The 72,089-nt window shown below is 38.1% G+C and overlaps 3 protein-coding genes across 4 annotated transcripts; all 3 read right to left on the bottom strand.

Annotated features, from left to right (window-relative positions):
• Positions 1-14,239: 14,239 nt before the first annotated feature.
• LOC127425202 (uncharacterized) lies at positions 14,240-22,523 on the bottom strand. 2 transcript variants are annotated; one of them, XR_007894589.1, is made up of 3 exons: positions 20,806-22,523; positions 16,885-17,120; positions 14,240-15,500 (listed from the first exon to the last, which is right to left on the bottom strand). XR_007894589.1 is itself a non-coding variant. In XM_051670919.1 (2 exons), exon 1 carries the CDS (start codon positions 21,524-21,526, stop codon positions 20,852-20,854), a length of 675 nt encoding a protein of 224 aa, XP_051526879.1. In that variant the 5' UTR covers positions 21,527-22,523; the 3' UTR covers positions 16,363-17,120; positions 20,806-20,851. The 2 variants fall into 2 exon arrangements, 1 of the variants encoding a protein (XP_051526879.1); XM_051670919.1 differs by lacking the exon at positions 14,240-15,500 and having other exon boundaries at positions 16,363-17,120.
• A 7,543-nt stretch (positions 22,524-30,066) lies between these two features.
• On the bottom strand, positions 30,067-46,246 carry LOC127424855 (peroxisomal membrane protein 11B-like). The gene is made up of 4 exons (XM_051670353.1): positions 45,796-46,246; positions 42,448-42,563; positions 38,895-39,096; positions 30,067-31,146 (listed from the first exon to the last, which is right to left on the bottom strand). The coding sequence occupies exons 1-4, from the start codon at positions 45,852-45,854 to the stop codon at positions 30,720-30,722; spliced, it is 804 nt and encodes a 267-aa protein (XP_051526313.1). The 5' UTR covers positions 45,855-46,246; the 3' UTR covers positions 30,067-30,719.
• A 135-nt stretch (positions 46,247-46,381) lies between these two features.
• Positions 46,382-69,388, bottom strand: LOC127424862 (GTP-binding protein Rit1-like). The gene is made up of 6 exons (XM_051670360.1): positions 69,247-69,388; positions 66,637-66,726; positions 62,923-62,979; positions 55,597-55,670; positions 53,373-53,564; positions 46,382-47,892 (listed from the first exon to the last, which is right to left on the bottom strand). Exons 2-6 carry the CDS (start codon positions 66,716-66,718, stop codon positions 47,662-47,664), a joined length of 636 nt encoding a protein of 211 aa, XP_051526320.1. The 5' UTR covers positions 66,719-66,726; positions 69,247-69,388; the 3' UTR covers positions 46,382-47,661.
• Positions 69,389-72,089: the final 2,701 nt, after the last annotated feature.

Genomic DNA, 72,089 nt, shown 5'->3' with positions numbered 1-72,089 from the left:
GACAGCCCAAGAATCTCACAGAACTAGAAGCCTTTTGCAAGGAAGAATGGGTGAAAATCCCCCAAACAAAAATTGAAAGACACAGCTGGCTACAAAAAGCTTTTACAAGCTGCGATACTTGCCAGGGGGTGTTACTAAGTACTGACCATGCAGAGTGCCCAAACTTTTGCTTCGGGCCTTTTTTGTTATTTTGAAACTGTAAAAGATGAATATAAACAAGTAAAATTGCTTAAAATATTAAAGAAATGTGTCATCTTTAACTTTAAGCCTTTTGGAAATCAGGCCATCTTTTGCTCGCTTAGCTATTCACAGCAACAGAAATTTTGATCAGGGGTGCCCAAACTTGTGCATGCCACTGTATTTAAATCAATGATGAGTTCTTTGAGATAAAAAAAAAATTTACTTTATAGGTTATTTTATTTTAATGTTTGTTTTAATGTATGTTATACCATGATCAATCATGATTAATCACAGAAATCTGTGTGATTAGTTTAAAAAATTTAATCGATTCCCATCCCTAATGCTGTGTATATATATATATATATATATATATATATATATATATATATATATATATATATATATATATAAATACATACACTCACCAACCACTTTATTAGGAACACCTGTACACCTACTTATTCATGAGATTATCTAATCAGCCAATTGTGCGGCAGCAGTGCAGTGCATACAATCGTGCAGATACGAGTCAGGAGCTTCAGTTAATGTTCACATCAACCATTAGTATGGGACAAAAATGGCATGATTTTTGGTGCCAGAGGGGCTGGTTTGAGTATTTCTGTAACTGCTTACCTCCTGGGATTTTCACGCACAAGAGTCTCTAGAATTTACTCAGAATGGTGCCAAAAATAAAAAACATCCAGTGAGCAGCAGTTCTGCAAATGGAAATGCCTTGTTGATGAGAGAGGTCAATGGAGAATGGCCAGACTAGTTCAAGCTGACAGAAAGGCTACAGTAACTCAGATAACCGCCCTGTACAATTATAGTAAGCAGAATAGCATCTCAGAATGCACAACATGTTGAACCTTGCACAAGCATCCTCAGCTTTCTGTTCTTGGCTGACAGAATTGGAACCTAATGTGGTCTTCTGCTGTTGTAGTCCATCCACCTCAATGTTCGATGTGTTGTGCACTCTGAGATGCTATTCTGCTCACTACAGTTATACAGAGTGCTTATCTGAGTCTTTCTGTCAGCTCCAACCAGTCTGGCCATTCTCCGTTGACCTCTCTCATCAACAAGGCATTTCCGTTCGCAAAACTGCCACTCACTGGATGTTTTTTATTTCTGGCACCATTCTGAGTAAATTCTAGAGACTGTTGTGTGTGAAAATCTAAGGAGATCAGCAGTTGCAGAAATACTCAAACCTGCCCATCTGGCACCAACAATTATCCATGCGATTATCTAATCAGCCAATCGTGTTGCAGCAGTGCAGTGCATAAAACCATTCAGATACGGGTCAGGCGCTTCAGTTAATGTTCACATCAACCATCAGAATGGGGGGAAAAAATGTATCTCAGTGATTTGGACCGTGGCATGATTGTTGGTGCCAGATGGGCTGGTTTGAGTATTTCTGTAACTGCTGATCTCCTGGGATTTTCACACACAACAGTCTCTAGAATTTAACCAGAATGGTGGCAAAAACAAAAAACATCCAGTGAGCGGCAGTTCTGTGGATGAAAACTGCCCATCCACAGAATTGCTTCTCACTGGATGTTTTTTGTTTTTGGCAATATTCTTAGTAAATGCCTTGTTAATGAGAGAGGTCAACATAGAATGGCCAGACTGGTTCAAAATGACAAAGTCTACGGTAACTCAGATAACTGCTCTGTACAATTGTGGTGAGAAGAATAGCATTTCAGAATGCTATCTGAGATGCAGGTTGGCGCTGTTTTGGCGGCATGAGGGGGACCTACACAATATTAGGCAGATGGTTTTAATTTTGTGGCTGATCGGTGTATATATATATATATATATATATATATATATATATATATATATATATATATATATATATATATATATATAGTACTGTGCAAAAGTCTTAGGCACGTAACATGATTCTTTTAAATCCTCTGCGTTTAGTGTGTCAATAGAAAATATAAATTTTAGATTTGGCTTGGCTGTTGGCCCTGAGGAAGCCCCGAGGAGGCATGATGAAGTACTAGAAGTGACAGTGGGAACGCAATTGGCTCTGGCTAACACTAGCATGCCCTCATTTGGCCCAATAGTGGAACTGCTGCTAATGATTACCATATGTACATAGTACACCAAGGTACTAGCATGGTAGTGTCCAAGTAGTACCACTTTATTTTTGGTTAGTGTTCATTTCACCTAGCTCTAAAAAATAATGCTAATAAATAATAATAACTAAAAATAATCATAGTTCATGCAGGCATCGTACTATAAGTGTATCAGCAGGGAGCACATTAAAAAATACAGTCTTTTGGCATACTTTTACAGACTTTTATTCCTTTTTGACACTTTTTTTAAAAGCATGCTTTCTGAAAGCTTATGACCGAGTTGTTTACAAGTAATCCCACTTCACCTCATTTCCCCTCTATGTGGCTTTTCACAATGCACCATCTTGATAATAATGCCACCGTGTTGTGGTTTTACCTTCTGCAAGGAGATGACAGAATGTCATCCAGGACTCATATCCTCCCCTGTAGCTAGCACGTATCCAACACATTTGCAGGCACAGGACATGAGGGTTGATCCTAATCAAGTAGATCTGATAGTATTGTGTACATAATACAGACACATTTTCTGCACACTGAAACTCTTGCTATCTGGATCAACGGTTGACAAAAGATACACCATAGGCCTGAGGGCTGATTATTGTATTGAATCTACTAAAGAAAGATACCTATTATGACCTTACAATACAAGCAGTGTGAATGTGGTGGGGGAAGTTCATTCATTGACGTGTATCATGTAAAATGATCAATGGTAGGGAATGCTTCGATTATTCTCATGGGAAGGAGAGTAACTCTTAAATTTCCTCTTGAAATCTGGTTAAACAATTTTCATGGTTCCCACCTCGTTGATCAATTAATTTCCATGACATTTCCAGTCCTTCGTTCCAGTCCTCCACTACCAGTGTTGAGTGTAATCTGATTACAAAGTAATTCGTTTCTGTTATCTAATTACTTTTTAGTCAAAAAGTAGTTCAACACATTACATTTTAATTTCTTGTAATCAAAAAGTAGCCTACATTATTTGAATTACACGTTTCAAAAAATATTATTTATGTAGAATATATTTAAAACCTGAAATACGCTAATATGTACAGTACAACTATTTGCATTTATTTAACAGCTCAACACAACGCACCCCCTAGCGAGTCAATAAACAAAGAGAAATATAGACATTATTTGAGCGGGGGTGGGGGATTTATGTGAAAAGTGTGTTAGAAATGGAAGTAACTAAAGTAACTTGAAACTAAATAACTAGAAATGTGATTATTAATCAGTAAAGTAAGTTGATTACAATTTTGGAGAAGTAATTAGGGATTTGTGGTGGATTACTTTTTTGAGTAACTTAACCAACACTGTTCATTACTTGACAGGGATGTGTAAAAATAATTTTATAGATATTGCAATGACAAAGGGATATTTTTAGCTGGTTAAATGTTTTAGAGCATAACTAGTAAAACATTTATTGACTATAGAAATTTCCATGACTTTCATGTGACTTTTGGTTTTAAAAGCATAGTTTTCAAATTACCTGATGTTTACAGGTTTTCCTTGCCTGTGGGTACACTAATTTCTGGTGAAAAATGTCAGAAGTCTTTTCAAATACAGTATTTATTATTTTAATTTTTCCCAAAGTAGACCAACTTGTTTGCCAATTATGAGAATGTTTTTTGCTCAAACTTGAGCTTGTTATGTAAGGAGTTCATGGACAATAATTTGTCTATTAACACAGTATCAAGCACAGCTTGGCACTATTTCAGGAAACACAGCCATATAAAAGACATGCATTGTTGGGATCAGCCAAACATTACTCATCCTCTTTATCTTTCAAAAGCAGTGTGGGTTTACAGTAGTATTACTGTCTACAGCACTGTGTGTGTCCAGATCTTTGCTTATGTCAGTCTTCAGCAGATTTTTATTGACCTTAAAATGGCCACAACGACTTTAAAGTAAAACTATAGCTTTATGACATTTTAGGAGGCTAACCGTACTTGTCCACTGGCGCGTTTTGAGCGGAGCTGAGCAGGCATTTTCAATTCATTTCTATGGGAGTCTAGTGGCATGCTCACACAGGGGATTTTGGGGTTGACAGTGGAGCAGATCAAGTGCGGGGAGCAGCCGAAGGCGTCAAAAAAGTTATTCAAATGAGAAGGAGACTCCTGACAGTTTCTTTTCCATGCATAATATTTTTTATATCCATGTATGTGGTTACAGATGAATCATATATAACAGTGAAAATGCACACAGAATCTTTAACTGCTACATCTTGCCTTTTCACTTGATTTCAGTATCTCACAGGAGAGGGCTGACGTGAGCTTCACTGACACTGTCTTCACTCCTATTGTTAGTCACTGCTGAAAGTCGCTCATCATTTGCATAAAGTTAAACTTTTCTCAACTTTCTCAAGTCACTGGACATGCCCACATCTAGTCACCAACGGTCCCTGTCGTTCATGTCGCCGGAAGTCACTGTGCTCTCATTGAAAATGAATAAGATACTGACGCTTTGTTGCAGAAAATTTGCTACGTGAGAACATGGCTTAATAAAAGAATAGTTTATATTCCAGTAAAATACACATACTTTTGAGAGTCATATCTGATTCCCTTCTCCACAGAATGAAAATTAGATTTACTGTAAAGAGGAGGAACTTAGAGAAAGAATAAGAGAGAGAAAGTGCAAGAAGTTGAGAAAGACTTCTCTAAATCATACAAACATTCTAAATCATAAACGTCTCAAAGATATTTGCTGAATGTCTTATTAACATACGAGAGGAAACGTCTTATTGACGTATTGCAGCTGAGGAAACAACCTAAAAATATGTCTTCCAGATGTAAATACACACATCAAATAGACGTCTGGATTGTGTAGGCTATGTGGCTACATTTTGCCAAAGTGTATTTAAGATCCATAATATGTTAGTTATGAAATTAGCCATAGCAAGACAAAGGAGTCAGCCTTTTTATTTCAATAACATTAAAAATGTCATTTCCATCAGTGTCATTTCCAGCACAACATTCTATTAAACACATTAGAGTATTTGATATGTGCTGGAAATGACATTGTTACGAATGTCCTCCTCGATTTTTTAAATTAATGCCCCTCTTTACCTGTGTGCTTCAACAGAACAGATTCAACTGTACTATTCAAATACATGTGGTAACAAATTGTTTCTTCATTAAAACTACACTGATGAGTATGCAACAATAATACTGTGAAAACAGCAAAGATTTACAGTGTGTAAACTGATTAATAAAAGCCATTCTGATCCTGATCTGCACCAGGGGGAATGTAAACATATTCACACATGTGGGAGTGCTACACAGTCTGAATCACTCTGACATAACAGTAATGGGACAGTGGGAGGAGAGACCTCCCTCTGCGCTCATTCACAGCAGGAGGGAATATTCCTTCAGTAGTGCTGCAAAACAAATACATAACCAAACTAAACAAGTCTTTACGATTCATACAGAGAACATTTTAGACATCTTATCGCTGTAAACCCTATGGTGCCTTCCAACGTCCTCTCCTAATTACAATTTTGTACAATTGATTTTACAGTTCATGAATATAAGACATTATACAGTACTACCTTATGGCAGTGTTTATCCCAAATAATTTCACATCAACAATCATTTCCCAGTCATTTTGCCTGAGTGTTAGAGTACTACAATTTCACAATCTGCACAGAATCTTAATATAAGATTCTGCCTTGTGAATTCCGGTAGTAAATGTTAGGTGCTGTCGCCCTCTAGTGGTAAGATAGCAAGACATCAGCAATATTACCAAACTCTCTAAGAGTATCTCTGTCTGCATCCCGCATGACTACAAGGAACACCCACTTTACGACACGCCTACTAAACGTAACGCCCCCCTTGGATCATCATGCGATTCTATTGGCTACAAGAACTTTTAAAATCCCATGCAGTCGCTCTTTAAATATGAAAAAGAATAACCTTTAAATGATATGTCACATTTTATATTATTAAACGGAATATATAAATGGTAAACTGAACTCTATTCCTGTTGGTGTGTGTACAATTTCTGCTTGTTCAATAATAATAATAATAAAAAAGATATAAATGGTAAGATAAATGTTTGTCTGTTCTGTTTTGTCCAGTTAGTTTACAGGCTAATTGGTTAGCCTATTAGCTTAGCATACCGCTAGCTTCTTACTTTCAATAAATTTATCTTCACTGTCACCATCTAGTGATATGGTGGTATGATTGAATTCAAAAGAACTTTTAATTGGCGGTATATTTAATGATTTTACAAACGTTTCATCTTTAAAATATTTGCGGTTATGGATAGGTTTAGAGTTATGGATAAGTTTAGGTGTGTGGTGCTGCGGGACTCCAAATAAACACAACAAACAGTGTATTAATGTGGCATCTAACTGTTCCAAGACTTCAGGATTTCGCTGGTTATTTGGAGGGGGCGTTAACCTGTAGTGGGCGTGTCTTGTAGTAGTCTTGCAGGATGCAGACAGACACATCTCAAACATAGAGCTGTTTGTTCAACACGAGGAAATTAAAGGATGGTTCACCCAAAAATGAAAATTCTCTCATCATTTACTCACCCTCATGCCATCTCAGATTTGTATAACCTTCTTCTGCTGAACACAAATAAACATTTTTTAGAAGAATAATTTCAGCTCTGTAGGTTCATACAATGCAAATGAATGGTGGCCAGAACTTTGAAGCTCCAAAAAGCGCATAAAGGCAGCATAAAAGTAAACCATACGACTTCAGTGGTTAAATCCATACCTTCAGAAGTGATATAAGATGTTTTACTATACATTCACTTTCACTTCCACGTTCGTTTTTGGCGATTCATTTCTTCATGCATAGCTTCAAAACTTTGGCCACCATTCACTTGCATTGTATAGACCTACAGAGCTGAGATATTCTTCTAAAAATCATGTCTGTATTCAGCAGAATAAAGAAAGTTATACACATCTGTAATGGCATGAGGGTGAATAAATGATGAGAGAATTTTCATTTTTGGGTGAACTATTCCTTTAATCATTGATGAACTTCAAGAGACAATCTTGATTCTAATCAGAAATCACAAGAAATAACTGTCATAATACATATTAAATCATCACGTGTTCCTAAGAAACTCAAAAGCTAAAAATGCTATTGGCTGATTTTCTGAAGCACTGAGAAGTACATTAGTTGCACTTTTTTTTTCTGCTTTTTTAAGGCACTTATCAGCCTTGTTTAGTCTTGTCTTCATCACATTTCCATCTGATGTTGCCTTCCAGTGTCTCAGTACGAATATCTTTGAGGTTTGTTCTCCTTCAGTTAGAATGGTTTGAATTGGAAAGATAAAGAGAATCGCCAGCATGACATTGAGAGAGAGAGAGAGAGATGACAGATAGATAGACAGACAGACAGATAGATAGATAGATATTCTTAATAAGACCCAGTTGGACATTGCAAACAATAAAGTAATATAATTTAAATATATATATATATATTAGCTTGCAGTTGTGAGAGGGAAAGTATACAATTATAGTGATATTTTTAATTTTACGTGGTTTCATTTACACCGATCAGCCACAACATTAAAACCACCTGCCTAATATCGTGTAGGTCCTCCTCATGTTGCCAAAACAGCTCTGACCTGTCGAGGCATTTACTCCACAAGACCTCTGAAGGTGTCCTGTGTTATCTGCACCAAGACGTTAGCAGCAGATCCTTTAAGGCATCTATGGATAGGACTTGTTGGTCCAGCCAACATCCCGTAGATGCTCAATCGGACTGAGATCTGGGGAATTTGGAGGCCAAGTCAACACCTTGAACTCTTTGTCATGTTCCTCAAACCATTCCCGAACAATGTGTGCAGTGTGGCAGGACGCATTATCCTGCTGAAAGAGGCCACTGCCATCAGGGAATACCATTGCCATGAAGAGGTGTATGTGGTCTGCAACAAACTTTAGGTAGGTGGTACATGTCAAAGTAACATCCACATGAATGCCAGGACCCAAGGTTTCCCAGCAGAACATTGCCCAGAGCATTACACTGCCTCCGCTGGCCTGCCTTCTTCCCATGGAGCATCTTGCTGCCATCTCTTCACCAGGTAAATGGCACACATGTACACGGCCCTCCATATGATCTAAAAGAAAACATGATTCATCAGACCAGGCCACCTTCTTCCATTGCTCCATGGTCCAGTTCTGACGCTCACATGCCCATTGTAGCTGCTTTCGGTGGTGGACAGGGGTCAGCATGGGCACTCTGACCAGTCTGCAGCTACGCAGCCCCATACACAGCAAGCTGCAATGCACTGTGTGTTCTGACACCTTTCTATCATTGCCAGCATTAAGTTTTCCAGCAATTTGTGCTACAGTAGCTCTTCTGTGGGATCGGACCAGACATGCACCAATGAGCCTTGGGTGCCCATGACCCTGTCGCCGGTTCACCGGATGTCCTTCCTTGGACCACTTTTGGTAGGTACTAACCACTGCACCCCACAAGACCTGCCGTTTTGGAGATGCTCTGATCCAGTCTTCTAGCCATCACAATTTGGCCCTTGTCAAAATCGCTCGGATCCTAACGCTTGCCCATTTTTCCTGCTTCCAACATATGAAATTCAAGAACTGACTGTTCACTTGCTGCCTAATATATCCCACCCCTTGATAGGTGCCATTGTAACAAGAAAATAAATGTTATTCACTTTATCTGTCAGTGGTTTTAATGTTGTGGCTGATCAGTGTATGGTAACAATGCTTTGAAATCTGCAGTTTTATAATGGTACTCCCTCAGCCACCTATTCAGAAATGAGGCTCTGTGTTTTCCCATTGGTCACAATTGGGACCGCTTACAAGTTTACTTGTTCTGTGAGCATGATTTGTATAAGCCAGAGCAATCTTATGAATAAACAGCCCCTTTAAATGGTAACATTTTACAATTAAGGGACCCACTTTATATTAGGTGTCTTTAACTACTACGTACTTAAGCATTTGGTACAATGCATTTATTGGACCCATTTCCACCTGGTATTACGATGCGTTCCGGGTGATCCAGTTACATGTGGTCAGGTGAGGCACATCACTGTTTACACCTGGGGCCTGATGTATAAATGCTGCATACACACAAAAATAGATGAGATTTATAAAAAGTAAACTTGTCGTGAAAATGTGCGCACCGCCACACAAGCTCTACCCCTTGCGTACGCACTCTTTTACTGCTGTGTGTGAATTGGCGACTCCAGCTGGACAAATAATGAACTGAACAGACTGATAATAAACTCTGATTTTCATTTAATTGACCACATTTATAAAATAAAAAAGTATGTTGTAAAGCACTTGAAACAGAAGTAATCGTTATCAAGCCAATAGTAGGCTATATTATTTTTATGTAACTAATTGAAAAGGCATTCAAATATAAGCTGTAAAAGGGAAATATTGGTTTGGGATGCACTACGTTTGGAGGACCAAGTCATTATAGAGTCATTATAGAGAAGGAACATACAGTAACTAAAAATGAGAGCGAAGTTTTCTTAGTTTGTGATATTTCTGTTCCCAGTGGCTATTACAGAAATCATGTACTGAGCATTTGAATAAAGATTTTCTGTTATGCGCACTTGACTCTGACTGACATGATATGGCTTGTAAAACAGACAGTATAAGACGGGCACTGCTGGAACCATTCAGTAGTCGAATGGACCACTGGAGAGACATGTCTCATCAGAAACAGTATTGTACAGCTGCATAAAATACACATCAAATGTGCTGCCTGCTCCACTTCATCCCGACCCTCATCGCAGTGAAACCTCTATTCTAGTATAATAAAAACATTATGAAAAGTACATTTGCCGTTCAGCTTTTTTTATTATTATTATTATTATTATTTATTAAAAATACCAGTCAAATATAAAATCTTATTAATCCGATGATATCAGACAATGCTGCACAACGAATTGTAATAATTTGTATTTTATTTCCAGTATTAAATATTTGTTCTTAAAAAAATAAAAAAAATAAAAAACACCCTTAAAACAATTTAAAATGTTTTCTGAGAAGCAAAATATGTTAGATTTATGTCAATAAACGAAGCTGTTGACCGGGGGAGTGGTGCTGCCCCCCCCACAAGATGCCGCCCTGGGCAACTGCCCATGTCACCCATGCCTTAATCCACCACTGCTCCTAGATGCAGTAGAAATTTAATCTAAGCAGAATTATCTGTTATTTTAGTGGATTACCTGTATTAAAGGATATTTAGGTGTTGGTGCTGCTCATCTGTGTTGATATCAGACACACTAAAGAAGATCCGTGAACTCTCTGTGATTGTGTATGTATCCGGTTTTTTTTATTTTCCGATCAGACGGTTATTTTCTTTTAAAGCTGTTCATAAATGCCAAAGTTTAAGCTCTTGTTTTAGCGCAGTGGTTGATTGACAGAGGAGGGGTGGTGCTTCACTGCTGCTAGGACGCTTACAGGACAGACTAGCATTTACACCTCAAATGCGATGTGGACACATGCGTTTTTGACCACATTCGTATGTGGTTTCTGTGATCCGATCACAAAACATTTTAGACCCCTTTTAGACCTGTATTTAGGGCTGACCACATGTGATCGGATCACCTGAAATGCATCTTAATACCAGGTGGAAACGGGGCCATTATGTAGGCCTACATATGTGCATGCTTGGGGAGTAACGGAATACTTGTAATGGTGTTACCTAATCAGGATACAAAAATGTGTAACTGTAATCCGTTAAAGTTAAATAAAAACTCAATGTATTCAGATTACAGTTACATTTAGTAAAAATTGGGATTACTAGCAGGATTACAATTTTCAATATATAAAAAAACACAAGATCCTCCTGACATAAAATGATAAAGACCGCTGCTTGCTTTAGTACAGAATACAGATACAATCAGATGCGCACTGGAGATCTCTTCTGGTTCTTGACTCATGTGAATCTGGCGCCACTTACTGTCACATGCACAAATAACATCTGTCTCACATCAACACTGTGCTCTCCAGGCAAACGAGGTCAAACTATTAAAAGGGCTGTTTCAACGTAATGGCCACTGGAAGACTATTATAATTTTTGTGGAAATTCTGACATTCTTGTCTCTTCAATGGAGAAAAGGGAAACAACATTACAGGTCAATGTAATTTACCTTTTTTGAAGATGCAGTGATTTTCCAAGGACCCGATACACAATTTAAAGAAGCATTTAAAGGTAAGACCCACACGAAAATCACGTTAGCAAGGATAGCTCAAATTAGTCATAAGTGTTCCCTAATTTTGCTATCCGACCGTCTGCTGTCTACCTGTTTGAGCTTCTACCGTCTGGAAGACGTTATAGGACACCACTACACGGATGAACAAACAGATTGAGGAATAGCTTTTTTCCAAGAGCTAAAGCCTCCCTCAGTACAATTACATAAAGAAAATTTACATGTATGCATGAGTGAAAGTATGTATGTGGGTGAATGTATGTATGTGAGGGTATATCTATAAAATGGATGTATGTGTATATACAGTATATGTGAATATGTGCTGTATATGTATGTACATGAATATATATATATATATATACATATATATATATATATATATATATATATATACTGTATGTGTACATAGGTGCATGTGTATATATATATTTCTTGTACTTAAATGCATTTATTTATAGTGCGTGAATGGCATATTTTCTTAAACTACTGTTTGGATTCAAACCACACAAAATTTCATTGTACATGTTACAATGACATTAAAGGAATGTAATCTAATGTTAATTTCAACATATACTACATTTTATTTTACGTTATATGAACTAACAATGAACAATTGCATTTTGTGTAAATGATGTAAAAGTGTTTATTGTGAGTTCATGATACCTAATGCATTAACTAATGTTAACAATTTCAGTCAGGGGGCCCAGAATGTCTAGTTATGGCCTAATCTTGGGTGGTGGATTGGAACATACAGTCCTTACCAAATGCATACACGCCTCAGTGCATGACCAGACATTGCTTAGAAATCTGACAAAATGGTACAGTTTCAGCTCAATTAATTTTTATTTGTACAGCGCTTTTTACCATACATTTTGTTCCAAAACAGCTTTACTGAAAGCAGAAAAAATAGAAAATGTTCAGAATGTTGCAAAAAAAAAAAAGAAAAGAAAAAACTGTCAATGTAAAACCTAAAAGACACTCAAGGCACCATTTGGGGTTCCTCAGCTGGCACAGGTGGATACCTCTGAAGATCCTCCAGAAACCCTTTCGGTTCCCTGAGAATCATATTATTACTTCACATAAGAACTGAAGGACTGGCATGGATTCCTTCAGTAACCGCATCATGAAGAAAAAGCTTTGAGGATCTTGAAATATTTTGAACTTTAATGAGTGCATAAACAGGATATTTGAGGCTCCTTTAAGGATCTCAAGAAGGCTGTGTCAGGGTGCCTCGAGTATTTTTATTTTTCTACAGTGAGTTATTATGGGCAACAACGGTCAGTTATCCAGGTCTCCATGGAAGCTTATTTCTAAGCAGATTTTCACTGTGCTCTCTACATCCAATCTCTAGCTAATTGGTGATATGAGATCTGTTTGATGCGTTAATCAAATCCAAAAATAGCACTTTAAACTTTTGTTTATCTCTGGAAAGACTTTGAAATTCTGCATGCATCAATTCTTCAAAATCCTTCTGATCCTTAGTGATCCTTGGTGCCATGGTAGACAGGATGTCTAAAGTCAACTGCATGTTGTACATATCATTGAATATGTCAGCAATAGTGTTCAATGTTTCCTCTGTGCTGTGAAGGTATTGTATACTGCCCGGCAAGCCTAATGTGTTTTCAGAAATCAAATCTGGTTTATGAAACACGGACAATGTTTTGTGAAACCTGGTTGTGATTTAAATGTCCATCTTGTTGAACAGTTTTTCAGAATGCTTTCTGGAAACCCTGCACACATCGCATCCATGAATCAATGTTTTGTCCTCGTTCTGAACATCATCAATATCCGGCACAACACAGTCATCTGTGTAAACGGAGTGAGAGAGAATGGATGTACAGTATTTTATCAGTTGTGTTGATAAAATAATAAAATAACTAGCTAGTGAAATACTTCCCCTTTCGGAAGTGAACCAGAATGCTAAAATGGTAACAATAGGCCTTCAGATTACTGCAAATTTCAAGAATTCACACTTTTTTAATTGTTCTTGCATCTCTTTGGGTCAGACACATACATAAAGCAGAATGACTTGAGTTCATATCCAATGGTGAATTAATGTATCATTTTTAAATAAAATGCAACTCTATGTTAGTGGATGTATTAATAGGAGCGGCATCTCGTTTTGTTCCATTTAGTAAGAGATTTCAATGACTGGTTTCACTTGACCTCAAAGTTGTGGTGAACTCTTCATTTACATTTGCAGCTTTACTTGAACGTGTGTACTAACTACTAACATTAACGTTAGGTCAACTTAAAATACCTGCTAGTCAGTTATAAGCTCAACTGTTTAGGATAAAGTTAAACTCTGAGACAATTATAGTAGTTTAATTTAAAGCTGAAGTGTGTAATTTCTGCACCACTACCGTCATCAAATGTAATTGCAAAAGTGGGGTGTTTATAGTGATATAATGTAGATTAGGCATGTCATAAAATATTGATATATTGATTATTGATTGGCACATTATTTTATCGATACGTTTTTGAGGCATTGATATATTAACATTAGAGGACATTTAAATTAGAAGCCTAATTTGCGTGCTTTCCAATTTACTTAGTTGGCCTTCTGTTTAATGTTGTCTGATGTAATAGCATTGGGAGACCACAAGAGGCAGATATAACATATACTGAAGCCAGTCAAGGGCAGGTCAAGGCACAGTCTAAGTTGTGGATCTAGTCACCATACACACAAACATTACAAAGGTTTTTGTACTTCTTCAAGAGTGAACAAAATGACGTTGATGAGTTTGCAGGTTAGTGTAAGAAACTGGTGTAACTGCACAAACTAAACGATTAGAAATGATGACATTTATTGTGAGATTACTCTGTATATAGCCTTGAATAGGTCTTTCATTTAAGCTGTCAAACCACAAAAAAAAAAAAAAAAAAAACATAATTGTAACTGAAAATAAATTGTGAAGGCTAAATGAAAGACACAAAGAGTAAATAATCTTTGTCCTTTGATAATGATTTGGGTTGAATTTAATGGAAAACTATGCAAATTGAATTTTGAGCACCTCCGGAGACGTAGCTGAGCGCTGCCGACAGACACAAAGTGTGCGTAGAAAATAATTATTTCAAATTTTAGAAAGCACCATTTCGTCAGCCAGACACATCCGGTGTGCGACCCCCTTTAATTTACTCTGGTGCTCACACCAGGGTAATACAGTTGTTTTGAGAAATATGTTTGAAAAGACAAAGACAACTGTGCATCAAGCAGCCCTATTTATATCTGAAAAAATCCTGATATATATCGATTATCATCTGGAAAATCTTCCGATTATTGATACATGTATATGGCAACAATCCCAAGCCTAGTGAAGGTAAATGCACAATAGTTCTAGTGCAAAATTTGTCAACTTATTCCAATACTTTTGAGATAGCAGGATGCTTTTTTGAGTAACACATTAAAAGAATGCTTTTTCAAAATAACCAGTTTAGAAAAGGGTTAATCATTTCTTGTTAATTTCAATCATATTTGGCATTTCATAAAATCTTAAATATTCTACATATAAACAAATTAAGCCCCTGCAACAAGGGAGCTTTTTTCCCCCAAATACTATCCCTTCACTTACTGGACAGTTATTGAAAAAGTGTTAATCACCTTAAACAAAACAAAAACTTATTTCAAAAAACGAATGTGAAAATCTCAGGGGATACATAAATGTGCATTATTAAGTTATTAAATGGGGGCCTGGGTAGCTCAGTGAGTAAAGACGCTGACTACCAGCCCTGGAGTCACAAGTTCGAATCCAGGGCGTGCTGAGTGACTCCAGCCCGGTCTCCTAAGCAACCAAATTGGCCCAGTAGCTAGGGAGGGTAGAGTCACATGGGGTAACCTCCTCGTGGTTGCCATAATGTGGTTCTCGCTCTTGGTGGGGCCCATGGTGAGTTGTGTGTGGATGCTGCGGAGAATAGCGTAAAGCCTCCACGCGTGCTATGTCTCCACGGTAACGTGCTCAATAAGCCACATGATGCACGGATTGACCATCTCAGTTGCGGAGGCAACTGAGATTCGTCCTCCACCACCCAGATTGAGATGAGTCACTATGCCACCACAAGAACCTAGAGGAATTGGGAACTGGGCATTCCAAACTGGGGAGAAAGGGGAGAGAGAAAAAAAAGTTATGAAATGATAGATCATATTACCTCAAAATTTAACTTTTAGATATTGCACATAATGACCTCATAAATCAGGAAAGTTTTGTAGTGCATTGTGACAAACAAGAGATAAGGAAAGTGCTGTATTAGTTGTTGCTATTTAGTGTTTTGGAAGAAAAAAAAATAAAAAGTGCCTTTTAGACCCATTGTTCTCTATGTTCTTTTGGTATGTAAATAGTTGTGGAGATGGGGTGTGGCCGAGCGAAGTCTGTGGAGATCGAGGGCGGGAGAGGAAGAGCGGTAAGGATTGACACCTGTGGGAAATTATCCCTAACAGCTGTTTTGTGTTGCAGTGAGTGCTGGAGAGAGATATAAGGACAGTCCATACTGCCGGACGGGAGAGAGAGCGATGCACAAAGCCATATTGTGTGTGTTCGTTTTGTTGTGCTGAAAGCAAACCTTTATTTTGAACACTGAAAAGTGTATAAAGAGACTGAATAAATACGGAGAATTTACCTGGCTCGCTGCTTCCTCATTTAAGTTAAGCAGGAACTTATCACAATAGTGTAAATACATTCTCTGACATACTTTATCCGGGAATGTGGGTATTGTCCCATTACCCGAATATATGTAACAACAACCACGAAAATCCTTCTACTCTGGTTTTATAAACAAGTACAATTTAACAATAATTATCTGCAATAAACAGCTTAGTGCAATTTAACCAAAGGAAACAAATTACTTGGAACGTATATACAGAAATTTCGGTTGAAAAGAGCTGAGTTTTTTTTTGTAAATTCAGCATTTTAAATGTCACCTCAGCTCTCGTGACATTATAGGATAGTAAAGGGTCCAGTAGATGAGCACTTCAGAATCTCACAGGATGTAGTAGGTCATTGGGTTCTCACTTACTTTTTTATGAATACTGAGGATTTGGACACACTACTCTTTTGACACTGCTTTTGGCATACTAAAGTAGGGAAGTATACATATTTAGACATATTTGGTTTTTTTTTAAAACAAGGGCTGTTTTAAAGATCCTCAAATAAAAATATTGATTCTAAAGTTGTTGTTTTTTGTTTTTTTTACTTTGAAGTGGAAAAAAAATAACTATAGCCTGTAAGCAAATGCGTAGGATTAGAAATTTTAAACCTTCCACAGAACCTCTGAAAGACACAAGCAATCATAGACAGTGGTCACACCATTTCACTTAAAAGATTCTTCCAAAATACAGGACGTCCAGGTTGGCAATCAAACTTTCACCTTAAAGTGTGTATTGATGAACAATCAAAAATTAACCAAGATTTGTAACTTTACTCTTATATTGCGAAAACAAGGATTTGAAGTGTTCAAGTCCAATGTGAGAAATGTTATTCACCAACAGATACATTTAATGAGTTAATCTTGTGTGTTTCAGGACCGGTGGTAGAGAGCAGTCACTGCAATCATCACATCTTCTGTCAGGCCCATTGGGTGCGGGCTGTGCCTCTGTAACTGCAACCAATTCTTGGGTGGACGGTAAAAGTTCTGGAGAAACGTCTGTCCTGTTAGGTCTAACCTCGCTATGGTCTAATCCAGGTGGTGCAATTCCAAGATCAAGATCTGTCAGATGTTCTGAGAAAAAAAACAAAAAAACATGCACAAAACAGTTTAAAGGTTAAAGTTCTAAATTTAGCCTTGTAACAAACTTCACAGCAAGAGGGAAGGAGGACACAGGGAACCGGGTCTCTCCAGTCACAGGTAAGGCTTTTTAATTCTGGGCTTACAGCTTCACAATAAATCATCAGCTTCACAACTACACATCAGCTTCATAATTACACATCAGCATCACAGTTACTCATCAGCAGAACAGCAGAACAGCAGGAAACATCATGATGGCGGCGCGGATGGCCGCCTCGGTGTGGAGCGCTTCTATTGTTTTGTTATTTTTGTTTGTTTTTCCTGTGTTTAGTAATCTTTTTTCAGTCAGTTTTACCAGAGACGAACTGCTGAACATTCGACAGCATACACCAGTCAATCTTTTCTGGATTTTGAATATTCGGACGTTTTGTTTGACATTTTAGTCGGAGGCGCGGCTGTGTTGTTTAAACGCGCTATGAGACGCAGGCGAGGGAGACGAGCAGGTGCGCTGGTCAAACTCCGTCGGCGGGGCTTTCGAACAGCGCTGCCGAGCATTCATCTTGCGAATCTCCGCTCTCTCCCTAACAAAACGGACGAACTTCATCTCCTCACCTGCACAAACAAGGACTTTTCAAACTCTGCTGCCTTCAGAAACCTGGCCGAGTGAAGCTATTCCGGACAGCGCGTAACATCTGCCGGGCTTTCAGCTGTTCAGAGCAGATCGCATCGCGGAGTTAATGGGGAAAACAAGAGGCGGTGAAACATGCTTTTACATCAATGAAAGTTGGTGTACAGGTGTAACAACATTAAAGAATATGTGCTGTCCTAATTTGGAAGCGCTCTTTATTAACTGTAAGCCTTTCTACTCACCACGGGAGTTTTCCTCGTTTATTCTGGTGAGTGTATATATCGCGCCAAACGTGTGTTTGAATGCCACGCTGCAACAGCTGGCTGATCAAATCACAGACACGGAACAACAATACCCGGACTCAGTTATTATTATTCTTGGGGATTTTAACAAAGCAAACCTCACACGTGAACTGCCCAAATACAAACAGCACATTACCTGCCCAACCAGAGACAGAAATATACTGGATCATTGCTACACAACAATAAAGGATGCATATCGCTCTGTTCCTAGAGCAGCTTTGGGACTATCTGATCACTGTCTGGTTCATCTTCTTCCAACCTACAGACAGAAATTAAAATCTGCTAAGCCTGTATTAAGGACTATAAAGAGATGGATCAACGAAGCAGAGCTGGAACTACAAGCCTGCTTTGACTGCACTGATTGGAGTGTTTTTGAGGCTGCAGACACCAATCTGGACGAGCTCACAGAAACTGTTACATCATATATCAGTTTTTGTGAGGATATGTGCATTCCTACTAGGACTTATTTAACATTAAACAACGACAAACCATGGTTTACAGCATAAATCAGGCAGCTTCGTCAGGCCAAAGAGGATGCTTACAGAGTTGGGGATAAAGTCTTGTACAATCAGGCCAGGAACACACTGAATAAGGGAATCAGAGTGGCTAAAAGGAGATACTCGACCCTGCATCAGTGTGGAGTGGCATGAAACAACTTACGAATTACAGGACTCTTGCCCCCAACCCTGTGGTGGACCAACAACTGGCTGACGACCTGAATGTGTTCTGCTGTAGATTTGAAAGGCCCAATCTCACACCCCACACCCACTCTGACCTTCACTTCACACAAACACCAACACCTCCTGCAACCCCCCTCCTCCCCCCTCCTGCTACTCAACCTGCACTTAAGATCTGTGAAGATGATGTGAGCCGCGTCTTTCGACAACAAAGGATAAGGAAAGCACAGGGCCCAGATGGCATTTCACCTGCATGTCTTAGATCCTGTGCTAACAAGCTGGCCCCCATTTTCACACAGATCTTCAATAGATCACTGGAGCAGTGTGAAGTCCCATGCTGCTTCAAATGCTCCACTATCATCTCCATCCACCAAAAATCACAGGACTTAATGACTACAGACCTGTCACCCTGACGTCTGTGGTCATGAAATCATTCGAGAGACTGGTGTTGGCCCACCTGAAGAACATCACTGGACCCTTTCTAGATCCCCTTCAATTTGCTTATTGAGCAAACAGGTCTGTGGATGATGCAGTCAACATGGGATTGCATCATATCCTGCAACATCTGGACAGACCAGGGACATATGCAAGGATCCTTTTTGTGGACTTCAGTTCGGCTTTCAACACCATCATCCCAGCTATACTCCAGAATAAATTACACCAACTCTTTGTTCCCATGTCTATCTGTCAGTGGATTACCAGCTTTCTGACGGACAGGCAGCAGCTTGTGAGACAGTGGAAACTCACTTCCAGCACCTGTACAATCAGCACTGGTGCCTCTCAGGGATGTGTGCTCTCCCCACTACTCTTCTCCCTCTACACCAATGACTGCATCGCCAAGGACCCCTCTGTCAAGCTCCTGAAGTTTGCAGATGACACCACTGTCATCGGCCTCATCCGAGATGACGATGAGTCTGCATACAGAAGGGAGGTTAAACAGCTGGCTGTCTGGTGCAGTCAAAACAACCTTGAGCTGAACATGTTCAAAATGGTGGAGATGATTGTGGACTTTAGGAGGAACACCCCAACACTGACCCCCCTCACCATTCTAAACAGCACTTTGGCAGCAGTGGAGTCATTCAGGTTCCTGGGCACTACCATCTCACAGGACCTGAAGTGGGAGACCCACATTGACTCCATTGTGAAAAAGGCACAGCAGAGGTTGTACTTCCTTTGCCAGCTGAGGAAATTCAGCCTGCCACAGGCGCTGCTGATACAGTTCTACTCAGCAGTCATTGAGTCTGTCCTCTGCACTTCAATAACTGTCTGGTTTGGTTCAGCTACGAAATCAGACATCAGAAGACTACAAAGGACAGTTCGGACTGCTGAGAGGATTATTGGTTGCCCCCTGCCCCCCCTTAAAGAACTATACACTTCCAGAGTGAGGAAAAAGGCTGGAAAAATCACTCTGGACCCCACTCACCCTGCCCACTACCTTTTTGAACTGTTGCCTTCTGGCCGACGCTTCAGAGCTCTAAGCACCAGAACTGTCAGGCACAGGAACAGTTTTTTCCCCTCAGGCTATCCATCTCATGAACAGTTAAATTGCCCCATTGAGCAATAACTATGTGCAATACACAGTTTAGTCTTTCTTATATTTATCCAACACATCCAACCTCTTCTGCCATTTCATTCCTCTGAAAAAAAAAACATTTGCACTGTACATAACAGATTTGTATTTACACTGTACATAACAGATTGTATTAGATTTGCACTACCCATGTGTATGTGTCTATGTATGTATGTGTGTGTCTGTACGATTGTGTATAATTATTTTAAATTTTTTATTATTATCTATGTCTTGCTGCTGATTTTGTATTGCTTTTGTATTGTTGTACACTGGAAGCTCCTGTCACCAAGACAAATTCCTTGTATGTGTTGGCAATAAAGCTCATTCTGATTCTGATTCTCTGACTCTTGTTCCCTGACTCTCTCTCTGACCCTTGGCACTGGCATGGTCCCTTTTATGCCGCTCTCCCCAAAGCCTCGTGTTGAACAAAGCGTTGGTGAATAGTGGTTTGGTTACAACCCGTGTTCACCAAGGCTTGGTGAGTACTCCCCTTGACACTTACCGGTATCCTGTATGCTCCGGCCCGATCGGGGGCAGCCTGTGGAGTGTCAGGGATCCGGACCACAGTCCCCAGCTCCATCACAGGGCATTGATCCCGGAAGTGCCCCGGATCCCCGCAACTCCAGCAGGCTGGCCCAGACGCTATGTTGTCGGTGGGCACATCCACCTGAGGGGGTGGGGCAGTGCAGTCGTGGGGGGAACAAACCCCCATGAATGGGAAGCCGACTTCGGCAGTGGGACTCAATGCCTCCGTGGAGTGAGAGGGGTGGGGGGAGGGAGAAGAGAACAGGGAAAACATAGGGGGAGGGGAGAGAGAGTAGGAGGGCTCTTCTGCCCTCAGGTACGCTGCCATATGGTCCCCCGCCAATTGGACAGCTTCCTCCAGCGACGCCGGATGGTGGCACTGGACTCATTCTGCCGTTCCTTTTGGTAGTCGATGGATTAGCTGCTCCAGCACCACCTGGTCGATCACTCCCTCGATGTCGCTCTGGACTGCGGCCAACCCGCTGCAGGATGGACTTCTTCAGGTCATCATAAGCCAGGAGGCTAGCTGCTGGCATTTGTTGAGCTGTGAGCTGGGCTTCCCTGGACAGCAACGGAATGAGTCTGGCCATCCAATGGGCGCGCGGCCAGCCCCAGATCACCACGGAGCACTCAAAGAGGTCCAGGAATGCTTCTGAATCATCTTCCACCCCCATCTTCAAGAGCGTGGGCAGGGGCATGGAGGATGTGGTGTCCGGGGTCACGGCCGGGGCTTTCTCCTGGCTGAGGAGGCTCCAGTTCGCATGCCAGTCCTCTGCTTGAGCTCAAAGGATCTCGAAGAACCGGCGATCTTGATCTTGCCTAAGCTCAAGCAGGGATTGTTGGTGGGTCTGGTGTAGGCCAGCGAGGGATTTGAGGATTTCTGCCAACTGGGAGGACTCCATGGGGCGTACTTCCTCCAACTTGATCCCGGGTTTTGGCACCAGTGTAACAAACTTCACAGCAAGAAGGAAGGAGGACACAGGGAACCGGGTCTCTCCAGTCACAGGTAAGGCTTTTTAATTGGCAACTTTCTGGGCTTACAGCTTCACAATAAATCATCAGCTTCACAACTACACATCAGCTTCACAATTACACATTAGATTCATAGCAGGACTCTTGTTCCCTGACTCTCTCTCTGACCCTTGGTGCTGGTGTGGTCCCTTTTATGCCGCTCTCCCCAAGCTCACTATAATTGGAAACAGGGTTGGAAACAGGTGTTAATCATTATCTGGCTCAGGTGAATGCACCCTTACTGCTTTCTCTCTCTCCGGACGAATGCTCGACCACGCCCCCGCCACCACAGGCTTTTATTACGAATGCTGGGGTTCTGTTATCATTATTTGCCCAGAATTATTCTTGGTATAGCTTAGAACTAAAGGAGCAAATGCTGGCAGTGAAAAAGTAATCATAAGTGTAACTACGACATCGAAAATACATTACAAATCAATCATTTTATAAACACTTACCATCATGATTGGATGCCATTTTCCCATTTTTTATTAATTAGCAGAGCAGAATTATATGTTTGTTTGTTATAATCTGGTTAAAATCTTAAAGGGGAAACCTTTGAGAGAGTTTGACACTATAGCACGATGCCAAATACATTCAGTGACCCAGTCCAAAACTGATTTTGCATGACTCAGAAGTAAACCTGTGGGGGGTGTCCCAGGAAGTTAAAAAGGTTTCTGAAATGAAAAGAATGAAAAGGTGTCAACACAGATGCTTCCAGACTGTCCCCCACCCCATGCCAGACAGACATCCTTCAAACACATAGGATCTGAGTGTGTGTTTAACTATTTTAAAGAATTTAATGAACAACTATGAAAATAAAATGACATTGATCACCGTTCTGTTAGTGTTATTTAATTTAGTGTAATTGTGATTTTATTTTGTCACAATCTCTTCACAATCTCACATTTTAAAGTGATAACTTTGTGTGTGAGTTCAAAACTGACTCTTTGAAAACAAAGCTGTAGTTGACATCTAGGAAAACACACAGACATTAGGGTGTTCTTTTTCCTATAGCAGAAATAATGTGTTGTTAGAAAGTATGGCATACTCAAGAATAAGGCTTTTTATAAATAAATAAATAATAGGGAAATAATTTAGAGAAAAAAATAGAATGGAGGAGGGGCAAGAAGTGGAGGAACTATTTAAAAAAATGATAAAAGTAAGAATAAGACAATAAAGACATGCTTTTTGAGGGTTTAAACATCATTGGAATTATACGGGTATGTAATGTTCTGTTAAAGGATTAGTTCACACAAAAATGAAAATTCAATCACTGTTTACTCACCCCTGTGTTGTTACAACTCAATATGACTTTCTTATGAACATTCTATGGCATGTTCATGTTCATTCATGAACATGCACAGGAGATCAACGGTCAGTGAATATTTTCCCTTATAATACATTAGATTTCGTTTTTTTAAGGTTCACCAAACCTTATCGGATGCTTTCATAACAATCATGAGTCTCGTGGAATAATTTATTAGACATCTGAATTATACTTTTGCGTTCTTTTGAAGCTTGAAGATGTGGTCACCATAAACTGCCATTGTATGACATCACTGATCACAAGATTATTTCACAATTTCTCCCTTTGTGTTCAGAACAAGAAAGAAAGTCATATAGGGTTATAACAACACAGGGTGAGGAAACAAGAACTACATTTTCATTTTGGGGTGATCTATACCTATAAGGATGATAAATTATATTTTGCTAAATGTTTTGAGTGAAATTGATTTTTTGAAATGTAAATTGAGTAAGTAATTTACATTGGACCCCACTCATCTAGCCCACTACCTTTTTTAACTGTAGCCTTCTGGCCGGCACTACAGAGCACTGAGCACCAGAACCGTCAGGCAGGAACAGTTTTTTCCCTCAGGCTATCCATCTCATGAACAGTTAAATTGCCCCTTGAGCAATAACTATGTGCAATACACAGCTTAGTCTATTTATATTTATCCAACATATCCTACCGTTACATTCCCTTGCACTATCTGTGTATAACAGATCTGTATTTGTACGTACGTGTGTATGTATATATATAATTCTTTTTTTTTTAAATAATTTTCTTTATTTATCACACATTATACATTTGCACATATACAGTGAAATTCTTCTTTTTCACATATCACAGCTAGGCTGGGGTCAGAGTGCAGGGTCAGCCATGATACAGTGCCCCTGGAGCAGATAGGGTCAAGGGCCTTGCTCAAGGGCCCAACAGTGGCATCTTGGTGGTACTGGGGCTTGAACCCCCGACCTTTTGATCAGTAACCCAGAGCCTTAACCGCTGAGCTCCCACTGCCCCCTATATACACTATATTGCCAAAAGTATTCGCTCATCTGCCTTTAGACGCATATGAACTTAAGTGACATCCCATTCTTAATCCATAGGGTTTAATATGACGTCGGCCCACCCTTTGCAGCTATAACAGCTTCAACTCTTCTGGGAAGGCTTTCCACAAGGTTTAGGAGTGTGTTTATGGGAATTTTTGACCATTCTTCCAGAAGCGCATTTGTGAGGTCAGACACTGATGTTGGATGAGAAGGCCTGGCTCGCAGTCTTCGCTCTAATTCATCCCAAAGGTGCTCTATTGGGTTGAGGTCAGGACTCTGTGCAGGCCAGTCAAGTTCTTCCACACCAAACTCGCTCATCCATGTCTTTATGGACCTTGCTTTGTGCACTGGTGCGCAGTCATGTTGGAACAGGAAGGGGCCATCCCCAAACTGTTCCCACAAAGTTGGGAGCATGGAATTGTCCAAAATCTCTTGGTATGCTGAAGCATTCAGAGTTCCTTTCACTGGAACTAAGGGGCCAAGCCCAGCTCCTGAAAAACAACCCCACACCATAATCCCCCCTCCACCAAACTTCACAATTGGCACAATGCAGTCAGACAAGTACCGTTCTCCTAGATTGCCAGATGGAGAAGCGTGATTCGTCACTCCAGAGAACGCGTCTCTACTGCTCTAGAGTCCAGTGGCGGCGTGCTTTACACCGCTGCATCCGACGCTTTGCATTGCACTTGGTGATGTATGGCTTGGATGCAGCTGCTCAGCCATGGAAACCCATTCCATGAAGCTCTCTACGCACTGTTCTTGAGCTAATCTGAAGGCCACATGAACTTTGGAGGTCTGTAGCGATTGACTCTGCAGAAAGTTGGCGACCTCTGCGCACTATGCGCCTCAGCATCCGCTGACCCTGCTCTGTCATTTTACGTGGCCTACCACTTCGTGGCTGAGTTGCTGTCATTCCCAATCGCTTCCACTTTGTTATAATACCACTGACAGTTGACTGTGGAATATTTAGTAGCGAGGAAATTTCACGACTGGACTTGTTGCACAGGTGGCATCCTATCACAGTACCATGCTGGATTCCACTGAGCTCCTGAGAGCGGCCCATTCTTTCACAAATGTTTGTAGAAGCAGTCTGCATGCCTAGGTGCTTCATTTTATACACCTGTGGCCATGGAAGTGATTGGAACACCTGAATTCAATTATTTGGATGGGTGAGCGAATACTTTTGGCAATATAGTGTATATATATATATATATATATATATATATATATATATATATATATATATATATATATATAGGCTTATTGTGTATTTCTATATATACTTATATTTTCTATATTTTCTTTGTCTCAAGAAACGTAAGTATAGTGAACGCAACAGAGGTGTCAAAACTTTCTGTTCAGGCTGTTCTCTTTCCCCTGTCAGGAAGAAACTTTCCTGCACCTTTCTGGTCAGAAGGAAGTGGGAGTATTTTTGACTATTTGAAACAACCTAAAGAATACAATAAAGTTACATTAGTTATATTAAAGTTAAATAAGAAATAAAATGAGCTGGTTTGCAGTATTAGGCTATGTAGCAGTATTATGGTAGGAGTCTCTTTATTTTGCTCAACATTATAAAGTGAAAAAGTCTGTGTGCTCTTTTACAAATTTCTAAATTGTACACAAGTGACACAAAGGATGGATCACAACTAAACATTTATTAAATAATAACACACAATAAAGCAAAAATGTTACATAGGACTAGTGGTTGTTCTAAATTTCAAGTACACTTAAAATTTAGGATAATTAAATACATTTAGGTTTTTGTTTGTGAGCTTAAAGAGTCATTAAAGTTCTGCTACTTGCACTCCAAACATGAAGTGGCCATTTGTTTGGACCCACATATTTCATCACGTGTTCTGCGTATGTCTTATTATAGACCAGATAACATGACGGCTTGTTCAAAAACAGAAGACAATGATGAAAAATGAATACTCAAATTCACGTCAGCTCTCTTTTTGTTATCCTTTACATTGTGCGAAAGGATTTAGACCAACAGGGTTTACCGGTGCTCCTTCATCATGTCAGCGAAGTTGGAATACTCTGCAGTTTTCACTTCATTCCCAAAAGTTTAAACATAATATCCAAATCTTTGATTTGTGAACTCTTATATCGTCTTCAATCTTCAAATGTTCACACTTCTGTGCTGAGTTTTGTTCACACCAAAACTGTTTCGCTTTTGTGTCCATTCACATGTTGATGCTTATCACTTCCAGGTTAAACCTGGAAGTGAATTGTTGTGCTTGACCCCCCTCCCTTCTCCCCCTTCCCATCCACTACCATCTCGTCTTTCTACATATTTTCACACCCATTTCATGAGTCTTAGGTGTGAATGACTGATGCTGAGGGGTTTTCATGACACTTTAAAGGCTCTGACAAAGGCACCTGGAAGTCGTGACCACAGAAGAGGTGTCAACACACTCACTTTAATGTTTTTTTCCCAGTACAGAATGATTTCGGACACCGTTCGCTCAGAAGAATGTAGAAGGGGAAGATGTGAAGACTGCAGAAGAAGGAACACTTCCAACTGTCGTAAATTCTGACAAAACATGAATGACAGAATGGATCATAAGAATGGATAAAAAAGAAACAGTATTTTCCTTGTGGTCTTTAAATCATGGACTGTTTACATGACTTAAGAAACGGTTTATTCCAGGGTTTTTCAGAAAGCGAGTAAGAGATTGAGTGGTAACACACACAGGTTTCTCCCAGAGAACATGGTTTATGTGGCCATGTAAACGCATAAGCGGCAGTTTTTCTTACAGGCTGATGAAGTGTGCACATGTGGAAAAGACCGGATAACTAATGTCATAGGATGGAGCCCAACAACAAGTCAAAACAATGGAAAGATTTCAACATTTCTGTGAGTACAGTTGGAAAAGCACTTACTATAAACCAGTGTTTCCCAACCTTTTTTCTGCCAAGGCACACTTTTAACGACTAAAACAATCTACGGCACACCACTATCCCACATAGGCTAACCATTGTCAATATTTTTCCTTTTCAAGAACTTGTCCATGTTTTCTGTCCATCTTAGTAGGGTGTTCACTTGTAATGATTGAAATTCGGCAATGCGAAAAAAAAAAAAAAAAAGTCACATAGGTAGGCTACGATGTGTGAGGTCACAGGTGGCAAGAGCGCTAAATGGTTAATGAAAAAACAACAAATTTGCTTCTTTTCTAATTTGTAGATTTGTTCTTGCAATGCCACAACAAATTACAGGGATACAAACTCATGAGGGGCGAAAAAGGTAAGACAATCACTGGTCCACGAACATTTTTTCTGGGGATATTTTTAGTTATTGAAGTTTATTCAAGTTTACAATTGTGCAGAATTAGCTGCAAAAATTAAGAGTATTTTGGTGAGGCTTGCTTCGGTTTCACAAATTTGTTCAATTTAATTAATTTATTAGTTCAGTGACCCCTTCTGGAAGTGTCACTAGGTGGCGACAGATGAGCGTCTTATGTGCTATGAGTGAGTCAGTGAATCATTTTGAGTCGTTCATGACCGAAATCTACCAAGAGACTATATAGTGTTTAAGCATTAAAAGAACAAAGCAGATCTATAGTCTTCCTTCAGTCTGAGCATTATTTTTCATCCAAAAAGACAACAATAATAGTCTAATAATAGTGCGTTTCAATAATGTCCTTACCTTCTCCTTTATTCAAACTTGCATGGCTACAAATCTACTGACTTCAGTATATGAATTATAAACTCAAAGCAGATCTACGGTATCATTTTCATACAGTAGCCTATTTAAACTGCTGAGCATGGCTTTTATCAGAAAAGACCACAATAATAGACAAATAATAATAATTTAGAGTTTCAATCATGTTCTTTCGTCATTGTAAAGCGCATTTCACATGAGTTGAGTCGAGGCGTCAACGCTCCGTTCAACGCCAGCGTCAAGTGCCGCATTGCCCTCCACATGACAAGCGATGCAAAAAGCATCACAGAGGGGCGATTTTATGAGTTTGCCACGTAAAAAAGCTGGGAGGTGTGCACAATAAACATTGAAAACATGTATTTGGAAGAGAGAAAAAGCTTGCAGTTGCTTTAATAGCAGAAAGTAATAAAGTGACTTGTTTATGTTTAGGTCTAAGTGTTTTCTTGGTGAATTTAAAATAATTCAATAACTGGGGTCTCTGATATTCATAAACGATAAGGTAATATTTAATTAAAAGAAATTCTAAGACATTCAATGTCTCTTCACAAATTTGGACAGTTTTTAAATATTTCTTGTTGCTTAGTACTCTCAAAGACATTATTGGTGAAGCAAAAACGTGTGTCTGATAAACACTTTGGTGTAAAGTGACGTCACTTCATAGACTTCAATGTATTCTGTAGCGCTGACACGAGTCATGTGAAAGACCCTTAATGCGTATAAATGTGTCACTTTTGTACATTAATCATTGCTCTTCACAATCACAAAAGTGACCGATTATTGTTTCAAAATGGTGAATTTCTCCAAAAGGTGAGGAGTTTGGATCCCTGAAATTATTTATTTTTTCATGCATTTATTTATTTTGTGGAATTTGATAATATTCCACGGCACACCTGACAATCTTTCACTGCACACTAGTGTGCCACGGCACAGTGGTTGGGAAACACTGTCCTAAGCAACCAAATTGGCCCGGTTGCTAGGGAGGGTAGAGTCACATGGGGTAACCTCCTTGTGGTCGCTATAATGTGGTTCTCGTTCTCAGTGGGGCGCGTGGTGAGTTGTGCGTGGATGCCGCGGAGAATAGCGTGAAGCCTCCTCACGCGCTATGTCTCCGCGGTAACGCACTCAACAAGCCACGTGATAAGATGTGCGGATTGATGGTCTCAGATGCGGAGGCAACTGAGATTCGTCCTCTGCCACCCAAACTGAGGCGAGTCACAACGCCACCACGAGGACTTAAGAGCGAATTGGAAATTTGGGATTCCAAATTGGGGAGGAAAAAAAAAGGAGAAAAAAAAATTAATCTAATAGAATTAAGGTGTTATTTACATTTAGTTTGATTTCATATATCACATTAAAATTAACAAAAATCTCTGTCAAATTCAAAATGTTACAGATGCTTAGACTATGGAAAATAAGTCAGAGTACTAAAATACGTAAGATTTTAGAGTATCATTTAAATAACATAGTTTACATCAAAATACCATGGTACGGTCACAGCAAGCTACTTTTTTTTAAAAGGCGATTGTGAGAAACTTCAGCTAGTGAGGTCATGTAAATGTCTAGACATGCATTGTATCCCATATATACATTCAAGCTACACAAGAAAATGTAGAAATCCTGTTCCCAAACCCATTAAAATCAAACGTTTTGCTGCTGTTCTTTTTAAAAACTTCTCACATGAAGCATTTTACTTAATTACTCATTGTACTTCATTGTGATTTATGAAAGGCTAGTGGTCTAGAAGTGCCCCTCCTATGTGTTCAACAAACTATAATGCACATAATTTGTATTTCTATGCATTCATAGCTTATGGTTGAATACTAGCCCCTGATGTTTAGAGACGCCCCTGCCTCTTTGAACTGCTGTCTTCTGGCCAGCGCTGCACAGCACTGAGCACCAGAACAGCCAGGCACAACAGCAGTTTTTCCACAGGCTATCCACCACATGAACAGTTAAAACTGAACCCAAGGACTCACCACTGTGCAATATACAATTCACTCATATTTATATTTAACATACCCTAACTTTTCTACGATTTACATTCCCTTGCACTAAACTGTATATCTGCATATATAGCATATTTGTACATGTTATTTTTCTGTCTTATTGTGTATTTCTATATATATTTTATTATCTGTCTGGTTTTTCACTGTGCACTGGAAGCTTCTGTCACCAAGACAAATTCCATGTGTGTGTGTAAGCATACTTGGCAAAAAAATCTCATTCTGGTTCTTATCACTAAAATTCAAGGCATTATTTATTTCAAAAGTTTCACAGCTCCAACATGTCACAATTCGGGTAACCCCAGTGATGCATATCTTTAACATTCGAAAATAAAAACCTCCCTATCATGCAGTCCCAAAATATGGTTATGTTAAATGAAAGACATTAGATGGCAGATTGATGTTGCTTTGATTCAGTTATGAGATAAAAGGGACTCTTCAAGGGCATTTCAAAAAGCTTAGAATTATTTCCATTAGCCGTGACTACAGTTTCCAGTTGATAACTCATTAAGGAAATCGGTATATAATTTTTCAAAATATTTCTTGGGTAAAAAATGTGTTAAATAACTTCACAAATACCAGTATTGAAATTAATTTTGTAACTTAATTCAGAGGATCACAACTGTAGCAATATAAGAAACCGTCTCCAACACAAATACAGATTTAAGAAGATCCTTGTACATTAAACAGGGTTAAAGTTTAACTTAATATTTTGTTTGCTTTTTAACACTTTCACACATGAAGAAAAGAAGGTTTTGCCGAATGTGCAATTAATCTGGAATGAAGAAGCACAACGTTCTCCTTTCCACTATCTACACACCCTCAAAGAGGGTCTTGTTATATATACACAAACAGGAAGTGTAGTTTTACTCATGTCATTCAGGGCTTGAGTTTGAGCCAGGGGTGAACTATGGTGAGAATTGACAGGATGGAGGAGGTGAGACCGCAGGCTCCTACAAAGCCTGGCCCCGTTGGGTACAGTCCCAGCCGGTCCAGTGGAATGAACACATCGCACAGGTTCTTCAGGAGGTCCAAGAGGAGCGGAGGGTTGTTGCGCAGCACCGTGACCAGGAGGCAGAAGTGCGTGTTGAGCCTGTCTGAAATCAGAGGGAGGGGTGGTAGCGGAGACAGGGCTGAAGATGGAGAGGGGGTCAGAGGGAACTCTCTGTCCTCTGGGGTCGGAGTGAGAGGGGACGGACTGGAATTAAAGCTTTTAGATGAAGTGTTGCGGGACTCTCTCTCCATTAGCAGATGGATTTCATACGCATCTCGGGTTAGGTTGAGGATGAGTGCGAACAAGTAGCATCTGTTTAGGGGAAGTAAGAGGAAATCCGGTTATTAACCTTGTGTTCTGTTCATATTGGTTAACAATTTTTTTGATCCCACTCAAAATTTACCAGAACAGTCTTTGTGTAACACCTATGTTTGCAATAAATGTAATAACACATTTATTGACACATTTTTTTCATCTCACACCACTTACTGTAACTACTTTCATAGTTATTATTATTTTGTTTTATTTATTTTTTCCTATGGCGGGGGGGGGAGTGGGGGTATGGTATTCAGACCTCATTTACCTCAAATTTCACCCTTAATTTTTAAATAAAATAAGCCTTTTTTTTTTTTTTTTTACCTTCACTTCAGTAAAAAGCAGAATTGAACAAATTTAAAAAAGACTGCTGTGTGTCATGCATTAGGGGCATCTGCTGCAATCTGCTGGAAATTTCATGAAAATTTAATTGCGATGACAAGTATGACCTATAGGTGTCCTCAGTTGTTGCCTGGTCTCTGTAACCCAATGCTAGATCTTAATTTTTAGATACAGTAAGCAGCATAAATGAGTACACCCCCTCTGAACATAGATATATTTCTATTTCTAAATGATTACTATTCCAATTCATGCAAAGACTGAAACTGAAATGTATTAAAAATATACTTAACAAAATCTAAAGATATATTATCAAATATATGTAAAATAATTCAATTAGGCAGCTTTGCTTAGGTAAAGGGTTGCAAAAATGAGTACACCCTTGAATAAATTCAAATAGTGTGCAATATTTTAATTTAGTACTTAGAAAGTCCTCCATAACTTTTAAATACTGCTCTGACCCTTTTTGACATCAAGTGTACAAGTTCATGACATATTGTTACGTCGATCCTTTTCCACTCCGGGAGGATGACCTCCTTGAGTACTCTGATGTTTAATGGGGCGTGATTCTCGACTTGCACCACACAGGTGCTCAAATAGGGGTGAGGTTGGGTGACATACTGTCTTGTTTATCCATAGGAATGCAGCAATGGCTTTGGAATAATGTTTAATGTCATTGTCATGGTACAAATGTGCCATACCGCCCAGGGTGGGGAGAGAGGGTGGCATCTTCTCTTTTAAGATTTTGCAGAACATCTGTGAATTCATGATGCCATTGATGAAGTGCAATTCCCCCACACCTTCAGCACTCATAAATCCCTTTACCACCATTGTACATCACTGTGGGTACCATGCACTTCCCAATGTACTCCCATGTGATGCCATGCATTCTGGATTCCATCAGATCCAAAAAAATAAAGTAACTAGATTCTCAAAGGTCTGCACCTTTATCAGTATTGGCCTTGGCAAAGGCTAAACAAGCTTTTTTTATGATTTGGGTTCAGCAGTGCCTTTATGTGTGGATGACAACCATGCATTCCACTTCTTTGCAGAGTGTGTCTTACTGTGTGGGATGAAATAGTCACTCCAGTTTTGCTTCCCACAGCTTTTGCCAGCTGTGAGGCACGTGCTTGCCGATTGTTAGCAAAAATCACTCATCAGGTGAAAAGGTGAAAGCTTATAGCGACGGTCTGAACATTTCAGAAATCTTGTCACAAGTCCATCCTTTTTGAATTTCTGTCACTTTTGCTACTGTGTTTTGACTCAATAACAGTGATTTGCTAATACTCTTGTACAATTGTCCCCTTTTGTGCAATTAAATCATTTTCTTTCATCATTTATTTGACAATTCTATCCCATGTGGTCCATTTGTTGTCAGCATTGAGTCTGAGAGTGATTCAGTGAGATAAGTAAAACTTTTACACTTTAACCAATTATGTCTATTTGAATGTGATGGTTCAATAGAATAATCTGCTGATCAATGTTGCTCAACTAGCACCAGAAAATATTTTAAGTTTTATATTATAACTTTCAGGAAGGTGTACTCATTTTTGCAACAAGGCCTTTTATAATTTTGATAAGAAAGTAATTTTTCTTTTCGTTTAGTATGGACATGTTTCATTATTATCTGATAAACTAGAGTTGCTTAAAAATTACATTATACATGAACATCAAATATGTCTCATTTGTAAAGAGAAAGAGCTGAATTTGTTAGGTTTCAGAGTGGGTGTACTCATTTATGCTGCGTACTGTATGTGTGTATGTATGTATGTATGTGTGTGTATATATATATTATATATACACACACACACACATACATACACACTGGCAGCCAAACGTTTGGAATAATGTACAGATTTTGCTCTTATGGAAAGAAATTGGTACTTGTATTCAACAAAGTAGCATTCAACTGATCACAATGTATAGTCAGGACATTAATAACGTGAAAAATGACTACTACAATTTGATTTATTTATTTTTTCGGAACTTCTTGAACTACTTCAAAGAGTTCTTATCAAAAAATCCTCCACGTGCAGCAATGACAGCTTTGCAGATCCTTGGCATTCTAGCTGTCAGTTTGTTCAGATACTCAGGTGACATTTCACCCCACACTTCCTGTAGCACTTGCCCTAGATGTGGCTGTCTTGTCAGGCACTTCTCACGCACATTACAGTCTAACTGATCCCACAAAATCTCAATGGGGTTAAGATCCATAACACTCTTTTCCAATTATCTGTTGTCCAATGTCTGTGTTTCTTTGCCCACTCTAACCTTTTCTTTTTGTTTTTCTGTTTCAAAAGTGGCTTTTTCTTTACAATTCTTCCCATAAGGCCTGCACCCCTGAGTCTTCTCTTTACTGTTGTACATGAAACTGGTGTTGAGCGGGTAGAATTCAATGAAGCTGTCAGCTGAGTACATGTGATGTGTCTATTTCTCAAACTAGAGACTCTGATGTACTTATCCTCTTGTTTAGTTTAGGTCTTCCACATCTCTTTCTGTCCTTATTAGAGCCAGTTGTCCTTTGTCTTTGAAGACTGTAGTGTACACCTTTGTATGAAATCTTCAGTTTGTTGGCAATTTCAAGCATTGTATAGCCTTCATTCATCAAAACAACGATTGACTGACGAGTTTCTAGAGAAAAGTGTTTATTTTTTTGCCATTTTTGACCTAATATTGACCTTAAGACATGCCAGTCTATTGCATACTATGTGGCAACTCAAAAACAAACACAAAGACAATGTTAAGCTTCATTTAACGAACCAAATAGCTTTCAACTGTGTTTGATATAATGGCAAGTGATTTTCTAGTACCAAATTAGCAAATGTAGCATGATTACTCAAGGATAAGGTGTTGGAGTGATGTCTGCTGGAAATGGTGCCTGTCTAGATTTGATCAAAAATGACTTTTTTCAAATAGGGATGGTGCTGTTTTTTTTAAATCAGTAATGTCCTGACTATACTTTGTGATCAGTTGAACGCCACTTTGGTGAATTAAAGTACCAATTTCCTTCCAAAACAGCAAAAGCAATACATTATTCCAAACTTTTGGTCGCCAGTGTATATCAAGACATTTATTTGTCAAAGTTAAGCAATTTTTTAACCACTTGCTCTGAATTGTCAGTTTTTGCAATAATGCCACATGTAGTGCTCAATGTACAGTCAAACCTGACCATGGTGTTACAAAGAAAAGACTTGGCTTTCCAGCCGGGTGCTTTCCAGTGGCCCAAACAGGGCATTAAATATTTGGGTATTTTATTTCCAGCAAATTCGTGTGATTTAGTTAAAGTTAATTTTGACCCCTTAATAAAACGGTTTTCGAGCGATGTGGGCAGGTGGGCTTCATTACATTTATCGATGATTGGGAAGGTTAATGTTATTAAAATGAATTGTATTCCGAAATTCATTTACTTACTGCAGTCTCTCCCTGTAGATGTACCCCTCTCTTATTTCAAGCAATCTGATAGCATAGCAAAGTCCTTCATTTGGAATGGTAAGCGTCCCAGATTATATTTCAGTGAGTTACATAGGCCGATTGACAAAGGTGGGTTAGGCCTACCCATGATTTAGTTTTATTATTATGCATTCGGTCTTAGACATTTGGCTCATTGGTCGCTTCCACCTGAGAGAGCCCCTCCCTGGTTTTGTATTGAAAAGGAAATTCTTGCCCCTATCTCGCCACTGCAAAGCCTTTTGATTAAACTAGCCAGAGAGGTTAAGTCGCACCCCATTATTTTGCATTTGCACTCGATATGGACAAAAGTGTCCAAAGTGTTTAATTCTGATATTTATTTAAACATAGCCTCGAGCATATGGCCGAACCCTAAACTATGTATTAATAAGTCCCCTTTCTGTTGGTCAGACTGGATTGTGAGGGGGGTTAGTGCACTTGGTGACCTATATGAGAGTGGAATATTGAGACCTTTTGAAAATTTGGTTCAACATTTTGGCATTCCCAGATCTCAGTTTTGTAAGTATTTACAGCTGCGCCACCTACTCTGCACTGTTTTTGGGAGTGGCACGCACCCCCCCCCCCGTGCAGCAGATACTCTGGGAGTGGTGATTGCTGCTTTTGGTAAGGGTCATGAGGCATCAGTGTATTACTCCCAGCTAATTCAGAGTCTGGGGGACAGAACTTTGAATTCTCTCAAAAAATTATGGGAGAAAGATCTAAACTTGACATTGGAGGAGGGGGTGTGGGCTAGGATCCTAAAAAATGTCAAGTCTGCATCTAGAGATGCAAGGGTTCGCCTTATCCAATTTAAGATTTTACATCGATTTTATTGGACCCCCTCCAGATTGTATTGGCTTGGTCTTAAAGACACACCCACCTGCTGGCGATGCCAATCAGAGGTTGAGACATAACTCATGTCTTTTGGGGGTGTGTTGAGATCCAGGAGTTCTGGTTGAAAGTTGAGAGTCTTCTATGTGAAGTATTGGGCACTCGGCTTTCACTTTGCCCCAGACTCTGTATTTTGGGCGATGGGGTGATCATCGACGTTGAGAATCGGCACATAAAGAGATGGGTCCTAACGAGCGTCATGATCACCAGACAGGTTATATTAAGGGGTTGGAGGTCGGCTGGAGCACCCTCATTTCATGAGTGGTGCTTGGAGATGGGGAGGGTGGGGGCCTTTGAGGAAGGGATGTATAGAAGGCTGGGAAATCTGGGTTATTTGATATGAAATGGGGCAGATATTTGTCCTTTTTGGAAGGCTTTCGGGGAGGGATAGTGGAGAGGGATCTTTAGTTTTAAATATGTGTGTGCAATTTGATTGTTTTTTTTTTTTTGGAAAATATGTATTTATTTATATATTTATTGTGTGTGCATGTTTTTTTGTATTTTTTTTTATTTTTATGACCTCTGGGGTGAGTGTTTGTGTCGGGTGGGGGTGTTGGGGGGGAAGGGTTTAATTGTACATAATTTGATTCCACATTTTCTTCGATGTTTATTTAATTTGTTGAATGGAATCAATAAAAAAATTTAATATCAAAGAGAAGACTTAGAAGAGTGTTATGTTTTTTATTGGAAAAGCACCTAAACTTAATGGAATCTATTCAGGATTTTGTGTTTACATAGTTAAAAGAGATATATATATATATATATATATATATATATACACACACACACACACACACACAGTTGTGCTCAAAAGTTTGCATACCCTGGCAGAAGTGTTGAAATTTTGGCATTGATTTTGAAAATATGACTGATCATGCAAAAAAACTGCCTTTTATTTAAGGATAGTGATCATATGAAGCCATTTATTATCACATAGTTGTTTGGCTCCTTTTTAAATCATAATGCTAACAGAAATCACCCAAATGGCCCTGATCAAAAGTTTACATACCCTTGAATGTTTGACCTTGTTACAAACACACAAGGTGACACACACACAGGTTTAAATGGCAATTAAAGGTTAATTTCCCACACCTGTGGCTTTTTAAATTGCAATTAGTGTCTGTGTATAAATAGTCAATGAGTTTGTTAGCTCTCACGTGGATGCACTGAGCAGGCTAGATACTGAGCCATGGTGAGCAGAAAAAAAAAACTGTCAAAAGACCTGCGTAACAAGGTAATGGAACTTTATAAAGATGGAAAAGGATATAAAAAGATATCCAAAGCCTTGAAAATGCCAGTCAGTACTGTTCATTCACTTAGTAAGAAGTGGAAAATTCGGGGATCTCTTGATACCAAGCCAAGGTCAGGCAGACCAAGAAAGATTTCAGCCACAACTGCCAGATGAATTGTTCAGGATACAAAGAAAAACCCACAGGTATCCTCATGAGAAATACAGGCTGCTCTGGAAAAAGACGGTGTGGTTGTTTCAAGAAGCACAATACGACGATACTTGAACAAAAATTAGCTGCATGGTCGAGTTGCCAGAAAGAAGCCTTTTCTGCGACATTGCCGCAAAAAAGCCCGGTTACAATATGCCCGACAACTCCTTGACATGCCTCACAGCTTCTGGCACACTGTAATTTGGAGTGACTAGACCAAAATAGAGCTTTATGGTCACAACCATAAATGCTATGTTTGGAGAGGGGTCAACAAGGCCTATAGTGAAAAGAATACCATCCCCACTGTGAAGCATGGTGGTGGCTCACTGATGTTTTGGGGGTGTGTGAGCCCTAAAGGCACAGGGAATCTTGTGAAAATTGATGGCAAGATGAATGCAGCATGTTATCAGAAAATACTGGCAGACAATTTGCATTCTTCTGCATGAAAGCTGCGCTTGGGACGCTCTTGGACTTTCCAGCACGACAGTGACCCTAAGCACAAGGCCAAGTTGACCCTCCAGTGGTTACAGCAGAAAAAGGTAAACGTTCTGGAGTGGCCATCACAGTCTCCCGACCTTAATATCATCGAGCCACTCTGGGGAGATCTCAAGCGTGCGGTTCATGCAAGACGACCAAAGACTTTGCATGACCTGGAGGCATTTTGCCAAGACGAATGGGCAGCTATACAACCTGCAAGAATTTGGGGCCTCATAGACAACTATTACAAAAGACTGCACGCTGTCGTTGATGCTAAAGGGGGCAATACACAGTATTAAGAACTAAGGGTATGCAGACATTTGAACAGGGGTCATTTCATTTTTTTTCTTTGTTGCCATGTTTTGTTTTATGATTGTGCCATTCTGTTATAACCTACAGTTGAATATGAATCCCATAAGAAATTAAAAAATGTGTTTTGCCTGCTCACTCGTGTTTTCTTTACAAATGGTACATATATTACCAATTCTGCAAGGGTATGCAAACTTTTGAGCACAACTGTATAAAAAAGTTAAATCGGTCAAAAAATAACCAAACAGAACACAAGGGTCAAAGTGATAGAGTACAGAAAAAAAACAGAATTGCAAAAACAAATGTTTTCAGACAGGATTCTCAAACATTAGTTGAACAAACTAAAGTTTAACTTTAGTTTTGAAGTTTCACATGTTTCTGAAAATACTGAATTGAACATGAAATCAAAATTGACCCGGTTTACTTTCTTAATACACAGTCCTGGTCTTAATTGTGCATGATTCATCTGTACACTTTATTCTAAAGAGAAAAAATTTTGTTTTCATAACTTTTAGCAAAATAACTAGAACACCTCTGAAACAACTATCCCATGCCTTCTTATTTTTTAAACCATTACCTCCAACCACTTGCCATAGGGAGACCACTTTTCATGATCTGATCTATTACTATTTGATAAAATGATGTTGCACCCATTGTGAAAATATTCATGCCGTCTTCAAACATTTATTGCTGCAAGAGAATCTTTGCACTGAAGAAATCTTCACTATGAAAACATTAACATGCCAACATATTGTTCCAAGTATAAACTTGTTTGTAAAACGCTGCACACTCAACAACCAAAGTTACTTTTGCATAGAGAAATACAATTAAGCAATAACTCACCTAAACGACCTCTGGCTCCATTTGTTTTGGTCCAGTTTAGGCAGCAGTCCTGTTTTACCAGCCCAAAGTACATTGTCACAGGCGAAATACATTGCTCTGTTTAAATGGGCCACTGTGATGCAAAGACGCAGCACACAGTCTGACAAATGTACAGTGCGTTTAGCTGCCTCCAGAGCCTCCGCAGAGTTCCCTAAACGCATCACTAAGACAAAACACATGGAGACATTGTATCAGTGACCTATTCATTTTCCTATTAATATCCTGGTTTTATTTGGAAAAAGACATTTACTTGTTTCAAAACTATTGGAATATTCCTGTATACATGTATTCAACATATTCCCAGTAAACTAAAGCCGTATTTGGGCGGCAATTATTTTACATGGGGACGTGAGGTAATTCGAGCATTTACAGGGGGTAGTCAGTGATTTTATTGCCAACCGAATCTGAAATGTTGGTGATTTTTCTCCCACCTCCCACGAGAAAATTCCCAGCCAAATTATCTACTATTTTTTGACAAACACCAAGGTCGTGTGGTAATTTAATTACTGTTTGAATCAACACCTCTGAGTTTATAATCCAAAAGCCATTTTGGAAATCCTTTTTGACCACTGCTAAGTGTTGTATGTTTACGCTGCGCGTGGTAACAACTCTGGCGGTGATGGACAGTTGTGAAATTTGGAGGATCGTGTAACAGAAATTTTTTAAATAATTGACAATAATAAAATTACATCGCCACTCCACCACAGTGATTGGGAACTCTTAAGTAGAAGGGAAAGAAAAACAAGAGCCAGATCATGTAAACTTTTGAAATGGTCCATTATTATGGCAGCAATGTAAAAAAATTGTAATATATCACATTTTAATGTAACGTTTACTAAATACATTTATACATAGGGCTTGCATGACTACTCATTTATACGGGTGGAGCAGTCCCAGAAAAGTCCCCCATCTTATTTAAACGGTTTAATTTCCACCGCCACTTTTTAAACACTGACAGATCATTCCAAATGATGTCCGTCATTTTAGATAAAACATAAGAAAACTATTTTTACCATAGCTCCTCAAATTTCATTTTAACTATCTTTACTGTCCTTGATATGTGCATCTCCTTTCGAAGGCTACGTGCTAGGTAGGATGTGTCCTTTGAAGGCTGCAGTATACCGAGTCTCCTCCTTTAAACAAGCCTCATTTAAACGAGACGGCCTTCATAGGACAAACGGAAACAGAACGTATCATGGTTGTTATGACAGCACGCCACTCTTAAACAAGCGGGAGCGCTTAGAGTGTGACGGTAACAAAGTCCCTTTAGAAGGGAATGTATGAGGTAAATTTTAGGTGAGTTATAATGATGTAAAGAGAAAAGAAAATAGATTTTACAGTTGTACTTTTAGTCTAATACTTTATTTTAATTATATATTAATATAATTATTCATATTATAAACTCTACACCCATCTACTGAGGTACCTCAACTTGGGAATTAACATTACTTGCGTTTGAACATCATATTTACGGGCAAATTGGCATAATTTTTTTAGACAAATTATGTTTATTTCCGTTGAAGCAAAGAATTGTGGATACACTTCATGCATCCTCCGAATTCCAGTGAAAGCATTTGAACTCGCTTTTCTGAAACAAGACAGCCTCAATGACATATGCCTTTGAAACAAGACACAGCCATAGGCTGTAGGAGAGAGCGTAATTAACTGAGGTTAATTAATTTTATTTCTTTATCACACATTATACATTTGCACATATACAGTGAAATTCTTTTTTTTCACATATCCTAGCTAAGCTGGGGTCAGAGTGCAGGGTCAGCCATGATACAGCGCCCCTGGAGCAGATAGGGTCAAGGGCCTTGCTCAAGGGCCCAACAGTGGCGTCTTGGTGGTGCTGGGGCTTGAACCCCCAACCTTCTGATCAGTAACCCAGAGCCTTAACCGCTGAGCCACCACTGCGCCAGGTGATGAAACATGCATACCCCCACTGACATTTATTTGGCTGCGTTGATAAACATTCTTGTCCCTACAGTTTCTTGCTTCGTTTAATTGCTCTTCGCAAGAATTTGGTTTGCTCCGTATGTGAAAATGTACACTGTAAATGTCTGCAGCGCTTTGCAGCGCGGTTCCCTCATGCTTAAAAAATGTTATATTCACTTTAGCGTAATTCCAAACATATTTAAACACATATTCAGAGGACACAGTTTGTAGATTGATGAATTTCCCATATAACAAGCGCAACAGCAATCATGTGATCAACAAAAAGTCTCGCTTGTCCCCCGTGATTTAATTGTCATCCGAACGCATGAGTTTTATCCCAGAGGAGCCATGAAAATGTACTTTTACAGACGTCACCCTGAGAAACAATTGCCGTCCGAATAGGGCTTAAGACACTTTTGTTGTGGAAGTACTGGAGATACTCCCTCACAGCATTTATGACAATAAGATGTTTACATGGCACAGAATTTAGATTAATACAGGCATATGCAGTGTTGGGTAAGTTGCTTAAAAATAGTAATCCACTACAAATGACTAATTATTGCTCTAAAATTGTAATCAGATTACTTGACTAATTATTGCATTGAAAAAGTAATCACATTACAAATTACTTTTAAATTACTAATACACTTTTCCACTAAAATTCAAAATAATATACTTCTTTCTTGTTTATTGTTTAGCAGCATCTCACATTTCTCCTTCATAATGACTCGTTACGGGGCCATAATTCATGTATTCTACATAAATAATATATTCGGAATAAGCATAACCCTATAATGTGCTTAAAAGTAATTAAATTAATTGAAAGTCAGTAACTGTAATCTGATTACAAGAATTTAAGAATTTTTTTGACCAAAAACGTAAACAGATTACAGTAACTAAGTACTTTGTAATTGGATTACACCCAACACTGGGCATATGCCAGCTGTCTTATTCGGATTTCTAGAAACTGGATTGTCATAAACAAGTTATGGTATTTACATGTATTCAACATATTCCAAGTAAACTAAGACATTATCTCTTGTGGAAGTGGAGATCTCTACTGGAGATGCTCGTTATTAGCATTTATGACACTGGATATTTGGAATAAGATGTTTATATGACACAGAATTCTGATTCATACAGGCATATGCCAGCTGTTTTATTGATAGATCCATTAAATGTAATAAGTATGGAGTGAAGAGCTTAAAGAAATGTTATTTTTCCATTGTACAACACATCATAAATTCTTTTAAAATACATTTTTAGCATGCTGAGTGACTCCAGCCAGGCCTCCTAAGCAACCAAATTGGCCCGGTGGTTCGTTTTCGGTGGGGCGCGTGGCGAGTTGAGCGTGGATGCCGCGGTGTATGGCGTGAAGCCTCCACACGCGCTATGTCTCCGTGGCAATGTGCTCAACAAGCCACATGATAAGACGCGCTGGTTGAAGTCTCAGACGCGGAGGCAACTGGGATTCATCCTCCGCCACCCGGACTGAGGCCAATCTCTACGCGACCATTAGGACTTAAAAGCGCATTGGGCATTCCAAATTGGGTGAAAAAAAAATAAACAAACATACATTTTCTGGTTAGGCTCATGTGAGCTTCCAGCTGTTTGATGGTCTTCAGCAGTTCTGCTCTTGCGCCTCCTTTCTGCAGCGTATACCCCAGGAGTGTGCAGGCGTATTGGGCAGCCCTGTTCAAACACAATCACCGATCCACTGAAAATTAGCATTTTTTATTTCATGTTTAGAGACCTTATTACCAAAGCAAATGACCTGTGTATGCATAAACACTCAGCTTGTCAGCACAAATTAAACTGTAAGCAGAGCCCCACTGGTTTTACAGGATTAGTACGGCCTAATTTCAACAGAAAATCTTTTGTAACAAGGTACTGCAATGTAATCTGACAGAGAGAAAGTTCACATTGAATGCCATTTTATAAGCGTAAAGGGTATTTAGCCTAAATACAATAACCAAACAACAAAATCATGTTGTCTTCTTTCAGCTGCTCCTGTTAGGTGTCGCCATGATCCGCATATTTGACTTGGCACAAGTTTTATGCCAGATGCCCTTCCTGATGCAACCTCCAGTGGCTGGGGGACTTTTTAGAGTGCATGTTTTTGGACTTGTGGGGGAAACCGGAGCACCCGGAAGAAACCCATGCAAACATGGGGAGAACATGCAAACTTCCACACTGAAAGGCACAGTTGAGCCTGGACTAGAAACCGGGACCTTCTTGCTGTGACAACAGTGCTAACCACTGAGCCACGTCATGCATGGCTCCGCTATACGCAACGCATAATAAAATTACTACATAATAAAAAAAGATTAAGATTAGAGTCTCTAGCTTCACCCAATATGCCATTTTTTATATTTTAGCATTTTAGCGTGAAATGACATGCTGTTTCAGTTAAAATATCCTATATTCACTGTGCATTATCACATTGATAATCAATGGATGCATCAAAAAACTGTAAAATGTTGCTTTCAGTGGTTTTTTTATGGAGTTAGGATGAAAATAAGGTGCATTTCAAACTGTTCTGAGACCAGTGCAGACAGACAGCACACTGGATGTTTAAACGTTCACTAAATAGGGAGAAAGGGAGCATGGGAGCATCCTATAGCTTTCTATGCAACTAAGTGCATTCAATCCAAACTTCCTATTTAAAGTTCAGTTTCAGGCTGCAGAATGTTTAGACCGCTCAACATGTTTGGCAGACATGGAACAATGATAATCAATACATAGATTCAGAATTTATAATGTATCATTTTATTTTAACATGGTTGGCAGTGGGGGCCTGGGTAGCTCAGTGAGTAAATACGCTGACTACCACCCCTGGAGTTCACAAGTTCGAATCCAGGGTGTGCTGAGTGACTCCAGCCAGGTCTCCTAAGCAACCAAATTGGCCCGGTTGCTAGGGAGGGTAGAGTCACATGGGGTAACCGCCTCGTGGTCACTATAATGTGGTTCTTGCTCTCGGTGGGGCGCGTGGTGAGTTGTGAGTGAATGCCGCGGAGAATAGCACGGGCCTCCACATGAGCTATGTCTCCGCAGTAACGTGCTCAACAAGCCACGTGATAAGATGCGCGGGTTGATGGCAGAGGCAATTGAGTTTCATCCTCCACCACCCGCACTGAGGCAAGTCACTATGCCACCATGAGGACTTAGAATAAACAACACTCCTGGAAACATAAACAATTTTTTTTTTTTTTTTTTAATCTGACTTTCTATAGCTTAGTCCCACTGGCCACATATGTGAACATCAATTTTTAGGAAAACTATATGGTCTAAAAAAAATTAAAAATATATATTTTTTTATTTTTCATGTTTCTTATGGGCTACTAGTTACAAATCAAAAAGGGGAATTGAAAATGCACATAGCAGTCAGGTAGGCATCTCAGGAGGTTAAATATATGGAAACAAACTGGCTATGTTTACCTTCAGATATTCATAGATTCTCTACAGAGATAACAAATTATTAAGAGTCTAATGAAATGTTTATTTTCATTGGATATTTTTTTACTTATGTATTATTTTCTTTGTTGCTTTGAGAAGATGTTGAGTTTCTTGAGGAACATTTATAATAAAAAGAATACTAGTCAATAACATCAGACTGAAATCTAGCATAATGTGAAATTTAACATTATGGTAAGTTTGATTTAAAACTAAATTGATTAATTGTATTTATTTATTTACTTTTACTATGTTTGACAAGTTCCAAATAAAAATTGAGTTATATAAGAGGAAGAAGTTTTCATTTATAAAGTATTTAATTCACTGACTGGATTATACAAAAATAGGCATTACAATATGTTTATCAAATATATAAACATTTTTATAGATTTTTTTGTCAAATGTAACTATATCATAATATATACTATATACTGATATAAAATGACTCATATCATGATATAAGATTTTGTACATAACACCCACCCTTAAATGTCAAACTCATACACTCAGAACCACATGTTTCTCCCTTACAGTGATTCGTTCAGGGGCGCATGCTCTTAAGACTAACATAATTCATGCTTTATATATTCTACATAAATAATATTATTTTAGAAATATGTGTAACCCCAGTAATGTACTTAAAAGTAATTAACTTAAAGGTGCACTCAGTATTTTTTTTTAAAAACATTTTTTAAAATTTAACTCCTAAAGACATGAATTGTAATTTTGCAATATATGTAGGAAATCATGAGCACTCACATTAAAATGAAGACTATAAGTAACCTTATAAAAGGTGTTTTATTCTACATGGAGAGGGTCCACACATGGGGGCTGCCATGTTTGAATCACATGACCAGCCGAATACTACTGGAATAATAATCTCAGTAACCGTCCTGTTATTTGTGTGGGAGAGAAAGTTGAACCAAAATGTATAATCACGTGATCATTATAACCTCACATAACTCAGTGAACTCATGCATAGCTTCATGTGGCCCAGAATGAGTGGTCAGTGTAAGTCCAAGATGACACAAACACAAAAGTTACTGAGTGCACCTTTAATTTAAAGTCACTAGCTGTAATCTGATTACATAGATTTAAAATGTAATGCACTACTTTACATCCTACTTTTTGATTAAACAATTAATTAGATTACAGTTTATCTTTACATTGTAATCAGATTTCAACCAATACTGGTGGCATTGATGGTAATACCATGGTACTTTGATATATTAAGACACTTAATGATCACCATAGTCATACATGGTAACATTTATAAAACATGGCAAAAACACCATGCATGTCACCATACCATCGCACTTTGTAAAACTTGGTAAAACCTGGTACCTGCTGTTCAGAAGTTATAAAAGCAACATTAGCAATGAACTGAGCTTTCCATGCAGCAATGTTATGTATATATATATGCAGGGAAGTAAATGATGCACACATGCAGGTGCAGTGAGTGTTTGTGTACCTGAACACACGCTCTTTGGCTTGACTCTGCGAACTGAATCTCACCCACGACTCCATCATACAGCAAATCCTGGGCCTGTGCGTCCTTCAGATGCGTGTTTACTGATATGTACACCTTCACAGAGCGATTACACAGGCTGACAGTGAAGATCCTTAGGGGTGTCAGTGAATACGTGCACTTGACTGGAGGCGGGCACTAAAGTTTTTTCGCATTTTTGCTCTGTTGTTGTGTTTTTGTCACTCTGACGCTTTCGTCCATCTACGGCAACCGAAGAAGGACAAACTGGCGCGTTGGGTAAATTGCGATAGCGTCATGCATTTATCGATGGATAACAGTGAAATAACTTTAGTGCGTCTCAGATACCCTAACACGCACACAACTATTTATTTTGTCACATGAACATGATTCCATACTAACAACAATAAATCCGTTCTGGACTAATTGCTCAGTGTTTGGAGGCTAAAAAATATTAACAGCCACAAGAGGTCACCGGTTAATCAAAATGTAGAACACCAAATAACTGATATTTAATGACTACAAGAAAACTAGTATTATTAATAATAATAACAATAATCAAACCATGAGATATGTTGGTAAAGTGAATTTTACTAGAGAATCTCTGATGACAATAAATAAGGGAAAAATATTAAGACCATTCTGGTTAAGAGCAAAAAAATAAAATCTAATAATCACAAGAAAAATAGTAACATGAATTTGCATGAATTACCATTCACATGTGATGTGTAGTAAGTGCACAGCATGTTTAAAAGAATATCTACATATGGACACACCTTCATGAACCACATTGAAGAGATCTGTTCCTACATCAAGTCATTCAATCTGTTTGTGTGCTTAAAAGCTTTCATAAAGTCAATCATACAGTGTTTTTCGCAACCACTTCATAGAGATTCTAAAGAAACCTGTCAAGAATATTCCCAGGTCATATTTCACCCCAAAATCAAAAGAAAGAAAGAAGAAATTATATTTTTATATTGTCCTCCAGTTTTTATTACCCTAACGCAAAGAAATATCATTCTATTTAGTGTAATTCCATATATGTGTGTGTGTGTATATATATATATATATCTATCATTCTTTTGATTTTGGTGTGAAATATGACCGGACAAATTACTTGAGATTCACTATTCACTAAGAAGCTACTGAGTTCAAATCAAATATAAGTTATGCTTGATTTTCATCCTCAACTACAGCAATGGTATATTTTTAAAAATAAAAACTACAGTCAGGTTAAAAGGAATGGTTTACAGTACTCATTATACTGACAGATAAAGTTAATTTTTCTACCATGAACCTTTAGCCTGTTACCACAATTCACCTTTGCACATACTTTGCTCTTTCTTTTTACTCTGCCGACATGCTTTTTGTTCTCTGTTAAAGCTCATTCCATCATATCCATATTCTCCATCATTTCCTCTCAGCAAATCTTTGATCCAGTATCTGACATGACCTTACCTCTCTTTTCACTTTAGAATTACTCATGTATCTATGCCCCATTACCCACCTTTACACCAGTTCAAATGTGAGGTGACAATAATTCCCCTGACTTTCACCTTCACAAAATATAATGCCATCCAAAAATAAAAAAAGATGCTACTGTCACGTTTTATATTTCTTTTCTAAGCACAAAAATCAGTAAATCAGCCCACATCCCATATGACAACAGTGAGTGTGTGCACTGCACATTGAGGGTTGTTGTAGTCTAATTTCCATCTGAAATGATTAGGAGTGCAACCAATCAAATATAATATATGAAAAGAGTCCTCAAACCACTCGAGGGGGGTGGAACTAATACAGCTGCAGGCAAGAGAGCCATGCTGCCCCATCATGCTTTTCTCTGTGGCTCTCTCAGTGCTTGGACTGCTGTTTCCTGTGGAAGGGAGCTTTAAGGCGACTCCAGAAAGAATGGCTCCGCCGAGTTTTTCTCTCGCTCCCACGCACCATCTCGGCCTCGCGCTGACGGATCTGACGCACCAGTGCGGCAAACACCTCATCAATATAGTAACGGAACGCTGCGGACGTCTCAAAAAAAGGGCACTGGAACTCTCTCGCTAGCTGTTTGCCCTCCTCCACAGACACCTGAAAGTGAGAAAATATGTTTATGGTTAGCAGTTTGATTTTCCTTTGTGCCTTTGCCTGCCGTGGTCAACATTGAAACTGCTTGCCGTTAGTTTGCTCAAAAAGAAAATTCTGCCATTATTTAAGTGATTGTATCAAGTTAGAAGACTTGGAATGTATGTTTCTGTGTGAGTACATTTCTTTTCTTTTCATTTTTGAATCTTGATCTTGTTGTTTATGCATAGTGCTAATGTTTTCACAATAAAAACATGTTCAAAAGTTGAAGGTTGAACTTAAATTAAAAATTTCAAGTAATCGATTACTCGTTTTTTTATGTGCAAGAGTACTCGACTACAAAATTACTCAAAATACCCATCCCTAGTTTGTATGCATATGAATGGAAAAAAATGGAACACAAAACCTTGTGTGACTGACCTTTCACACTTTAAATGACTCTAAACAGTTAGTTCAGTGGAGAACACTACACCATGGAAATCAAGAAATATTTTTAATGAAATGTTTTCTTGAAACATTATTTTATGCAATACAAATGACCGATGTATGTCAATAATCTGTAATATACTTCCCTCATCTCGTTCCAAACCCTGACGGGTTTTTTTTCTTCCATGGTACACTAAAGTTATTTTCCTATTAAAAGCATGGTTTGGTTTAGGTTTGGATTCGGTGTTCAAAACACTGATGTTTCTCTTTCTTCAAAAAAGAAACTTTGAGGGAAATAATGCACATATTATTTTCTGTTTTTTTATTTCTGTAATGTAAATGTTTATTTATAAAGTGGATAGTTCCGTCTAGGGATGCACCAATATAAAAAGTTTTGGCTGATACCGATTTTAACAAAAAACTATTGGCTGATACCAATACAAATGTTTTTTGCCACTTACCTTATTTTGTCATCAGATCACTGTTTTGCTCAGAAATTATGTTTTAAAAGTGTACAAAAATATATAGAAATAAATTATTTCCATTGAACATGGATTGGATCTGTTGACCACATGACAGGCCAAAATTTTAAAGAGAGCAACAATGAAAGATAAATAGAAGTTATACCATGGGTCTGATGAATGCTTAATTCTGATTGGTTGACGGACGTTCTAAGGTGTGCAATTATTTTCCAGTAAACGCACAATTATAAAGTAGTTCCGGGTCTTGACCGCAGAACGGTTCCATATAATTTAAGTTATTTCAAAGAGCCCTACAAGCTAAAACAAAATAACCAATTAAAACAAAGACATTGGTTAAGTACATCGGATAGGAATGACAAACAATGTCTATAATATACTAAATTTATTTTAATGTTGATTGAAAAGCATCCTTGGGCTCCCTCTTTCTCTCTCACACACACAGAGACTCGAGTCACAACCAACAAATAGAGTCACCCTCACTGGGATTGTAAACAGTTGTTTAGCAATGAAAAAGCTGTACAAGAACACTGCTGCTGAGATTTAAACTTACACTTTGGCAATTTGAAGCAATGTTATTCCTGATGAGAGACACTTTAAACACAGGTAATTCCACACGCGATCTCTCTCAGTTTCTCTTTTTTCTCGCACACACACACACACACACACACACACACACAACCTTGTTACTCCAAAGCAGCGCATCCTCCGTTGCTAGTTCTAATGTGACGTTTTCTAATTAGCAACAAAGGCTTGAGCTATATCAAAGCTAGATACACTTGATCAATACGACAGATTCTATATTATCTGAAATATCTGTGGGAAACACCCTCGCGCTCCCCCTCCCCCTCTCTTAAGCTCTCTCACACACACACGTGGACACACATACATATATGCATTACGCACACACTTACTCACGAGCGAAAAACAGAGCCGTCATGTCGGCGCACACCTACACCTCAGTAGGGTTGAAAACAGTTGTTAAGGTTTACATTGGAGACGCTATATACAAAAATGGCGACACTCGCTGCAGCTGAGAAGTGCTTAAACTTACATCTTGGCAATTTTGGAGCAATGTTACTTCTCACAAGAGCTGCAACAAAAAAGGTAATCCCTGAAGCGATCTCTCTCAGTTTATGAGTTTCTCTCAATCACTCAAAAACAAACACATACACACAAACGCACTACCTTATTACTACAGTAAGTCCTCCAGTAAAGCAGCGCAAGCCTCATTATCCTCCGTTGCTAGTTCTAAAGTGACATTTCCGAACTAGCAAAGAAGGCTCAGACTGTATCAAAGCAAGTTACTGAATCCGTGGCGGAAGAAAGTAGTTCCACTCCCAAGAACATTTTAGGGTTGAAAACCAGAAAATGTCTTGAGATAAAACCCTGAACGATGTCTTAGGATGTGGTAACCGTGGTATAAGTGGACTAATTGACTCCAGTTGCCAGTTGAATTATTAAAAAATAACGCACGACCGAGGTCACTCTGCTGTGTCAAGACCGCATTACAACCTCATTATTATAATAATTCAACGGTCCGTCGTCAATTATTCCTTAAATAAAAAAATATAAATACAAAATATCAAGCATTATGATTGATATGAAATTTTTTGAACATTTTTGCACTTCTGTTTTTGCAGTTCAAAACAACAGAACTCAAATTTTAAATGTTTGTTCTATATATAATAGAACATCTTCAAATTCATATTATGCATATGTTGGGCAATTCAAATGAAATGTCAACCACATCATCGAAAAATAAAAAGTTATCAAAGGAACAAAATGCCCTTTTAAGATCTATTGTGGCATAATGGATAATACCATTCACACCGCTAGAGGGCGCCGCTTGCTCACACAGTGCTGACTGAAGTACTGACTAAATTGCTGAATGCAGTCTATTTTTAAGCTTTCAAGGTTAGTAATCTCGATTTAAATCTTAACTCAATCAATCATGTAGCCTTAATGGATACCATACCAATGTCTAAGAAGTCAAGGTTTGCTGGATTTAAAGTATTTTGAATGGTTTTACTTCAGCATGTATAGGTAAGTGATGCTTTCACAACAGTCATGTCTGTAACAACGGTTTTTCCTCATTTATGTTAAATATAACATGTTCTTAGGAGTGCCAACCCTTCTACATTCTGTGGCTATCATTATTTATGGATTATGCATTTGAATTCACAGTTTTTATGAAGTGTGATAATTAATTATGAAGAAACCAATGCCCGATGGTTTAAATTTGGTCAATAATTGGCCGATAAATATCGGCGGCCGGATACATCGGTGCATCCTGTATTAATCACATTAATTATTAATGTGGCAACTTGCTTGAAATTGTTTAGTCCATTATTATTATGAATATATTTACCGGTAATCGGTAATGGTTTATCAAATTGCTGTTTCAGATGTTAAATCTGAAGTACAGTGCATCCGGAAAGTATTCACAGCGCTTCACTTTTTCCACATTTTGTAATGTTACAGCCTTATTCCAAAATGGATTAAATTAATTATTTTCCTCAAAATTCTACAAACAATACCCCATAATGACAATGTGAAAGAAGTTTGTTTGAAATCTTTGCAAATGTATTAAAAATAAAAAACGAAAAGAATCACATGTACATAAGTATTCACAGCCTTTGCCATGACACTCAAAATTGAGCTCAGGTGCATCCTGTTTCCACTGATCATCCTTGAGATGTTTCTACAACTTGATTGGATTCCACCTGCGGTAAATTCAGTTGATTGGACATGATTTCGAAAGGCACACACCTGTCTATATAAGGTCCCACAGTTAACAGTGCATGTCAGAGCACAAACCAAGCCATGAAGACCAAGGAATTGTCTGAAGACCTCCGAGACAGGATTGTATCAATGCACATATCTGGGAAAGGGTACAGAAAAATTTCTGCTGCATTGAAGGTCCCAGTGAGCACAGTGGCCTCCATCATCCGTAAATGGAAGAAGTTTGGAACCACCAGGACTCTTCCTAGAGCTGGCCGCCTGGCCAAACTGAGCAATCGGGGGAGAAGGGCCTTAGTCAGGGAGGTGACCAAGAACCCGATGGTCACTCTGACAGAGCTCCAGCGTTTCTCTGAGGAGAGAGGAGAACCTTCCAGAAGAACAACCATCTCTGCAGCACTCAACCAATCAGGCCTGTATGGTAGAGTGGCCAGACGGAAGCCACTCCTCAGTAAAAGGCACATGACAGCCCACCTGGAGTTTGCCAAAAGGCATCTGAAGGACTCTCAGACCATGAGAAACAAAGATTGAACTCTTTGGCCTGAATGGCAAGCGTCATGTCTGGAGCCAGGCACCGCTCATCACCTGGCCAATACCATCCCTACAGTGAAGCATGGTGGTGGCAGCATCATGCTGTGGGGATGTTTTTCAGCGGCAGGAACTGGGAGACTAGTCGGGATCGAGGGAAAGATGAATGCAGCAATGTACAGAGACATCCTTGATGAAAACCTGCTCCAGAGCGCTCTGGACCTCAGACTGGGGCGAAGGTTCATCTTCCAACAGGACAACGACCCTAAGCACACAGCCAAGATAACAAAGGAATGGCTCCGGGACAACTCTGTGAATGTCCTTGAGTGGCCCAGCCAGAGCCCAGACTTGAACCCGATTGAACATCTCTGGAGAGATCTGAAAATGGCTGTGCACCGACGCTCCCCATCCAACCTGATGGAGCTTGAGAGGTCCTGCAAAGAAGAATGGGAGAAACTGCCCAAAAATAGGTGTGCCAAGCTTGTAGCATCATACTCAAAAAGACTTGAGGCTGTAATTGGTGCCAAAGGTGCTTCAACAAAGTATTGAGCAAAGGCTGTGAATACTTATGTACATGTGATTTATTTTCTTCATTTTTTATTTGTAATAAATTTGCAAAGATTTCAAACAAACTTCTTTCACGTTGTCATTGAGGGGTATTGTTTGTAGAATTTTGAGGAAAATAAAGAATTTAATCCATTTTGGAATAAGGCTGTAACATAACAAAATGTGGAAAAAGTGAAGTGCTGTGAATACTTTCCGGATGCACTGTATATCACTTTTTTGGTGTTAAAATACTTTTTCCTCTCCCAGCTTAATAGGCAGAGACAGAGGTAAAACTTTACAATAAGGTTTCATTCGTTAACATTAGTTAATGCATTAGGTAACATGAACCAACTATGAACTATTTGTTCTTTACAGCATTTATTAATCTTTGTTAATGTTAGTTGATAAAAATATTATTGATCATTGTTAGTTCATGCTATTTCATAGTGCATTAACTAATGATAACATACAAAACTTTTGATTTTAAAAATGTATTACTATATGTTGAATTTAACATCAACCAAAATTAATAAATGCTGTAAAATTATTGTTCATTGTTAGTTCATGTAAAATAATGTGAAAACCCCCCTTCACTGTGGTAAAATTACTGTAAATGAATACTTCTCATGGCACATCTGTCAAATTCTAGCCTATATTATTTTGTGTTGATGAATAATACATCATGGATGAATGAAGTAATACAATAAATGTTGTAAAAGGCACTCTATGTATATAGCTCCAGGGTTAACAAGTAAGGTTTGTCACCTGTCTGAGATGGGCCAGGTCAGACTTGTTTCCCACCAGTACGACAGGCGTGTCCACAGTGCGTCGCACGCGGTAGATCAGCTGTTTAAAGTGCCGTGCCTCCTGGAAACTGCGGCGGTCTGTGATGGAGTATGAGATGATGAAACCTTCGCCTGCCCGCATGTACTGATCACGCATCGCTGTGAACTCCGCCTGGATCACAACAAATACAGCAGGCCTATTTAATAAATAAATCAACCTCATCCATCAATAACTAAAAGTTATGATGTTTTAAGGGGTTGCTAGGACGTTACTAGGTGATTGCTGTGGCCTTGCTAGTGTGTTCTGGGAGGTTGCCTCTATGCCTTTTTAAAAATGCTTCAAAAAATGACTTCTTTATAGTGTTTTTGCAGTAAGGATATAAAACATTATTAGAGGGGGTATACACTACCGGACAAAAGTTTTGAAACACTTACTCATTCTTTATTATAATTTTTTTCACATTTTAGAATAATAGTAAAGTCATCAAAACTATGGAATAACATAAATGGAACTATGGGAATTATGTTGTGACTAAACAAAATCCAAAATAAATCAAAACTGTGTTATATTTTAGCATCTTCAAAGTAGTCACCCTTTGCCTAGAATTTGCAGACATGAACTCTTGACATTTTCTCAACCAACTTCTTGAGGTATCACCCTGGGATGCTTTTTAAACAGTATTGAAGGAGTTCCCATCTATGTTGGGCACTTATTGGCTGCTTTTCTTTATTATTTGGTCCAAGTCATCAATTTAAAATATATATATATATATTTTTTTTATAAAATTTTAGTTTTGTAATGAAATAAATTAATATGTTGGTACAATTATATTTTTGTCTACAAAATTAATTTCAAACATTTAAGCATACGCCTTCAGATCAAAAGATTTTTAGGATCATGAGAAACATTTCAGTCAAGTGTTTCAAAACTTTTGACCGGTAGTGTATAAGGCAAGCACCACAGTCACACTTTATATTAGGTGGCCTTAACTACTATGTACTAACATTAAATACATACAAGACTATGTATTTACTGTGTAACTAAACTTTCCAAATTTGCTGCTACTGAGGTTGAGGAACGGGTAGGTTTAGGAGTAAGGGTAAGGTTAGGGTTAGGATTAGGGGTTAGAGTTAGGTTTTGGGGTAAGGGATGGGTTAGGGTTCAAGTTAACAGTGTAACTACAAATGTAATTAAATTCAGGTACTTTAAATGTAATTACAATGCAACAACATGTATGTACATAATAAGTACATAGTATCAAATGGTTAAGTACATAGTAGTTAAGGCCACCTAATATAAAGTGGGTCCAGCACCACCATTGTTATTGCTCATAGCTAGAGTTAGGGATTTGAAAAAATTCCTACGACTAAGTATTAAACCATTTTTTAATGATCTGAAACATTAAATTATTATAGGCTACGCTGAGAATGACGCTTTATTAAAACCATGGTACAAGATGACTAATGTATTTTATAACAGTCCTTTGTGAACCAATGAGTCAAAGATGTACAAAATCAAACTGACGTAGAGGGACAGACATTGTGCCTTGTGTGCCTGTTGCGTGAAAGAAGACCATAAAATAGGGACAGAAAAAGGGAAGTGGCATAGAACATTGTTTAACCCTCAGACACTCAAGCATTGATAGTGACAATGTGATCATTTTTCCCTCTTAAAATTCTTTTGTGAAGCCTCAATCAAAATTAATTATGCTATGTTGACAATCTTTTGGAGTAGTATATCTACGGTTTACTGAATGTGCTTCGTTATGTGAAAATTGTCAAAATGGATTCATATTTATTTCCTAATCCTGCCATTTTCCACTAACCAGGTTGAGAACTGTCAAAAAAGTATTACAGGTCAAATAGTTACTTAGAAGATTGCTAAATTGAATCCTAAATAATCAGCAATAGTGTCAGTGGGCACTGTTGTGTGACTTTTTCAGGCTGGGAGATTCAAATTAAAAATATTTTATGGCCAAACTTGTTGCTAAGATACATTACATTTTATATGATGCATTTAAACAAGTGTTGCAATTTTGCTACAGTGGGTCTCTGAGGGTTAATGAGAAAGATATTCTAACATTTTGCTAAATAAACAAGTGTTTTTGCACACAGACAGATTTTTGCACTTCACTGCCTGATAGCGCTGACGTTTGATTTGTTTTCCTCAAGCTGATGTTTATAATTCCACATCTCCCGCCTACCTGACCTGCTGTGTCCAGGATGTCCAGGTTTGCTGGCTCATCGTCTATGCGGATCTGCGTTTTATAGGCATCCTCTAAGAACAGTAGAAATGTGCATGAACATACAGCCTGAACAGAGGGTGATGAGATATCGCAATAAATTTAGACAGCTCAAATGCAGAAGACAACAGAAAACAAACCCTGATATGGGAAGTGACAGCTGTAAGGGGTATATTTAGTAAAGACAAAGTCAGTGGTTTGACAGATGCTCAAAACATATGAGGCATATGAGGCAAAAAGCAGAGCACAACAATACTCCTGAGAGGCTGAAACAAAATATTTCTTTAAGAAAATATCAGTGTTTGCAAGGCAGCAACAGAACAGTGTTTTAGGTCCATCTTGGTTTTAGGCTTTGGTTATGCATAAATGAAATGCTGCATCACAGCCGCAAAGTTTTGTTTCTGTAGGCTCTGTGCAAGATTTAACACATAACACAACACTGTCTTTGAGTGTAAAATCAGCTATAGATATTTAAATAAATGCATGAAAGGCGACCAATTACAAATCAGTTCGATTTTCTAACAATGTAAGTCAAAAGAAGATTGTCACTTAAAGGTGCAGTATGTAACAATTTTCATGTAATATTCACCTTTTTTTTGCCAATATGTGAACGGCTTGTAACGTAACTTAACAAAATTTGCCCTTCCCGGACTTCCAAGGTTGCCTATTAAAGCCTGTAGACTGATTTTCATGCGAAGGGAGCAGGTCGGTTTTGCCAGGAAAATCCAAAGGATGTGACGTTTATGCGCGCTCCCGAGAGCCTTGCCTCAGACAGTAATAGCTTCTCTTCCGCTATTCAACAGTGACAACTGTCTGCAACACTAGGTAACGTTATCTTAGAAATGGAATCCAGCAAACGTCCAGCTCCCAGCACAACACCAACTCCTACACAAACTCAGAGTAAGCCAAAAAAAAAAACAAATGTATCTTCTGAATCCCGACTGGCTAAGCTGAAACATGATCGTGGTCGAGCGAAAGTTAGAGTGAACATCGGCAGGACATTTGATTCCTGGAGGGACCTTCGTTCAGTTTTGGGGATCAAAACTGACCCTGAATTGGCATTCTTCTTATTGGACAGGTAAGCTTACATAACTGCAAAGCATGTGAAATATAGTGAAATAAGGGTTGATCTGTGTAATTTTAGCTAAACTACAATAACACATGAAATGAATGCTAGACAATGTTCAAGATAATGCAAAAAGACACATTCATTAGTGTAACGTAACTTGGTTATACAGAAAATATATACATTCTATTATTATAAAACAATGGCGCATCGATATATCAAAATGACAGTTGTTATGGAATCACATCAATACTGAATTGTGTCAACATATTTATAATGTACTATTTTATAAACAGCTTCTGTCATCATACACCAAATTTAGCTAACAGCTATTGATAAAGCTGGCTAGCTAGCTAACGCCAACATTGACTGTATTTATAAGATAGCCTATGTATCATGCAAAGAAAAGTGATTACTTCAAACTACAATCTCGCATAGTCAGACCTATATCCACACTTTGTTTTAGCCCTGTTCCAGCACTGGAGAGTCAAATATAATATACAGTCTCAAAGTTTGTAGTAAAAAAATCATCCCTATGGAGTGTGTGCATGAGCGCGAGCACGAGCAACAGGTAGCTGGCTGCAGTTCACTTAACGGCCACAGGTGTCATTAATAACAAGGGTTTCTGAATCTTACATACTGCACCTTTAAAGGATTAGTTCACCCAAAAATGAAAATTCAGTCAATGTTTACTCACCCCTGTGTTGTTATAACTCCATATGACTTTCTTTCTTTTTCTTAACACAAAGGGAGAAATTGTGAAAAAATGTTGTGCTCAGTGATGTCATACAATGGCAGTTTATGGTGACCACATCTTCAAGCTTCAAAAGGACACAAAAATATAATTCAGACATCTAATAAATTATTGTATGCGACTCGTGTCTTGTTTTGAAGGAATATGATACATGTCTGAAGAGTTTGTAGTGCAAGAATAGATGCATTTCCATGTCCAGACTTATTTGTTTGAAACAGAGTCCTCCATTAAACAGAGAGATGGGGCTGAAGGTAGCAACAGTCACACCATGTCCTACTCAGATGCCAAACAACACACAATAAAAGTTATCTTTTCTATGTTAATTACAGTTTTTTGTCCTAAGCATCTGCGAAGAGCAACAGGACATTCTGTCGATCGCTTGGTATTTATATTTGGCATCGCGCTCAGTAACCCCGTACACTATGAACTGGTACTGGTCTAAAATGCATTGCATGGTGCGAGGCGATTGTCTGTGTTCCATGACTGCTTTAGGGTCCTTCAATAACGTATAACATGCAAGTAAGGGCAGCCGGTGGAGTTTCTAATGACCCTCTAGCGTAAGATGGTGCCACCCTTAGGAGTTGGTGCCCTACGCAGACTGCATAATATGCATATAGGGAAAGGCAGAACTGGTAGCTACCTTCAACCCCATCTCTCTGTTTGATTAAGGACTCAGGTTCAGACAAATAAGGCTGGGCATAGAAATGCATCTATTCTTCCACTACAAACTCTTCAGACATATTTGTAAGTTCTGTTCTCTGGTTTGTGTGCAGCTATATTGTGTTTTCTGTTGTTAATATTGCTGATGGTCCTGTTGAATCAGAATCAGAATTTATTGCCAAGTATGCTTACAGATACAAGGAATTTGTCTTGGTGACAGGAGCTTCCAGTGTACAACAATACAAAAACAATACAAAAACAGCAGCAAGACATAGATAATAATAAAAAATAAAAATAAAAAATAATTATACACATACGTACAGACACACACATTCACACATACACATGGGTAGTGCAAATCTAATACAATCTGTTATGTACAGTGTAAATACAAATCTGTTATGTACAGTGCAAATGTTTTTTTGGTTTGTTTTTTATTTTATTTTATTTTTTCAGAGGAATGAAATGGCAGAAGAGGTTGGATGTGTTGGATAAATATAAGAAAGACTAAACTGTGTATTGCACATAGTTATTGCTCAAGGGGCAATTTAACTGTTCATGAGATGGATAGCCTGAGGGAAAAAACTGTTCCTGTGTCTGACTATTCTGGTGCTCAGAGCTCTGAAGCGTCGGCCAGAAGGCAACAGTTCAAAAAGGTAGTGGGCAGGGTGAGTGGGGTCCAGAGTGATTTTTCCAGGCTTTTTCCTCACTCTGGAAGTGTATAGTTCTTGAAGGGGGGGCAGGGGGCAACCAATAATCCTCTCAGCAGTCCGCACTGTCCTTTGTAGTCTTCTGATGTCTGATGTCGTAGCTGAACCAAACCAGACAGTTATTGAAGTGCAGAGGACAGACTCAATGACTGCTGAGTAGAAGTGTATCAGCAGCGCCTGTGGCAGGTTGAATTTCCTCAGCTGGCGAAGGAAGTACAACCTCTGCTGTGCCTTTTTCACAATGGAGTCAATGTGGGTCTCCCACTTCAGGTCCTGTGAGATGGTAGTGCCCAGGAACCTGAATGACTCCACTGCTGCCATAGTGCTGTTTAGAATGGTGAGGGGGTTCAGTGTTGGGGTGTTCCTCCTAAAGTCCACAATCATCTCCACCATTTTGAGCGTGTTCAGCTCAAGGTTGTTTTGACTGCACCAGACAGCCAGCTGTTTAACCTCCCTTCTGTATGTAGACTCATCATCATCTCAGATGAGGCCGATGACAGTGGTGTCATCTGCAAACTTCAGGAGCTTGACAGAGGGGTCCTTGGTGATGCAGTCATTGGTGTAGAGGGAGCAGAGTAGTGGGGAGAGCACACATCCCTGGGGGGCACCAGTGCTGATTGTACAGGTGCTGGAATTGAGTTTCCCCTGTCTCACAAGCTGCTGCCTGTCCGTCAGAAAGCTGGTAATCCAATGACAGATAGACATGGGAACAGAGAGTTGGTGTAATTTATTCTGGAGTATAGCTGGGATGATGGTGTTGAAAGCCGAACTGAAGTCCACAAAAAGGATCCTTGCATATATCCCTGGTCTGTCCAGATGTTGCAAGATATGATGCAATCCCATGTTGACTGCATCATCCACAGACCTGTTTGCTTGATAAGCAAATTGAAGGGGATCTAGAAAGTGTCCAGTGATGTTCTTCAGGTGGGCCAACATCAGTCTCTCAAATGACTACATGACCACAGACATCAGGGCGACAGGTCTGTAGTCATTAAGTCCTGTGATTTATGGTTTCTTTGGGATGGGGATGATAGTGGAACGTTTGAAGCAGCATGGGACTTCACTCTATTGAAGATCTGTGTGAAGATGGGGGCCAGCTGGTTAGCACAGGATCTAAGACATGCTGGTGAAACGCCATCTGGGCACTGTGCTTTCCTTATCCTTTGTTGTCGAAAGCCGCGGCTCACATCATCTTCATAGATCTTAAGTGCAAGTTGAGTAGCAGGAGGAGGGAGGAGGGGGGTTGCAGGAGGTGTTAGTTTTTGTGTGAAGTGAAGGTCAGAGTGGGTGTGGGGTGTGAGACTGGGCCTTTCAAATCTGCAGTAGAACACATTCAAGGTCATCAGCCAGTTGTTGGTCAACCACAGGGTTGGGGGCAGGAGTCCTGTAATTCGTAAGTTGTTTCATGCCACTCCACACTGATGCATGGTCGTTAGCTGAAAACTTGTTTTTCAGCTTCTCAGAGTATCTCCTTTTAGCCACTCTGATTCCCTTATTCAGTGTGTTCCTGGCCTGATTGTACAAGACTTTATCCCCAACTCTGTAAGCATCCTTTTTGGCCTGACGAAGCTGCCTGAGATCTGCTGTAAACCATGGTTTGTCATTGTTAAATGTTAAATAAGTCCTAGTAGGAATGCACATATCCTCACAAAAACTGATATATGATGTAACAATATCTGTGAGCTCGTCCAGATTGGTGTCTGCAGCCTCAAAAACACTCCAATCAGTGCAGTCAAAGCAGGCTTGTAGTTCCAGCTCTGCTTCGTTGTTCCATCACTTTACAGTCCTTAATACAGGTTTAGCAGATTTTAATTTCTGTCAGTAGGTTGGAAGAAGATGAACCAGAGAGTGATCAGATAGTCCCAAAGCTGCTCTAGGAACAGAGCGATATGCATCCTTTAATGTTGTATAGCAATGATCCAGTATATTTCTGTCTCTGGTTGGGCATGTAATGTGCTGTTTGTATTTGGGCAGTTCACGTGTGAGGTTTGCTTTGTTAAAATCCCCAAGAATAATCATAACTGAGTCCGGGTATTGTTGTTCCGTGTCTGTGATCTGATCAGCCAGCTGTTGCAGCACGGCATTCAAACGTGTTTGGCGCAATATACACACTCACCAGAATAAACAAAGTGAAACAGAGTGAAACAATATGAGTTTTCACTTGAACGCCCCATCTCGTGTGTGCAGTGTGATTACTGTTGCTCTCGTGCAAAGAGCTCTAAAATATTTTTACTAAATAATACATTCATTTTCAGTTTGTTTCGAACCAAACCTTATCGTATGCTTTCATAACAATCACAAGTCTCATGGAATAAATTATTAGACTTCTGAATTATAATTTTGTGTCTTTTTGAAGCTTGAAGATGTGGTCACCATAAACTGCCATTGTATGACATCACAGAGCACAACCTTTTTTTTTTTTCTTTTAAAATTTCTCCCTTTGTGTTAAGAAAAAGAAAGTCATAAGGGGTTATAACAACACAGGGGCGAGTAAGCAATGACTGAATTTTAATTTTTGTGTGAACTATACATTTAATTCATCTTAAATTACTTAAAAAGTATCAAGTTCATTAAGCATTTCAGGCTCCATTAACTGAACTAACTTTTTATAAAACCCTAAACCAGAATGCTTGAGAAATATCAATATAGTACTAGAGCTGCCTTGAAAATAATGTAATGAAAATAAATGAAATATTGTAAAGTTAAATGAGTCATTGACAAATAAGGTTGTTCGAGATGATTAAAACTCATGCATTAGAAATTTAATATTTGTGTCCATGTTGGTTTTATACCTTTTTGAAAATAATTTATAGCAATCCATATGACTCCAGTGGTTTAATCCATATCTTCAGAAGTGATATGATAGGTGTGCGTGAGAAACAGATCATTATTTAAGTCCTTATTTTTTTACTATAAATCTCCACTTTCACTTTCACATTCTGAAACTGAAAGTGAAAACTGAGATTTATAGTAAAACAAGATTGAAATACTGATCTGTTTCTCACCCAAAGTGATCACATTGCATCAAAAGAAATATATTAAACCACTGGAGTCATTTCAATTACTTTTAAGTGATTTTTGGAGCTTCAAAGTTCTGGTCACCATTCACTTGAATTGTATGGACCTACAGATCTGAAATATTCTTCTAAAAATCTTTGTTTGTGTTCTGCAGAAAAAAGAAAGTCATACACATCTGGGATGACATGAGGGTGAGTAAATTATGAGATTTTCAATTTTGGGTGAAGCATACCTTTAAAAATGTAATGTGATGTAACCATCAAGTAAAAGGTATTAAAACACTTTTCTTGCACCCTGAACACATGTAAGTGCACATAACTTAATCATTAATTTCAAAAAAGTTTTCAAATATATTTTAAGGTAACAAATTATCAAAAGTTTTTTTAAGGTTACTCCATTTGACCAGAACAAAGTGTGCCTTTTCATAAAAATATTAAAATATCTGATAAATTTAAACACTCAGTTATGATGGTCTAAAGGGGTCAGTTCTGTTTTCTTTTATGGTCGCATGACAACAGAATGGCTAACTACATGTTGGTTACACCACCTGATTTCGATCTGGTGGACAAAAGTTTTTTTAAAAAATATTAATAATATTTTAGAACAAAACTATTTCGCTGCTTATTTAAAAAAAAATAATAATAAAAGATTGTTCCAAACTACTAATGCCAACATGATTTTTTATAAATTATACTATTTTATGAGACGTTTATTATTTTATTTGTATTTTTTTACTGTCTCTGGACAGTTACACCATTAAGAGATTTTTGAATTTACGCCCAAGAAAAAATATCAAAACAACTTTGAAATTGAAAACATGTTCATCATAGTTGAGGTTTATTCAAGTAATTGTTTTGTGTGAATTACATTTTTTTATGTATTACTGAATAACTTAATAGATCCGGACAAAATGAGTGTCAAGTCACTTGGCCAATATGACATATGTCTTCTTTCTAAAATACAATGGTCATCTAATTTAGTGGGGCCAAAAAGATAATGCATAAAACACTATATCAATTGAAAATCTAGAATAATTCTATGGTAAGAATGCATGTTCTTTATGGTACTTGTTTCCTTACCGATAGTAGGGTCATGATCTTCTGGGAATCTGTGACTTATAAACTGCATGATGATGGCTATGAGAGAAAGACAAAGAGACCAGCAGAGTTCTTACATAATTCTGGCATTATGAAATTTAACCAGAGAAGTGTAAACATCTCCACACCATATAATTCCCCAACAGCGAGCTTTTGAAGTTGAGCAAACACACCCTGCTGTCGGCATGTATTTGCTTTGTATGTCCTCTCTGCTCTGTTCCCATGGAGACAGCGATAAGGAGAGAATATCAGTCACCCTAAAGAACCTTCTGTGGTGCACCCTTAAACAATGAGACATCCTCACCAGGTGACCTCTGCTCATCTCCTTGGCAACAGAACAGACTCCAGGAGGGGAAAGGAAGTTGCTAGGCACCTGCTCCTCCTTCATAATGACCAGGCTCAAGCACTGAGCCAACACCCACACTTTTATTGTCTGCCTGCTTCTGACTGTACATGTAAGACTATGAAACCAGCTCACTGTCTGACCACAATAATGAGCTAGAGTGAAAGAGAATGCATGAAATTAACCAGTCGAAAAGAGAGCGAGCATGACGAAATAAATGGGAGAATCACACAAAAACATGCCCAGGTCACACTTAATCCCAAAATCAAAAGAAAAAATAAATAAATACAATTTAATGCATATAGAGTGTATTTTTAGGACCAATTAGATTGTTTTTAATGTGACATTATTTTCATGACAATTAAGCAAACTGACTCCCCCATTCTGATTAACAACTATACATTTTTACTACACCGTTTTATTACAGTCATATAATAGTATTGTATTTTTTTACTCAAATCAGCATAAATGAAATAAATACTTCCATGATATGCAAGTAGGTTATTTGTAATGATGGGTAAGTCACTGAAAAATAGTAATCCACAACAAATTACTTCTCTAAAATTGTAATCAGATGACTTTACTGATAACTTTGTGGAAAAGTAATCCCATTAGTAATAATATTTAAGTTACTTTCTAAAAACATTTCATAGAAAAGTTAGTTTTTTCACTAAAAAAATTCAAAATAGTGTCTATATTTCCACCTTGTTCATTATTTTTGTCCCTTCAGCTGTCACAAAAACACAAACGGACTTGAACATGAACATAATTAATGTTTTATATGTATTCGGCAGGATTTTACCAGGAAGGTTGACTAATCGATAAATCATCCAACAATTGACTAGTTGATTAGTGGGGTCGACTACTACCATTATATTTCTAGTTTTAATGGGAGACACAATTCTCAAATTAATTAAGAGAGAAAACTTCTTAGAGAGCTCTTTTTATGATAACTTGCTGTGCTTATCAGTGTATAACAGTCAGCACAGTAAAACCCACAGTAAAATAATTTTTGTCTCTTTAAACTACTTTTTGACTTAAAAGTACTTTATGATCAGATTACACTCAACACTGTTATTTGCACATCACTGTGATTTATTATATACTGTATATAGTGTATGTTTTCACATCCTAGTAATGACAATAAGATTTCTTCATATTACGGTAAAGAAAATCTTTGGGAAAAAATATAATTGTCTTGAAAATAATGTCACAATACAAAAAATCTTACCTTTTACCCCGATAAAATTTGTTGGCTTATTAAGCATAATTGGTAGGCCTGTCGCAATTATTAAATAATCATCTGATCACAGTTATTGTGCACTTCAAATTCCAATCACATTTTAATGCCCAAATAAGGGAATTTTAAGCGAAAATATAAAATGCCATGAACAGCGTTTGTATGACATTCAGCTGAACTCCCAGCATCACTGGGCCGCACTGCAGATGTCACCCAGAACCCAGTGAAGCGCTTCTCAAATGCTCTGATGCACACCATCTGCAGAGGCTCATGCCAAACTCCAGCGAAAATATAAACAAACAAATATACATTTTGATAGTGAATGCAAAGCACTCCGGCTTTACTTTAAACGATGGTATAATGGCAAATAGTATTGGTCTTAGCGGGTTCATACACACCCGGTGTTAATGACATGCAGTGACACAGAGGAGGAGGCGGCGGCACATGTTTACTCTATTTCTGTGGAGTGATAAAATGATGAAACAAAATCTCAAAGGTTTTGCTTCATGAGAAATAAGGACTCATGGGTTTAATCAAAGAACATTAAAGAGATAGTTCACCCAAGAATGAAAATTCTCTCATCATTTACTCACCCTCATGCCATTCCAGATGTGTATGACTTTCTTTATTCTGCAGAACACAAACGAAGATTTTTAGAAGAATATTTCAGCTCTGTAGGTTCATACAGTGCAAGTGAATGGTGACCAGAACTTTGAAGCTCCAAAAATCACATAAATCAGCATAAAAGTATCCATACAACTCCAGTGGTTTCATCTATATCTTCTGAAGTGATATGATAGGTGTGGGTGGGAAACAGATCAATATTAATGTCCTTTTTTACAATAAATTCTCCTCCCTGCTCAGTCAGCCTCCACTTTAACTTTAACTTTCTTCCTCTTGTGTTTTTGGTGAATCACTTCTTCAAGCTTACACCCCCTACTGGGCAGGGAGAAGAATTTCTAGCAAAAATGGACTTAAATATTGATCTGTTTCTCACCCACACCTATCATATCACTTCTGAAGACATGGATTAAACCACTGGAGTCTTATGGATTACTTTTATGCTGCCTTTATATGCTTTTTGGGGCTTCAAAGATTTGGCCATCATTCACTTGCATTGTTAGGACCTACCGAGTGGAAATATTCTTATAAAAATCTTAGTTTGTGTTCAGTAGAAGAAAGAAAGTCATACACATCTGGGATGGCATGAGGGTGAGTAAATGATGAGAGAATTTTCATTTTTGGGTGAACTATTCATTTAAAATAACGTGTGAAAGTGAAGAAATTAGGATATAAATATTTTACTATTGCATAAAGTAATATAAAATAAATATAATAGAAATATATATTTTATAATATATATATTTTTATAAAAATAAATATTATTTTTTATATGAGTTACAAAAACTGTGTAAATGTAAAATTAACCAAAACTAAAGTTGATCAAAAAGAGAAACATATTTTAAGTATTTAGAATTACAGTATTTTGATATTTAAAACATTATTTTTCATGTCATTCAAATTTTTAAAGCCTTAAAAGTAAATCATATTTCCCTATTTTATCATTTGATTTGGTCAAATATGTAAAAAATGACTTCTTAAGGTGTATGAAGCACACGTGCACCTAAAGAAATATGACAATGAATCGTGAAAGCCCTAAAACAGACAATTAATCTACATAATCGGAATTATTTGTTTGACAATTAATCCTCAGCCAAATTTCATAATCATGACAGCCCTAATAATTGTTGTACAATTGTGCATGTAAACACACTCAATGTTGCTGGTTAAGTAGTGTTTTTGTTTGAGTAATGTTTTGATAGCACCATAGAGTAACAGACTTAACTTATACTGTAATGGTGAAATTATTTTAACAGTGAAAAAAATTACACAAATCATCTTTAACCAGAATACAACCTATTTCTTTATTTTGATTTGGGGGTGAAAAATAACTCTTGACTGTTCTTGACTGCTTTCTCGAAATTCACCCAAAAATGTATTGAGTGAGTGAGATGGGATAAAGTGGGGGAAAGGTAGGAAGAAAGAGAAAAACTGAAATAAGGAATTAACAACAAGGGACATAGAGAGATAAATGTATGACTATATTACTCACCGCTTTTGCCCACACCCCCCTCTCCTAACATCACCAATTTGTACTCGTGGGAGTGACCGCCTGTGCCCCGCGAAGACTCCATCCAAATAACTGAAATGCAACAAGCAAAAACTTCAGACTGCAATAAACAATGAAAGAGATGAAGCATCAGATTCCAAATTTGGACAGTTGCATGCACGCAGGCCCATTACAGCACATGCTGTTTGCTGTCAAATTGCAATATGCGACTGAACCCATAAACAGCACTTGTCAAGACTGTGTTGGACACCAGAGCTTCAGTTTGATGGAGAAGAGGAAGTGAGTCATTTTGTCAAGCTATTCATGTGACAAAGCGAAGCATCCACAGGGTGGGTGTTACATTAACCATGGTCAATAATAGATTATCTACCAGTGTACCGCAGCCTGATGGACTTTTCCATTGTCACTGTCTGTGATGCTGCATTAGTTACTTCTGTGCAACCCGTCATTGTGGTTTTCAAAACATTACACAACAATGGAAATTATACTAGTCCCTGAAACAGCACTGCTGAGTAGCTTTTTTAAGTCTCGAGCTGCTGAAACTGAAATTGTGCCACAGTGCATACTGAATAAACTTATAGTTATATATATGTAGGTTAACAGTTCAGCCATTTATTGTCATATAAAATATCACAAGGCATATCAATCATTATTTAAGTCATATATCCTGATAACGTGACATCACTTTATGTATTAGGCTTTTCCCACTTTAAGTTAACCCTGGGTTATAACATCTTTTTGCAATGGAACAATATATTTTCCAGGCCAATAAATATAAATATTGGGTGATAACAATGCCCAGTTTTCTGATTAATAGAAGTACTAAGTGCCCCTTTTGTCAGTTCAAAATCTAACACCCAATGGATATAAACATTTGTTTTTTGTTTTCAAATATTTTTGCGAATTTTAAGTTAAAAATTGTGTAAAATAAGTGCTTATTTCATTTAAGCAATTTTATAATATATCAGTACAACTCATCTCGGTTGACCATTAAAGTCTTTTTAACCTCGGTTAAAGGTGCTGTAAATGATTTTAACCGTTCTACTTCCACAAACTGAGCTTTTGAATTAGCCACGCCCCCTCTTTCCAAAATCCCACACTCCAACGATACCAAATGAACTTTATTAAGGCCGACATCATACAAAACGGTTGTTAAAAACAACAGCAGCAAAATAGCGCCCTCAACTGGGAACTGTTATGAACAGCATGGCATAAAAATGGCATTAAGCCTCAATAAATTGCCTAAACTACAACACTATGAGAACCCGCAAAATCAATGACAGGTCGAAAGCATCAGAGACCGCGGCCCGCAGAGACATTTTTATTTGCTGTTTACAGAGTCTAGTACTATCACAGAGACAGGTGAGATATCTCATGACACTTATTTCAGTAATATCTTTCAGGGAGTAAGAACATTTTTTGCATAGCTTTCCATGATTAAAAAATTGCTTACAGCACCTTTAAGGCAACTTTTAACCCTGGGTCAAGCCATGTTTCACAGTGGTCATTTAAAAGAAATGTATCACTGTTTTGAACTTCTTTTTTTTAAACGTGAAATGCGACAACCTAGGATTACATAATTCAGAGTTAAAAATGACATTATTGCTTCTGTGTCCGAACTGTTAGGCTATAGTCCAGCCCAACGAAAGTCCCTAAGCAGTTATAGTCGAGACATGAAATAATAAGGGTATACATGATATCATACGCATGTGTTTAGTAATTGTAATAAAATAACATAGGCCGTGTTCTTGCCCATGTCTCAGTTTGTGCTACATTTTGACACAATAACATGACTAAGCAATGACTTTAGTAACCAGTTTATATATGCAGTTTTCATGACCACCACCAAAATACCATAGATTCCACAAGTATTCTTACTACTGTAAACCATAATACATTAACATGGGAGCTTCTAAATGAAGCTTTCACAATGTGTAATTCGGATTATTTTCTTTTGAATGACAGTGGGGGTTAATGCCTAGTTACCACAGTCTTAGTGTAGTTACTATTTCTATAGTAACTATGGTATGTAGGCAGAATTTATAGTTACCACGTAGATAACTGAAAGGGAGATTGAATAATTAAGGCCTTATGACATTGAGGCCACAAATGCACCTTGAAACAACCGTGTTACAACGTTGCCCATGTTAATAGAGAACTTTGTATGATCATGAGAATAGTATTTTAAAATGACACACTAATCATTCATTATTCCATGACCGAGTTTAGGATGAAAAGCTCGACAGAACTGGTCTTTACTGCAAGTTGTGATATTTAAAAGACTGAATGCCACGACGACACGCGATGAGGATTATTATATATAAACAAGATATGTTATATGAATTCTAACAAAGTTCATTTTTACACTTTTAGGCATCACCACCACCACCACAAACCCCGAAAGACACTCTTTTCGAAGTTCAAAGTTTTCGAAGTTAACAAGCGTTGTTTCATGTAGCGCCAATGTAACATTAAAACAAAGAGTATAGTCTTTAAAATAAAACATAGCAGCCGTCGTTGTTCCAAGATTGCGACTGTACAAAGTGAATAAAACTATGGTTAGAAGCTGGCCAAGCTGTTTTGGTGTCTTACCTGTGTCACAGGATCTCTGTCTCCATTGGAACTTTTGTATGGATGCAAATGATGTTTAAATATTTGATGTTAGAAAATTCCTGCCATACAATTCTCACTGTAAACATCCAGAGCTCATGGACGACTGGAGAAGCGCTCAAACGGGTCCTAAAGACCGCAGGGTTTCATTCAGGACCAACAGTGACATAGGGATGGGCGATACCATTTATTTTCTTCTAAATCACTTATCTATACCAATAATTTCAAGTCCAATATCGTCGTTACCGATACCAATACCGATACTTCTAATTATTATTATTATTATTATTATTAATAATAATTTTTTTGCGATTTCTTGGAATTTAATGGGTAATTTAAAATTAAATATTTTTTTTTTTTACATTTGTGAGCCTAAACAGAAAATTATTAGACTTCTGTTTTGTTTACCCTTACAAAAATTAACCATAATTTCACTACAGTAACTATAGTTTAACCATGGGATTTAGTTAAACTATAGTTACCACACAATTAACCATGGTTACTACTACAATATTACTGTAGTAAAACCATGGTTAACTATTTTATTTAATTATTTATTAACAACAATTACCCACAAACTCATTATAAGAATGTCACCTTTAGATATGTTGTTATTTTAGTGTGAATTTACTCCAGAAGCTTTTTCACTGACTTTCTATCATTACCTCTACAAGGCACTGATCCCTCTTGTGACGGTGCAAGGGCTTGTCTGCTTGTGTCTTTCAGCATGCATGCATGTTAAGATGAGCGGAAGTAGAAACAGTTCCCATCCTGCACAAGTATTTGCTGACATAACCTAATCCTTTTTATTTCACTTTGAAGCTTATGATTATTGATCATGTTAACCAAAAAATAGTATCCCTAGTTAAAAAGTTTTTTTTTTTTAGAATCGATATTTTTGTGTGAGGATCTAAATTTTTGATACAACATCAGTATCGGAAGTATCGATACTTTAGGATCGATCCGCCCATCTCTACAGTGACCAGTCATGTGTCCATACAATGCCCACAAACAGCATTTCTAAATAAACATGTATGAATTTCATTACACAGAGAATATAGCAAGTAAAGTAGTAAACGCAAACAAATGCCGCTAGAGCTTTTCTCAGAGGTTTATACCCATAAAGTTCACTCAGATGTCCTGGCAAAGTGCAAATCATTTGATATTTTAAACAGTGTATCTACTGTTTTAACATTTTAATAGCTATCAAACTTTTGAAGAAGCTTCCAGAAGCTTTTTCTTTTTGTATAATTTCTTTGATGACATTAATACCAAATTTCAGCTCTTTCAAAAATCTACTGTGTTGGTACAGTGATAGTATCAGATGTTAATACTTTGATATATGTTGGGGCCTGGGTAGCCCAGCTAGTTTGAATTCAGGGCGTGCTGAGTGGTCTCCTTAGCAACCAAATTGGCCCGGTTGCTAGGGAGGGTAGAGTCACATGGGGTAACCTCCTCATGGTCGCTATAATGTGGTTCTCGCTCTAGGTGGGGCGTGTGGTGAAATGTGCCTGCATGCTGCGGAGAATAGCGTGAAGCCTCCATACGTGCTACGTCTCCGCGGTAATGCACTCAACAAGCCACGTGATAAGATGCAAGGATTGACGGTCTCAGACGCAGAGGCAACTGAGATTCATCCTCTGCCACCCGGATTGAGGCGAGTAACTACGCCACCATGAGGACTTAGAGCACATTGGGAATTGGGCATTCCAAATTGGGGAGAAAATCAAAAAAAAAAAAATCAGATATTGGATATTTCATAATAATTTGTTATGATCTATTTAAACCCATGATTATTAATTGAGATATAATAAGCTAAATATATACAAAATCAGAATTTATACTTTCTATAAGGAGGTGGCTATCCCAAACACTAACCCCTAAATGTCAGTTTATGAAAATAATATGTAATACATTTTCAATGTTATATATATATATATATATATATATATAAAACATCTAATCTTTTAGATTTATTTTAAAGTGAAAGTAAAATACTTAGATGGTTTAATATTTAATAATATTAAATATTAATATTAAATTGTCCCTCATTGTCATGTCACTACCAAAACACCAAATGTTTTAGTCCATTGGCTGAGCCTGATTTTAGCCACACTCCTGCATTTTTGACCATGATGTGAGACTGCATCCCTGTCCATCATGGCTGTGTGGTGAGTAGTTTAGATCCCATCATTTTGAAGTAAATGTGCTCCCGATTCTGAAAAATCAGTGTGTAACTTTAAAAATGGTTTAATATTGAACACATATTCTCTGCAGTTAAATAAACTTTTTTGTGTTTTAATAAAAAAAGATTGTGTTTTTATGTATGTACACCTGTTCTAAACTGTGTTTGTCAGCCATGTGCTAGCATTGTTGAGTTATATTAACAATTAGAGTAGCTAAAGCTGTCACTTTCAAAACATATGATAATGTTTCAGTAGTGACATGATTGCTTCATTAGTGACAAAATATTATGTTCAACCATTCATTTTAAGGAAATAATCATAATGGATATAGTCACCCAAAGCAAAAGTATTTTAGGTTTAAGTCTAAGTCAGCTTTAAAGTCTGAAATATGTTTCACATGTTCTCTGGACATTAACCTAAATATAAAGACACCTGTGTTAGATAAGTTAACCGAAAGGTTATCTAGTTCATATTTTTTCAGTTATTATCATTAATGGTTGCAGGTTCACAGTTACTATACATTTAGATAGAACAGGTACAAGTTTATCATTTGTGAAGGTGAAGGGAAGCAATATACATACACTCATTTAAAATAAATAAATAAATAATAAACAGAGAAAAGACAGTCTGCTGTAATTG

Source organism: Myxocyprinus asiaticus, chromosome 34 (genome assembly GCF_019703515.2).
Source record: "Myxocyprinus asiaticus isolate MX2 ecotype Aquarium Trade chromosome 34, UBuf_Myxa_2, whole genome shotgun sequence".
In the NCBI taxonomy this organism is placed as follows: domain Eukaryota; kingdom Metazoa; phylum Chordata; class Actinopteri; order Cypriniformes; family Catostomidae; genus Myxocyprinus; species Myxocyprinus asiaticus.
The sequence above is the reverse complement of the archived record's forward strand: the minus strand, read 5'-3'. Positions and strand labels throughout refer to the sequence as shown.

Coding starts and splice junctions, on each gene's coding strand:
- LOC127425202 (XM_051670919.1), bottom strand. CDS start 21,526: ATGCCCCTGCCCACGCTCTTGAAGATGGGGGTGGAAGATGATTCAGAA.
- LOC127424855 (XM_051670353.1), bottom strand. CDS start 45,854: ATGATGGAGTCGTGGGTGAGATTCAGTTCGCAGAGTCAAGCCAAAGAG. Junction 39,097..42,447: donor CATGAGCCTAACCAGAAAAT/GTATGTTTGTTT, acceptor GTTTTGTCTTAG/TGATGCGTTTAGGGAACTCT. Junction 31,147..38,894: donor TGGAGCCAGAGGTCGTTTAG/GTGAGTTATTGC, acceptor TCCCCTAAACAG/ATGCTACTTGTTCGCACTCA.
- LOC127424862 (XM_051670360.1), bottom strand. CDS start 66,718: ATGGAGTCTTCGCGGGGCACAGGCGGTCACTCCCACGAGTACAAATTG. Junction 62,980..66,636: donor GGGGGGTGTGGGCAAAAGCG/GTGAGTAATATA, acceptor TTTCTCTCATAG/CCATCATCATGCAGTTTATA. Junction 53,565..55,596: donor TCCTGGACACAGCAGGTCAG/GTAGGCGGGAGA, acceptor GTTGTGATCCAG/GCGGAGTTCACAGCGATGCG.